At 50.5% G+C, this 67,269-nt stretch overlaps 2 protein-coding genes across 2 annotated transcripts; one reads left to right on the top strand and one right to left on the bottom strand.

Moving 5' to 3' along the window:
- Nucleotides 1-2,192: 2,192 nt before the first annotated feature.
- DYNLT2B (dynein light chain Tctex-type 2B) lies at nt 2,193-9,133 on the bottom strand. Its single transcript, XM_073359069.1, has 5 exons — nt 8,995-9,133; nt 6,863-6,996; nt 5,086-5,155; nt 3,550-3,613; nt 2,193-2,649 (listed from the first exon to the last, which is right to left on the bottom strand). Exons 1-5 carry the CDS (start codon nt 9,060-9,062, stop codon nt 2,602-2,604), a joined length of 384 nt encoding a protein of 127 aa, XP_073215170.1. The 5' UTR covers nt 9,063-9,133; the 3' UTR covers nt 2,193-2,601.
- A 26,291-nt stretch (nt 9,134-35,424) lies between these two features.
- Nucleotides 35,425-45,377, top strand: LOC140916979 (programmed cell death protein 1-like). The gene is made up of 5 exons (XM_073358876.1): nt 35,425-35,434; nt 37,727-38,065; nt 40,818-40,967; nt 42,386-42,420; nt 43,752-45,377. Exons 1-5 carry the CDS (start codon nt 35,425-35,427, stop codon nt 43,944-43,946), a joined length of 729 nt encoding a protein of 242 aa, XP_073214977.1. The 3' UTR covers nt 43,947-45,377.
- The last annotated feature ends 21,892 nt before the right edge of the window (nt 45,378-67,269 follow it).

Here is a 67,269-nt window from a genome sequence, read left to right as displayed (position 1 = left end):
TTTGCTTAACTTACCCAGCGTGGCAATGGTGGAGGAGTTTCCTCCTCCTGTGAGTCCCACGGCTCCCCGCTGGAGTCCTGGCTACGTGCAGGAGATACGGCCCCATCACGCCACTTTGACTCAAAGCCCAACCCTGTGACAGAGAAGGGGGAGGCGGGCTGGCAGCACATAGGACACAGTTCTCCCTCTGATGTTCCTGGAAAGGGAGCCTCACACACTGAGCACCTTTTGGATTTGCTGTGGTGCTTTCGCGGCCGATCTGCCATTCTGAGGGTGCAGAAGAAGCCTGACAAGGTGGGGCCGTGCCGGAAGGGCGAGAGGGATTAAAACCTCAGTGATCCACCAGAAGGAAGGAAGAGAGACAAGATTTAAAACAAAGGGAGCTGCAGTAGTTGCATTGCTGGAAGAAGGGGGTTGGAAGTGAGGGGCGGGGCTTAGTGTGGGGCAGGATCCCCAGGCAATAGTGCTATGGGGCCTCTGAGATCCACAAGGGGGAAACATAGCTCATTTATGGAGGACTGTGTCAGGAAATGACAGGTTCTTACCATGGCTGGGGCCAGCCACTAGAGGGAGACAACCACATGCACTAGGTCTCATATTACACGCAAATGTCTGCCTTGGGGCTGGAAACACATTGCTTTGCCTGAAGGCCTGGGAGACCCTTTGTGTGTTGATGGATTCTATTAGCCATCAAAACCAAACCTAAAAATGGAAGGATGCTGCATCACAACTTGTACATTAACTTATCTAGGTTTCAGGGTAGCAGCCGTGTTAGTCTGTATCCGCAAAAAGAACAGGAGGACTTGTGGCACCTTAGAGACGAACCCATTTATTTGAGCATGAGCTTTGGTGAGCGACAGCTCGCTTCATCTAGGCAACTAGCATAGTTGGGGCAAAGCACTGTATTGCAGTATGTTTTCTCTAGAGCCGGAGCTGTTACATTTTTCTTGAAAAAGGGGGAAGATACCCTCAGTTAGCTTGGGTAGATTATAGTAGGGTTGTGTTAGGGAGTTCGATTTGACAGGAGCGTTAACCCTTTTGTTTGTAAAAATCCCATTTTCATAAGAAATCTAATTTTTCACAGTGGTTTGGTGAAAAATTAATTGGTATAGAAAGAACAAGAGTTTAAAAATCACCCCTCCTGGTCCCTTTTCACTGGATTGTCTCACTTTTCTTTGTACCTCAGCTTCAGCCAACTTGCAGCGTTAAAGCAAAATAAATTCCCAAATGCATGAATGGGTGACAGTCAGATGTGCTGATTGGTTGATACATAAAAAGCATATGAGGTCACTGCCAAGGTTTTGTAGCAGAGTTCAAGTTGGATGCAGCCAGGGTACATATGGCTTTTGGGTAGCTGGTGGCAATTGGAGTGAAGCATTATGGCGCACTAGAGTGTGTTAGCTCTCTGTTGCAGGTGATGTGAAGGTGGAAAGGAATGCACACGTCTTTCCCTTAATTTTCCTGTTTTTAAGGGTTGGGATGGAGGGATGTGCCCTGCTGCAACCTTAACTGTCACTAAACGTAGTTTTTGTTTGCTAATTTATACTGTGGTAGCATCCAGCGATCCCACTCAACATTGGAGTCCTACTGTGATGAGCTCTGCATGGACAAATAAGTAGACTGGGTCCCTGCCTCATAGTGCTTAGAAACTGAGGCCACGATCCTGCAACCCCTTAAGCACATGCTTAACTTGGCAATGAGACAACTCACATGCTAAAGTTAAGCATGTGAGCTGTCAGTTTTTGCAGGATCTGGGCCGAATGTGAAACAAGACGCAACCAGTGAATTTAGCAAATGACAGGAAGGAAGGATGAGGGTAACGGTCATAGAATCATTAGTCACACAGCCTAATAATGAGTCCGACTTAATGGCTCTGAATCATTTAAATTGTTTTTCTTCTTAAATATCAGCTCTCCCCAACTGGCCAATTAACGTTAGCTAGATTGAACCATGGTTTCTTATAAGCATCACAGCCATAGGTGGTCTTGAGGAGAGATTTACAAGAGGACAGAGTAGTGGCCTTCTGGCCTAGCTGAAGGAGGGCATTCTAGCCATGGCAGGAAACATGGAGACATTTGTGGGAGAAGCAGCTATATGAACATTCAAGGCTGGCATATTTGGTGGAGTTGAGGGAGCAGATGCTAGTGCTAGAAGAGACAAGATCAGACACATAGGTATGGACAAAGCTGGGAAAAGGTATAATATATACATTTGTATTTATTATATTACATTGATCATAAATATTTATTACATTATGGAAACAAGTCACTACTAATAAAAGCAATCTAGTCCTTTTAAGGCACTATATCTGGCTCCTAGGAGTTAATAAATCCATTTTGCACAAAGCAGGAAGGATGATTAAAAAGACAAAAGAATAACAATATGCTACAAAGCTATATTTATACAAGCAGGAAAGAAGAGGAAGTTGTGGACACATCAGTGTATTATAGAGATACAGTGAGCAGGCTTTGTACAATTGTAAGTCTGCTACTTTGAGAAAACATGAGTACACTCCTCCTTAGTATAAATTATTGAAGAAAACCAAACAAAATAATTCCTCTCTAAAATTACTGTAGTACTTTTCTGCAGTCTTCACTGGCATCAGTAATAGAAACAGCCAAATGCAGCTACCACGCAGAACAGACTGTCCTGAGAAAACAATAGAGAAGCATATTAGTTTTAACAAAAGTGTACTCCTCTCACTGAAACAAGTGATCATATTGAAGCCCAACTAAAAGTTCAAAGATTACATTTTTGTTATGTCCTTAATTTGGTATAAAGAAAATCTAGACAAGAACTTAAGAGTGTTTAAAAAAAAAAAACAGACTAAAACAACTTGCACACCAAGTTTTTGTCTTTTATTTTAAAGTCATTTTATTATCCACTAAACTTAGAAATCCTGATGCTGCACTAAATGGTTAAAGATGACAAATAACACAGGTTCAAGTTTTGCAGAAGACATCCTTATGGTATCTGATTCACTTTTAACTGCTTAAATACTTAGAATGTAAGCAGGGCTTTTCTTCTTCACAATACTTTACAAACATTAATTCTCAGCACCCCAATATTATCTTCATTTTGCAGAGGAGTTCAGTGACTAGTTCAAGGTCAGAGGACAGTCAGTGGCAAAGCTCAGGATATCCTGGTTTCCAGTCCTGTACTCTGACTAGCAAAGCATTAAACATGGCCTTAGGTAACTTTACCTCCCTGTGCTACAGTTTCCCTAGCTGTAAAATGGAGCTAAGAATACCCACCTCCTTTGTGAAGTGCTTTGAGATCTTGGATGAAAAGCACTATGTAAGATCTAAGTACTGTAGTATCATCATCAAGTGCTTTGCTGAATAGGGACAGACTGCTGAATTGGGGCCTATACAAATTCCACTGCTGACTATTGGTATTTTTTTCCGTATTGTCTTGGTACTTAGTACAAACAAATGGCCTAGAGGTTAATGTATCAAGTCCACATTCTGTGATCAGAATCTCTCTCTCTATAAATACACACAGAACAGATTCACTTAATTTTCCCCGGGAAAAATTGCAAATACTCACATTAATAAAAACATCCTGGGCATAGTTGTCAGTGTCAGCATCCCAGAAACACCGCGCAGCCATGCTAAACAAATGAATTGGGATAAGCCATTAACACGGCAACCTGGGGGGGTAAACTGAGATATGAATACCTGGTCACTACTTTCCCTGAAAGCCAAGAGTTGTTTTCCTTTGAAGAACAAAACCAGCTCATTTGGACTTGGGAATGTGACTTTGTGCTGGATGAAGTTGATGTTTTTCAGAGAGTTAGGGAGAGCATTACTTGCAATTTCCCCACCTCAGACACTATCTGAGTCAATAAGAGCTCAGGGCGGGCCAACTTGATACCCCATAGCAAAGAACTTAAGGTTTTAAGACCAGAAGGAACCATTATGATAAATGTAGTCCATCCTCCTGCATAACAGGCTAGAGAATTTCCTCCAATGGTTTATACACCAAGTTAAGGGCGCCAGAACCTTGTAGAAGTGAGGGGGTCATCAGTGCTGGAACTGGGGGGGCCCAGGGGCCCTGCCCCTCACTTTTTAACATGGCTGTAGTTTGGAGAGTAGGGAGTTGCATTGCCCCCCCAGACTGGAAGCCTTGGGCAGCTGCGGAGCAGCACCGGCAGGGGATGCACTTTGCAGTGGTGCTGCCCCCCTAAACTTCAAGCCTTCGGCCAGCACCGCCCCACTGCCCTCCAAACTACGCCCGTATTAAGAAGTGGGGGGGGGCCATGGCATCCTGGGCCCCCGGTTCTGGTGCTGTTGCCTCAAGCTCAACAACACAGGATTCATCAGATTGGATTACATCATTGGTCCATCGAGTTTGGTATCCTGCCTCAGACAGTGGCCCGCATGGAGATGGTTTAGAGGAAGGGGACCACCACACACACATTATATCTCGCCAAATGTACGTGATGTAATGCACAGGGAAGAGGTATTCTTTCCTGATCTCTAATCAGCTTACACAAAGGGTATGAGATCTGATTACCCTTATCTGTTGCATTTATCTCATTGAGGAGCACACAGATACTGAAGATAAACCCAGCAGATACAGATTACCTACTTCCTGGGTTGTTCAACACGTTCTTTTCTTAGCTCAGCACTAGTGGAAGCCACAATCTTTCTATGTCAACATGTAAGAATTCTTCTCTAATCACCAGCATTTGGGGCCACATTTTCAAGCGCTCAGCACCCACAATTGAGGTCAGATTTTTAAGAGAATTCTACATGTTGGGTGCTAAGCTCTTTTGAAAGTCTAGATACTTATTTGGGGGCCTAAATGGGAGATGGGCACTTTTGAAAATCTGGCCCTTAGTAAATTGCTGCCTAACAAGAGGATACGAACAGCCTTGCTTTGCTAATTACAGCAGAGAGAACTCTGTGACATGAGCTATGTTTTAAAGATTTTAAGTCCAGAAGGGACCATAGTGATTATCTAGTCTGACCTCCTGCAGAACACTTGCCTGTCTCAGAGAGTTAGGAGCAAGGTTGTGTTGCTGTATTAACTCTTGAGGAGGATGACAAAAGCAAGACACCTGAAATGCACAAAACTTACTTCACTCCTTCACCTCTCTGTTCTCCAATCACAACCTGCACCACCATTTTATATCGGTGAAATCCCTCTGCTGCAGAGTAAGAGGGAGAAAAATGAACAGTTTCAAAATGGAAGAGTACAGAATTTTATTATAGTCAGACAGGACACAGGGAGAGAGCTATTTATTTTGTAACTAGAAACTCTTAGTTTCCAATGGGCAGTGAAATGAATGCTATGTACAGTAGATAAGCTGCCTAATGGCCTCACTTTCATAAGTGCTGAGCACCAGAATCTGATTCAAATAAATGGGAGTTGCAGGTGCTCAACACCTTTGAAACACAGGATAGGGAGAGGAAAAACCTCTCAAACAGATACAACAAACACCAACCATGCCAATTAGACAACTTTCCAGGGTTAAAAAAAAAATCCCATGAAAACAAATGGGTCAGAGTAGAAGCGAGGCTGTTACATGAAACCCAGAAGTTTCAAGTCATCTGAATTATTTTAAAATTGTTCTGATCTTGAGGAAATTGATTGCTGTTTCTGCCATGTATTACTAGTATCTTTAACATTCCTGTTTTAGTAGTAGAGCATGAGAGCATGCACAGATCTGAGCTACATGACTACAAAGCTGTCTGGTTCTATTCCAAAAGAACAGCAAATAGATACTGTTCCATCAGGGTATAGGTGATACCAATTTGGTAGAGGGGGTGAAACTGGCAACTCGCCAGAAATGCAAGAGCCAAAACAAATTTGCTTAAAATAGAACACTGCCTCTATCTTCAATAAGGCAAGACTCCAGCATGCTACACTCCATTTGTATCTCCGCTGCAAGATGCAGTGTGACATGCGAGATCTGGTAGTGCTCACAGCGTCATTCCTTATTCAAGATGACAGCAGACACAGAAGTCAGGCAAAATCCTGTGGGCTGTATTGGGCCACTCCTGCCTCAGGGCACCATGTATATCTTTATAAAGCACTGAAATCAGGTCCTGGGTATAGCTCAGACGACCTATGCTACATAATCTATTTTAAAATTAGCATCTCTGTAAGGGAGATCTAAAACACACTATTAATGCAGGAACTCATGATATTCTGGTTCTCTTGCTGCAAAGGCAGACAGCAGAGAGAGTACAACCCTATTCCCAAAATGATAATGCTGACTCTCATCTGTGTAGTTATTCCAGAATTGGATGTGGGGAACATTTAATGGGTCCTGAAATAACTTCTGGAATCGAAACATGCAATGTTCTGAAACAACACTGCTATGCTGCAATATGCCATCAGTACATGATGATGTCATGACCCACAGCCTCTTGCTCCCTAGTCTCTTACCTTTCCCTCAGCTGCTCCCAATGAGTCTGATTCCCAGTGTGGTCCCTTTGGACCTGATTCTGATCTCATTTACACCAGGCTAAACCAGGAGTGATTCCATTTATGGAAGTGAGGTCAGAATCAGGTCCTGGTCTCGCTCTCCAACTCTCAGTTATGCCCCTTCTTCCATGCTACCCATGCTCCATGCATTCTACTTCTTCCATGATACTTCCTAAGCTGATCTCTCTCACCAGTGGGTCTGTATGTAATCAGATTTGTCTGAATTAAATGTTAAGATCCTCAAGACTGAGACCAAGTTGTAAAGCACCATGTACATATATACTAGTTTATTAAATAATATAGAGTTGTGGTCAGTCATCAGTGATCGAGGAGTTTTAAAAAACAGAGGAGAGAATCAATACTTGCAAAAGAAAGGAACAAATTCAGTAAGGAAAGAGGCAGTTTCCCCACCAATCCTCATTACCTTTCAGTCTATCTTTAATTGTCTCTGATAAGGACTGTGTGAGCCCCGGCGTTTCCTCTGGGTTGTATTGCACATTGGCTAGATTCTCCTTCAGTATCGCATGGATGCACTCTTTTACTGCAGAAGATCGGAATCTAACAGGGGAAAAAAATCCTAAATCTCAGAAAGTTCACAGTACAGGATGAAATGTAGCTATGTGGAAAAATTCACCTTTCATTCTCGGCAAGTGGAAATGCATTAAAAGAGCAGCAAAAGTGGAAGCTAGTTAACCAACCTTGCAAAACTGTACACACCCACCAGCTCTACATTCTAGTCGGGTAGATGGGCAAATAAAATCTAATACTGGACCACAGTTATACTGTGATAGGGTGGACTAGGCCCAAAGGCCCCCTGCTGGAGGAACTCAGGGTTCTGCCGCTCCCATCCCAGGAAAGGAGCAGTAGAGAGGCCTCCAAGCAGCTTAGAGTGGCTGCAGGGGAAGCAAACAATCAGGGCCCAGGAGGGCCATATAAGAAGGGCTGCAGAACAGAGCAGTAGTTAGTTGCTGCATGGAGCAGGAGAAGAATGGACTGGAGGCCTGGAAGAACAGCAGAACTATGGACAGCCAAGTCTGCTGGCAGGGACTTGGGGGGGCTCCTGGCTGGCTGCTAGGAACTGAGCCTGAGGAGGGCTACAGAAAGCTAGTGTCTCCAGGGAGGAAGCCCTGGGGATATGGCCCCATACCAGGGCTGGACTATATAAAGGCTAAAGCCAAAGGAGGGCTAGAGAGAGACCACCAGAGGGGTACTGAGCTAGGTCTCTGTGGACTGTATACCCAAGAAGGGGTGTGTGCTGGTTAACATGCAGACAGTGTCACATGGCCGGAGGGCTGAGTGCTTGAGAACCACGGAAAGGGGGCTCCTGACCTAAAGAATGCCGAGATGCCCAAACCGAAGGGGGCACTCCTGAGAGGTGGGTGCCAACCCTGTTACACATACCTCCAAGCATAGATGAGAAGGGTAACTGTCCACACCCACCTTCCCTTCCCCACACAGAATTGAGGGGACAGCGAATGGGGGGCAATGGCAACCTTTCCTCTGGACCTCACAAAAAACGGTGTTCAGGGAGGTGGCGGGGGGAGGAGGGATGGGGCAGGACTGAAGATTTGTGAGCCAGAACCTTGATTCCACCCCCCTCCCCAGGCCCTCGCTACTCCCCACCCTCCAGGGGCCCCCTAGCCCCCCCACTCCAACATCTCCCCACCCCCCAGGGTTCCCCACTCCATCCCTCAACACCTCACTGCTCCCCATCTCCCCCAGGATCCCCCCCACTCCATCTCCCAACACCTCCCCGCAGCCCCCCCACTCCAACACTTCCCCCCACCCCCCAGGGTCCCCCACTCCATCCCTCAAAACCCCCCAGGGCCCTCACTGCTCCCAGCCCCCCCCGGATCTCCCCCCCAGCCCCCCCACTCCATCTCCCAACACCTCCCCCCAGCCCCCCCACTCCAACACTTCCCCCCACCCCCCAGGGTCCCCCACTCCATCCCTCAACACCCCCAGGGCCCTCACTGCTCCCAGCCCCCCCCCCGGATCTCCCCCCCCAGCCCCCCCACTCCATCTCCCAACACCTCCCCCCAGCCCCCCACTCCAACACTTCCCCCCACCCCCCAGGGTCCCCCACTCCATCCCTCAACACCCCCCAGGGCCCTCACTGCTCCCAGCCCCCCCACTCCATCTCCCAACACCTCCCCCCAGCCCCCCACTCCAACACTTCCCCCCACCCCCCAGGGTCCCCCACTCCATCCCTCAACACCTCACTGCTCCCCATCTCCCCCAGGATCCCCCCCACTCCATCTCCCAACACCTCCCCGCAGCCCCCCCACTCCAACACTTCCCCCCACCCCCCAGGGTCCCCCACTCCATCCCTCAACACCCCCCAGGGCCCTCACTGCTCCCAGCCCCCCCCCCGGATCTCCCCCCCAGCCCCCCCACTCCATCTCCCAACACCTCCCCCCAGCCCCCCCACTCCAACACTTCCCCCCACCCCCAGGGTCCCCCACTCCATCCCTCAACACCCCCCAGGGCCCTCACTGCTCCCGGTCCCTCCCAGCCCCCAAACCAGGGCCCTCCCAGCCGGCCGCGGCCGCTCACTTGTGCTGGAAGGCCGGCCGCAGGCTGTACGAGTTCTCGAGGCTCGGCGGGCCCAGCGGCTCCCCCATGGCCACGGCCGCGCCGCGTTACCACAGCAACCGGCCCTCCCCCCGGCCGGCGCTCCTCGCTTCCGCTTCCGGACTCTGTAAGCCTCTGCCCCCCCCCCGTCACGTGACGGGGGAGCCGCGCGAGCCAGTGCCCCGCCCCCCCAGCGCCGCGCGGCACCGGGCGGGGCGCTGACTTCTGCCGGCGGGGACGCGCCCTTGTGCGGGGCGGAGGCCCCCACATCTGGACGGGGGGGCCTACGCCCGGGGCCTGGGGAAGGAGGCACATCTGGCTGGGAGGGCAGGGGCCCAGGGCTTGGAGGAGGGAGGATGCACATCTGGATGGGGACGGAGGCCTGCACATCTGGACGGAGGGGGCTTACGCCCGGGGCCTGGGGAAGGAGCCACATCTGGCTGGGAGGGCAGGGGCCCAGGGCTTGGAGGAGGGAGGATGCACATCTGGATGGGGACGGAGGCCTGCACATCTGGACGGAGGGGGCTTACGCCCGGGGCCTGGGGAAGGAGCCACATCTGGCTGGGAGGGCAGGGGCCCAGGGCTTGGAGGAGGGAGGATGCACATCTGGATGGGGCGGAGACCCGCACATCTGGATGGGGGGCCTACGCCCGGGGCCTGGGGAAGGAGGCACATCTGGCTGGGAGGGCAGGGGCCCAGGGCTTGGAGGAGGGAGGAAGCACATCTGGATGGGGCGGAGGCCCGCACATCTGGATGGGGGGGCCTACGCCCGGGGCCTGGGGAAGGAGCCACATCTGGCTGGGAGGGCAGGGGCCCAGGGCTTGGAGGAGGGAGGATGCACATCTGGATGGGGCGGAGGCCCGCACATCTGGACGGAGGGGGCCTACGCCCGGGGCATGTGGAAGGATGCTCATCTGGACAGGGGGGCATGTGCCCAGGGAGAAACGTGCACATCTGGACAGGGGACCTGCGTGCCAATGTAGGAAGATGCCCTAGAGCGACTTTTTTGGTTACACGCCTGCGTGGCAGCCTGCAGCGAACTGGGAAGAGAGGTGACTGACAAACAGTTCTCTAGTCTAGGCCCAGACAAAGCCTGCGGGCATTCAGTGAACAGCAACAAAATGCCTATGACTGAAAGGGAGGTGGAAAGAGATCCCCGCCCGTGATACATTTTGTAGTGATGAAATTCAGTTAAAAAGCAGATATTTGGGATAAAGAGTTGAAGGGACCCACTTGTGGACAAATACCAAGTGGGGCTGGTGAACATTAAAGATCCCATGGTGCTACTGGTAAAAATAAAAGTGCTGATTCTGTTGTCTTGACCGAATTCCAGCTCAGGCAGCTGCCTTTTGCCTATTTAAGTTCCTCCTGCAATTTCAACTAGGTGTGTTATTCTTTACTTCCTGTCCTAAAGAGCTGTGCTCTGTGAAACAGCTGCCTGCCCCTGTTCCATTCCCAGGAGCAGGAGGGGCTGCACTGCAGTGGTTGATGAGGTGAGCCCTCTCTGCTATGGGATCTGGTGGGGTAAAAGATGATAAGGAAATGCAGGACCTTACTTAGGAAGGAACAGAACAATGATGGCAGCCTTTGCTTTGCTCTCGCCTGTGAACCATGGTGAAGAAGGCAGAAATAGTGTCTAAAGATAAATGATCTCACAGCCAAGTGGGTTACAGGGAGCTGCAGTTGAGCTGCACAGCAGACTCCCATGCAAAACACCCACGCTAAGCTTTTTTTCCTCTCTCACTACAGTGTGAAGCATCGCCTGGAAATGATCTTCTGGCAGATCAGAAATCTGTATCATGTCTCATCTCAAGGAGGAGTTACTCTGCAGTTTGCTGTGGGTACACAAGTGTATCTTCCTCCCCATCGAGTCATTGGTCGGAGGAAGGAGCGGGGTAGGCAGCTATCCTCTGGCTGTAAGTCAGGACTCCTAGGTTCCACTCCCAGCTCTCCCACTGACTGGCTGCTGGACCATCCCAACCCCCATCCCCTTGCTGTGCTTCACGTTTCGCCATCAGGGAAGTGGGTCTAAGACAGTAGTTCTCAACCAGGGGTCCGGGCCCCCCTAGGGGACCTTGAGTAGGGGCCAGGGGGGCCTCCAAGGAGGGCCAGCATTAGACTCCCTGGGGCCCAGGGCAGAAAGCCAAAGCCCCACCGCATGGGGCTGAAGCCCAGGGCCCTGAGCCCCGTCACTGAGGGCTGAAGCTGAAGCCTGAGCAATGTAGCTTCATGGGGGCCCCTGGCAATTGCCCTGCTTGTTACCCACTAATGCCGACCCTGGCTTTTAGATGCAGAAAAACAGTTACCGTGGCACAGGTGGGCCGTGGAGTTCTTTATAGCCTGTTGGGGGGGGGCTCAGAACAAAAGAGGTTGAGAACCTTTGGTCTAAGATTCCATATTTACCTGCTTCATAAGGAGGCTGGGAGGATGCGTGGGGAGTACATTGGAAGTGCAAAGGCCTACAGGGAGCATCTGCCTGGGAGTCAGGAGACCTGGGTACTATGATGTAGAGGTAGGGGGAACTTCTCTGCTTTCCCTCTACACGTGAATCCTGGGGTAGGATAACTATAAAACCTTAAACGAACTAGGTCCACCAAAACCATGTGGGATACATGGCAGGATGTCAGACGGTTCCATGTGCAGAGGAGCTAGAGAGAGAGAGAGACTGTACAGCCTAATCCCCATAGTGCTGAGCATTTTCGCTCCCACCTACTTCCATAGGAATTTGCAGTGCTCAGCACCTTGCAGGATTAGACTTCTTAGAAAAAAACAGTAGCCACTATTTGGTAGAAATATTCTAGACCGAGGCAGTGTCTTGGAAACAACACACCAATAAAATATGACTTTTAAAGGCCACCCCCTGGAGAGGGTCCTACACATCAATGAAACCTCGGAGAGCCCAGAAAGAAGGAGCCAGCCTGCAGGGGGAACAGGAGGGAGGTGTGCAGTGACTGTGGCAACATTACTCCGCAGAATCTTCACCCCCCTAGTTGGGTTGCAGATCATTTATACAACTCGCCTGCCTACTGGCATTTTCCTTTCAGTTCTTTACACGTTGCCCTGTACGTTTAGGTGCATATGCTCATACCCGGGGTGGCTTAAAGATGGATCGAACTTTAGGCAACCCGTGTTTAAAAATGTTGGCCTAAGTGGCTTGCTCCAGGTCAGAACAGTGAGTCGGAGGAAGACGCTAGGAGAGAACGGTTTGACTTGCCGTTCCAGAACCCTTGGAGGAGACCTGGTTAATTGACTTCCTATTAGAACTCTTTTTTGTCAGTTTCCCACTTTTTTTGCTCACCAGACTCTTCGCTCGCTCCCTCGGACCCCTGATCTCTCACGTTTATTTCTACGTCCCCCCAGTGCTGGGTGTTATTCTTAGCCTTTTTTTCATGGCAGCTGCTTTTCCATCCCTGTTCTGATTCCGAGGCACAGCAAGGCATGGAAGGAAGAGCAGAGAGCCCCATTCATCAGGGGTTGGTTGGGCTTCAAAGGGTGAGATTAAGGAAGGAAGACGATAAGTCGTGTGGTAATTAAGTAACAAACCATGATAATAAGTAGCTCACTTTTCCGTCACACCTCCTCCTCCCAACACAGGCCTATACCTGTGTTACTGGAAATGCAAGGCCGTAATATACCTTATCGGAACTTGTTTAGTTGTTGTTGTTTTTTTAGCAGCCCCATGCTACTTTCTTTTTTAAAAAAAATGAATCATTTGATTATTTTTATTCAAGGGGAAGTGAATGTGGCTGAATGGTGATGGTGTGAGATAGGACTCCTTGCTAGGGAGTCAGCCAGGAAGAGGAGATGCTCAGAGGCCTTTATGTTGCATACCCATTGTGGGCGCATCCAACAACCCTGCCCGGCCAGCGTCCTCTGCAGGGCTGAATGGAGGACCTCTGGAGTTAAAAGCATGAATCTCAACTGCTTAAGCTAAAGAAGCACATACGCCCGCGCAAAATGTATTAGGAGCAGCCCATGGAATGAGAGACTCAAAGGAAGAGATTTCGTAGCTCATTTCCCAGTGACCCACGCCCTCCTGGGCAGGATTGTTCCCAGCAGTACATGCCCCAGTAGGCTATCCCCATTTAATTACAGAGTGGGGCGAAGAGAATGGAGGGGAGTGTGGGGAGTTTGAGGGGCAGCTGAAGTCGTAGTTTGATTACACTGGCAAGGTTGGGAAGGGCTGCTGCATGCTCCATCTCACCATGCTACAGGCCACCAGAAGGTGCAGAGAGACCCAGATCTGCAGTGCATAGCATCACTGTGGGGCCATATCTGCACAGAGGGTCCAGCTAGTCATATGTTCTTATCTCTAACAGGGCCATGTCCTCCCTCCTGCATGCAGCCTCAGCACCTGGGATATGCTCGGGGGAGGAACATGACAATCCTCTCCCCTAACAGGGAGGGGAGAGATGGCCATGGCCATTCTGTGCCATTGTGGCTGCCCTGCACCTGCAAGGGGAATGGCTTCCTCTGCATGCCGGGGTACAGGACTTCATCAACTTCACCCATGCCCCTTGTGCAGATTCTCTCCACACCACCCGCTGTGCTGGTGAGGCCAGCGTCGGGGAAAGGATTTGGCCCACGGGTTTCTTCCTAAACCCCTCATATGACGCCTCAAAAAGTCCTGATTCGTCATGCAGGAGTGTTTCTTTTCTTTTGCCCATTGTGGTTTCTGATCAGCAGCTCCTTGCAGGTGTCCCAAAGGAGGCTGGCAAACAGCCAAGCTTCTAACGCTATCTTCTTCCGAGCAGCTCACATCCTGCTTCCTTTTTTGTTTATCTTGATACAACCAGCATCATGAGGACGTCTCGTGGGTACGGTGCGTGGCACCTTGCCTCCACAAGGGTCTCAAAGCATTTGTCGAATGGGTTTAGTCACTGCTGAAACTCAGCCATCTCTGGAGTGGAGTGCCGCATCTACCCTAAACAACAGGTGAGGGTAGGAGGTGAAAATGACTGTCTCCAGCTGAAGCTGCTGATTGGAGACCATTATTACCCAGCTTGGAGTTTGGCCATTGGGGATGTTCACACCCTGACTCTTGCAAAAAGTGCCAGGGAATCTTCGGTGATGACAAATGGACAAGACCGTGGCGTTGCGTCAAAGATGGTACCTCTGACGGCCCAGCTCCCCCTATCTCCACAGGGAGAGGCTCCAAATAGTAAAAGGACACGTGTTTCATTTTTCTGCATCATTGCATATACTTTCCAAATGCAGTGGAGTTAACTGCAGCGGGAAGTTCCCTTTAGTAGTTCAGATTGAATGCCTGGGACTGTTTGTTTGTTTGTTTTCCAGTGTCTTGCGGTGCGTTGCTGCTGTGTTTTGTGGGTGCCGGGCAGCCTTTGCTTGACATCTGCCTGTACAATCTCATGTTTCCCATTCAAACCCACGCCTTTCCTTTTCAAATAATGACTAATTATTACCTTTTTCTCTAGCAGCAACAGATCGAAACTTCTGATCTCCTTGTAAAAGCACAGCCCCTTCAGCAAGGGGGGTGTCTTCTGCATAACTTGTCAATGAGTTAGCAACGCACAGAGCATATGCGCTACAGTAGACTACCAAAGGAGTCTGTGGAATCCCCATTATTGGAAGCATTTAAGAACAGGTTGGACAAACACCTGCCAGGGACGGTCTAGATTTACTTGGTCCAGCCCAGCACAGGAGGCACCTTCCAGCACTACATTTCTGCGATTCTATGCTTGAGAATATATTGTCATGAACTAGCTAGCACCAGTGGCCCCTATTGCATAGACTCAGACCTGCTCCTTTCTAGGCAATGGGTCTTGTACTGCTGACCCTATAGATATTTTCCCTCTAGTTCATGAGATAGGATATATGGTGGGGCTAAGCAGACAGCATTGCTTGGAGCAGGGGATCTGATCTCTGTTACTGCTGACATATTCCCGCTGTGGCTGTGATTTGCAGCATGGTGGCTCCTACTTGCCCAGGGATTGCTTTCAAGTCGATCCCGCCAAAAATGCCCACCTGGGATTTTACCAACCTTTTCAGTTTGGGGCTAAGCCCAAGGGAGAGATAGTTCAGCCTAAGGAATTATTTTGGACTTTGTAGTTTGTCTAGACCAGTCTGAAATGCCCCAGGCGACAGAGTTAGTTACAGCTTCCTTAGGGAGACGAGTCCACAGTCAAACGGATCTCGCTGCCAGGCCGGTTCTTGCCTTCAGAAGGGTAACAAACAGGTTATAATGGTTGTGCCTACAGGCCCTGCTCAATGGCAGTACCCCATTGTGCTAGGTTAGTGGTTCTCTGCTGGGGTACACAAGGGTCTTCCAGGGGGTACATCAACTTATCTAGAGATTTGCCTAGTTTTACAAGAGGCTCCATAAAGAGCACTGGCCAAGTCAGTACAAACTAAAATTTCATACAGACCATGACTCGGTTATATGGCTCTATATACCATACGCTGAAAGGTACAGACAATATTTATATTCCAGTTGATTTATTTTACAAATATAGGATAAAAAGGAGACAGCAAGCTATTTTTCAGCACTAGTGGGCTGTAACACTTTTGTGTCTTTGTCTGATTTTGTAAGCAAGTAGTTTCTAAGTGAGGTGAAACTCGGGGGTATGTGACACAAATCAGACCCCTGAAAGGGGGACAGGCGTCTGGAAAGGTCAAGAACCGCTTGGCTAGATGCGGTACAAATGCATAACAACAGAGTACCTGTCCCAAGGAACCTGGCTCCCATCGTGGAGCAATCACACTATTGCTGAGAAGCAGTGCTAGGTTTCTGAGCCCAGGCTAGGCCCCTGTGACACAGTTTCTGCAGCACCACGATTAAACCCACTGGGCCTGCCTTCCTAGGTCTCTGTTGTCACAGCTAGGCCACCTTGGCTCCTACATACAGACCACACACTATGCATCTGAAACCCTTTCAATCACCGCAAACCGAACAAAGGAAGCAGCCTGCCCCGAGCTTGCACTCATCAGAACCTCACGAACATTCACTTTGCAGGAGGGATTGGACAGTTATAACCTCAATAAAGCTAGAGGAAGGATCTCATTAGGGCCCAATCCTACAACCCTGCTTGCAAGAGTCGGCCTTACAGGAGTGGTCTAATTAATTGCCTAATTAAAGCTTCCAGGGTAGGCCTTTACTCTGGAATATATGATAGGTGCAGATAAAGGATGCCCAGCATTTGTGAATAAACTTGGATGGTAGGAGATGATGGGGAGGGCTGTCAAGCTAGATTTGAAGCCCTGTGGTCCTGGCCTGCAGAGACATTAAAGATCCCTGTGTAATATTTATGTGCTGGAAGCTTGCCTTGCTCTCCTGCCCCTTATCACATTGTGCACTGTCTTCCGTCTGAGCGCCCAGCTGCTTCTCTCTCCTCCAGAGGTGGTTGCATTTCAGTGGTAAAGTGATCCCAGAAACCAAATCCTGATAGTTTTACCCTCACAAGCAGCCCCACTCACATCAACGGGAGGGGGAAGTCCCTGTCTGTATTTTCATGAGTCAGGGGAGAAGGAACAGGCCTATGGAGTTTGTGCAGTGCCTTGGGGTCCTGCAGGCCAGAGAAAGGTTGAAAAGGGCTTCCAGCAGGAAGGCTGGTTTGAGGATTAACACTGGATGGGAACTAAGGAGGGCTATGGCTCTGCCACAGATGCCCATTGTGACCTTGGGTACATCACTTAAGGTATGTCTACACGGGCTTGGAGTGAGTCTCCCAGCCCAAGTAGACCGACTTGTGCTAGCAGCGTGAACGTTGCAGCTGCCGCGGGGACTTGGGCTAGTCACGCAAGCTCAGACCCTGAAGGGCCCAGGGCTAGTCTGAACTGCAGTGCAAGCTGCCACGTCCACACTGTTCTTTCTGGTGCTCTAGCTTGAGCCCTCTAGTCTGTTGTGCTGGGTAAGGAGGGTCACTCCCAGTTGCAGCTTGGACATACCCAGCGTGTCTTGGGGATGGGCCTCTGTTACCCATCTGTCAAATGGAGCTAATAATCCCTCCTTTGTCTGGCTTGTCGATGTAGACTGCGAGCTCTCTGAGGAAAGGATTGTCTCTAATGTGCAGCCCTCTGGCCCGTTGAGCTCAGTCTTTGTTGTCGCCTCTAGGTGCAATTGCCGTACAAATTATAACTGACTATTACTATCGCTGTCCTGTAGATTCATTGCTGGGTGAAGACAGTAAGCAGTTTAATTCATTAGCTAGCATCCCCCTGATTTTTGTCATACAAAATCGCTCTGGGTGTTTGGTGTTTACTCCTTTAAAATATAAAAATGCCCTCTGGCTCTTGCTGCTCCTTACTCTCAGCTGTGCTCTGAGCAACCTGGCCCTCTTTCCCCACAGGGTCCGCTGTGCGCTTCATGCAAATCAGCTGCACAAACCCTCCTAATTTCTGAGAAATATTTGAAAAGCACCAAGCATTCTGCGCCTTTATTTGCAAACACTATTAACCATTTCCTGTTCCTGCCCCAGCCAGCCTCTGCTGCTGCCATTTGATTAAATGTGCCTTCAGTGGCTCTAATTTAAATGGAAAAAAAGACTCTCAGAGGGCTGCAGGTTTCTATTTCTGAAACTTACGATCCCTAAGTCCTTCTGTGTCCTCCCGGGGAGCTAAATGGACTGCAGAAGCGGCTGTAGTCATTGGAGCTGCTCTGTACCCCAAGGCCCCAGGGTACCACTAAAGTGCCCAGTGTACCGGGTCTTGGAGAGAAGCCCTGGTGGGTGCTAATAACCACTCAGGTTTATAGATGGGCTGGCAGGAAAGGGTGCAGTTGCCATAGGTACAGAGTCTTAAAGAGTTACAGAGTTAAAGAGCTCCCCCATGAGTGCTGTGTGATGTCCTGCAATCTTACAGCCTAGTCCACAGGCGGCCCTGCGCACCACTCCGAGGGCTTCTCTCCTGCTGCCATGCGGCTCCCTCTCTCAGAAAGAGCCCAGCCACCTCCTGGTTCAGGACCTTTCCCTTTCCCTTTCCCTGGCCAGGGGAAGGGGAAGTGCAGTGGGGAGAGGGCTGAGGAGAGTTGTGGTCCCCTGCTTTGCAGATCCACCATATGGGCTTGCAAATTCCAGCTGTGACTGAGAATGTCTGGGGTGTGCCGAAGCATTTTTTTTGCTCTCCCAAGATTCCCCGGTTTTGACATTCCTTAAAAAATATCTGTGACATTTTTAGCCACTCTGGGCCTGATGCCAAGCCCGTGGAAATGACGGCAGAGGGACCCGCTCACAACAAGGGGACTGTGAGCTTCGCAAACAGGGCAATGGGGTGCAGCGGTATGGGTTGAACAATTTCGCAGAGAGCCATGGGCCTGCTCCAGCTCCCAGTGATGTCAGTGGGAGTTGTCCCTGGGAGTTCCACGAGGGGGGAAATTGGGTGCCTTGAAGACCTGGCATGTTTAACACTTTCCTTGCTGGAGGGGACTGAAGAACGGCAAGCACTCACTCTTCTAATGAGAGTTAGGGTTCTGTGGTATGGTCATAATAGGTGGGTGGGGTCCCCAGATTTGTACAGAAATACTACATCCTCCTCAGAATTATTATAGAATCATAGTATTGTCATTATAGCTAGGGTGACCAGATGTCCCGATTTTATAGGGACAGTCCCAATTTTTGGATCTTTTTCTTATATAGGCTCCTATTACCCCCCACCTTGTCCCGATTTTTCACACTTGCTGTCTGGTCACCCTAATTATAGCTATTTATCTATTTGTATGTTTGAACTGGTTGAGATTTTTCAGTTTTTGTTGCTGAAAAATGGCCTTTTTATGCACACACAAAAAAGTTTATTGTCATTTTTTGATGAAAGCTGAATTTTTTTGGTTTTGTTTTAATATTTTGCTACCCCCGTTTCTCTTCCTTTCCCCCTCTTTTTCCTTTTTTGCCATCTTTCAGAGTCCAAGTGAAAACAAGGAAAGAAATCATGGGAAGGGGAACGGGGGTGGGGGTGGGGGGAGGAGGAGGAGGAGAACTGATAACTTAAAATGTTCTGTACTGAAAAGTTTTGTTGAAAAAACTATGGAAACGTTGGGAAAGTTCTTTCTGAAAACTTCAAACTAAAAATGTTCTCAAACTTTGCAAAAACTTTGCTTTGATTTTTTGACCAGCTCTGTTCTTTCCTTCTATGCGTTATACTGTGCCCATCCTTGTAATCTCTTTGTGCCTTACTCTTATCATAGGATTCCAGCAACAAATGCCATGGTTGTGGCTTAGGAAGAACTTTCTGGTTAGCCAATTTTTAGTTATCCAAATGTAGGAAAAATCATGTTTTTCATCCGTTTTTGGTTGCTGCCGGTTTCAGAATGGAAGAGTTGGTAAGGCAAATTCTGATCTCAGAGACGCTGATGTAAAACCTGGAGCGAGTCCGTTGAGCTGATTGTTTTAAGCTGGTGATGCATGGTGCAGTGGTGATGCACAGAAAGACTCAAATCACCTTTTAAAAATACATATTAAAAGTGTCAAACAACAATCATGCCTATCCAGACATTTGGTCATGCACCGACTGGCTATTTCTCCCTCTTAGAGAGATATTACCTAATAAGGAGAGTTTGCCAGGCTTGAGCAGTTTCTGTTATGTACTGAATAGATGTGACATTACCAAAAATGTCAGGTATTTCTGAAAGGGAAAATAATTACATCGGGGTGATAGTTATCAAAGCACTTTTAGAATAATACCTGGCGATTTGTGCTCTATTTGCAAGGCTAGCAGTTACCACATTAATCATGTAGGCGTTTGTTTATAGCTCATGTGGATCGATTAAATACAGCTCCTTCTGGGTATGGCTGCAAAGCTGCTAGATGCAAACATGGAGCTGTATTATGGTGAGGTGCAGCCAATACTTACTCATGTACACTGGCCGCTTGGCATCTGCTCCAAAACCCTTCAGAATGTGGGGTCTAGACACTGCACAGGGTTGCCCTAGGGAGTGTGTGGTGCTGTTCTTTTTCCATTGGGGTTTGCAAGAGAGGGAGGCAAAAAACAATGGAAGAAGCGTGCTGATTACATTGCACTTCAGGCCCCCCACCTGTAAAGCAGGGACAATAATATTTGCTTGTCTCCTGGTGGCGGCGGCCAAACTGCTAAATTTCAAAATGCCTACAAAGCACATTGGGTGGGTGCTAGAGAAGGGAAAAAGGGTGTAAGAAGCCCATGGCCATGAAGGATCTTCATGGTGGCCCCTGTGCTGGACCCTATGGCCACTGAGCATTTAATGGAAATGGTGAGGATAGAACCCAGACCTTCTTTTTCCAAAAGCGCAGGCCACTACCCCTTGAGCCTAAGGAGAATCCCTTTTGCCACTACATGGCCTATGACACACAGCTGAGCTGTTCTGGTTCCATCTAGTAGAGCGGATCGATAGCTTGTGGTTTGATCCCAAGTCCACTGAAGTCTTTCCATTGATGACAGCGGGCTCGGAATAGGCCTGGAGTCACCAGCCAATTTATTGTATGATATTATTGCTAACAGAAACACATTTTGTAGCAAAGGCTCTTTTTGTTCCCTTGCAAACATGCTGGCCACTTGCTCAGCCCCCTTGCCCCTGGCTCACCCCCTCACTCCTGTGGCCATGCCTGCTGCTATTCCAGCCCACAGAGCTCCATCTTATTTGTTAAAACTAAAAGGGGAAAAATGTTCTTCTGATAGGGTTGCCAGGTGCCTGGTGTTCAACCGGAAGGCCCAGTTGAAAAGGGCCCCTGGCAGCTCTGGTCAGCATCGGGCCGTTAAAAGTCCGGTCGGTGGTGCTGCAGGGCTAAGGCAGGCTAGTCCCTACCTGTCCTGGCACGTGCTGCGCCCTGGAAGTGGTGATGAAAAAAGAAACATTTTATACTGGAACAAAAGAGTTGATATGTGTCTGGATTTGCCCTGGACAATGTGCTTATCTTTTCTATTCAAATGATTTCCCACAAAGCTCGGCGTAGAAATTACTTATTTTTTCTGTAAAAATGCCTATAATTTTGGCTGCAGATAAGCGTGATGCTGTGATGAAGAGAGGCACTGGCCATTCAATTAATTGCTCGATAAAGTCAGGCTTTACAAAGCCCTGGCTGGGATGATTTAACTGGGGATTGGTCCTGCTTTGAGCAGGGGGTTGGACTAGATGACCTTCTGGGGTCCCTTCCAACCCTGATATTCTATGATTCTATGATTCTATGAAAGACTCTGAAGACTAAGGCACATCAGCTGCATTTCTAAGCAAACAGCAGCCTGCTACGCACACCATACAGATTCTTCTCTGCAAATAATTGTTGCCCTGGCATCTAGGGCCACAGGAAATAAAAATCGAAACACAGGTAACGGCCCAGACCATGAATTTTGCCTGAGTCAAATGGAATCCTCACGTCAAAATTTCTGAGTTCTGGTCTAAATTTAGAAGCTGTAAGTTTTGAGTGGATACAGCAGTTTCCCTACCCCAGACAAAAACAATTCCCTTGCTCCTTATTTTTAGGACGTGCTGGAAAGTTTGAGCAATCGTGCTACAGTCTGAATCAGACTCAGACTTTCAATGCATAGCTATAACGTCATAATGTGGGCACGCTGCAGTATATAGAGATGAGACCTATCTAAGATACAATGTAACAATTTGTACTTCTGGAGCATCTTGCATCTACACATACCCAAGCACTAATAAACCCTCACCACCTCCATTGGAGGCAGGAGGTTATTACCTCCATTTTACAGGTGGTGAAACTGAGGCACGGAGGGATTACACACTAAGTCTGTGGAAGAGTCAGGAATAGAACCAGGTCTCCTAACTCCCCGTTCTGGACTTTGACCATGAGACTGTCTTACCTCTGATATTTAGTTACTAGAACTGGTTGAATTATGTGTTGTGAATAAATCGCCTCTGTTTGATGGCCAAATATTCACGAACAGGTCCTGATTATGCAAATGTCTTTGTTATCCATAAATGTCCATTACCTTGTTTGGTCCAACAATACCTGCGCTATGGAATGTTTGTGAACTACAACTGGTTCGTTATTCATATGTGTGATTGGTCCCTTACATCACATGGTATTGCTTCTAGGTTCCGGATTGGATGATGCAAACTTTTAAACAGGAAACTAGCAAATAGTGAACCGCACACACTCCTGTTCACATGCAGATGTGGGTGTCTGTTAGGGTTGCCAACTTTCTACTTGCACAAAACTGAACACCTTTGCTCCCCCTGCCCCACCCCTCCTTTGAGGCCTCACCCCTGCCCTGCCCCTTCTCTGAGGCCCCACCCCCACTCACGCCGTCCCCCTTCCCTCTGTCGCTTGCTCTCCCCACCCTCACTCATTTTCACTAGGCTGGCTCAAGGGGTTGGGGAGGGGGTGAAGGCTCTGGCTGGGGGTGTGGGTTCCTGGGTGGGGCCAGAAATGAGGAGTTCTGGGTGTGGGAAGATGGCTCCGGGCTGAGGCAGTGGGTTGGGATGCAAGAGGGGGTACAGGCTCTGGACTGGGGGTGTAGGTTCTGGGGTGGGGCTAGAAATGAGGGATTCAGAGTGCGGGAGGGGGCTCTGGGTGTGGGGTGGGCCTGGGGATGAGGGGTTTGGCCCACGCTCTCCTCTATCATGATGACGTGTGTGGGGGAAGGGGGCACCTGACAAAATTCTCTGTTACTCACACACTCTATGGGCACTCACCTTTACCACTCTAGGGGCATCCACCTTTACCCTTCCATGGGCTCAAGGCGTAACTCTCTTAATTTAGGCACCCATCCTTGCCCCATTCCTAGGGCTCAGGAGTAACCTTACACCGTAGGTTTGCAGGGTCTTTTACCAGTGAAAGAGCCTTACACAGTAGTATCCTACTTAACCTCTATTTATTACCAAAACAAAAGAATGCATTTGCTAAACATACAATGCTCACCACACCCAGTCTCAATAAGACAGATGAACTTTTCTTGATGGCTAGTCAGGATCAGGTCACCTGGGGGACTCCAGTTTCTGCAAGGTGTCATTGGCAGAGTGTTGAAGTCTGGCAGCTCTGGGGCTGTGCCCTGCAGTTGGTTCCCAAGAACTTCCTTTTGGACCCCAGTTTATATAGTGAAACTTGAGTCTTGCTTAGCTGTACCGTAACCAATCATTATACTAAAATATTACTAACCAATCCTAACATATTGTAACAAAATTCTCTAACCAATCCTATCCCACCACCTTAATTGATTTACACCTAGCAAAATTAATTGTGTAACAGACAGAAAGAATCAAAGAACCAGACAGAGACCATACAGACAAACAATAGAGAAGTGGGGACCATAAAGATAAAACAATAAAGAAATGAGGATTTCACAACCACAACTATTGATCAGTGGTTTCTTGCCTGACAGAATGCTATCAAACTAAGTTTTCTTTAATCATCTTAAGATCTCTTTCTTTATCTGGTGATGGTGGACAGGATCGTCTTCTGAACAGCCCGATATTACATTGTTTTAATATAATTTAGATGGAATGTGAGGATGTGACTTTAGTGCGCTTTCCTAATATGGCTGCAGACACGGGCCTTAGGCCTTACAATATGGCTACAGGAAAAGGCCTTTTCCTTACAGGGCCAAATGTGAGCAAGTGGCACTGTGACCCCATGTGCCAGGTTGCAATGCCACGCACACAAATTTGGGCGAGGGGGCCAGGCCAAACCTGAGTGGTGCTGTGATCCTGGAGGTCACAATGCTGGGTGTGGGGAGCTGAGCTCAGCTAGCCCTGCAGGACAGAAGCTGCAGGAACTGGGACTATGGTGTACTTAGTACGGTGTACTTAGTTAGTACTTATTATGTTAATGTGTATATTATATATTGTGGGTAAAACATATTTAATAACTCAAGTGTTTTGTACTAAAGCTATTCGCTGGATTGCAACAGGCCAGCCGGGTTTATAAACGAGTTCTGAAGGTTGAGAGCCACCGTAATAGAGCTCCAGGAGGATTTTAGGGAAACAGAATATAGTTACCCCAATTAAGAACTAGCCAGTGCCCCAGGCTAGAGAGGAAAGAAGGAGAAACCCAGGGGGTGAATAAGAGCCCTGGGCTCCTGTCCCTGAGGAAGGGCGTACCAGAAAGGTGATGGATAAGGAAATGTGATAAAGCTCTGTGGTAAAGCACAGTGGGCCATGAATGGCTGCAGGGTTGCAGTTAACATCTCCCCCAGATGGGGGCACAAGAAAAGCAGAAGCCGTGGGGAAAAGTCTCAGATCGGGTTTGACATTTCAAGCCCTTTTTTGGCCTCTTTCCCCCCCAGACTCAGCGTCTGATGCAGTGCCTCCCCCCACAGACACACACGCTCATGTGCAATCAAAGGCCTCGCATTTAGCACAATCAGCCTTTTTTTCCACAGCTGGTAAAATCTAATCCAACAAGCCCGGTTAGAGTGGGCAGCAGCCGCACGGGTAGAATGCAGCCGAAAGCTGGTGCCCCGGGGAGCCTGGCCTCTGTGATATTTTAGACGTTTCTACCTTGTGCTTAAGGAAGAGGCCCTTGTTGTGGCATTCTTTTCCACGCGTGCAGGGAAAGAAGACAAGGGACAAATCAAACCGACCAGCAAGTGTTGCCAAAGCAGCGGAAAGTTGCTGCTGCTGGGGTGTTGCTGTGTGGCTGCACTGGGGCAGGAGAGAAGCCAGGGGAATATCTGAGGGCTTGTGGAGGGGCAGCGCTTCAGAGTCAGGGACAGGGGGCAGGCAGAATGGGCTGTTGGAGAGGCCTGTGAAGGAGCAACAATTGCTGGAATTGTCAAGCGAGTGTTCTAGGAGCAGGGCCAGATTAACCCACCCCAGGGCTCTAGGCAAACATACAGTTCTCCCACCCAGGGCGGATGCCCGCCCCACACACCCCATAGTGGCGGCTCCTCTCCCATGGGGCTGGGCCCGGCTCCCTGCTCGGGGGGGTTGTGACCTGGTGCATGGGGTTCCGGCCCTGCTCAGGTTTCGGCAGCTCGTCTGCATGTGAGTGAGGCAGGCCGTCCCTGTCACTAAGACCTTGCACAATGTCTGCATTTGGGACCAATTTTCAAGTGTTCATAAAAAACCCAAGCCCCAAACCCCTAGAACAAAAACAGGCTGGATTTTTGATGGACACTTGAAACCTTCCAACTCGCTTAGATAGATGCTAGAGAGAAGGGGCCTCTTTTTTAAGGTTATGGTGAGGCCAAAAAATCTCCAAAGAACGCTCTTTCTTGTGAGATTTTGGCCCAAGAAGGCAAAAATCTCACAAGCTCACCTGAGTTCACATGATTTCTGCTGTGGATGGTTACTGACATTTCAAGAACGCAGAACACAAGTTTTCCTTGCCATTAAGTTCTGTCTCAGGACACTAGCCCAGATTCAGCCTCGGGTCTAAACCCAGATCCCTGGCGTAATGGGTTTCCCTTTACCGCAAGCGCGCTTCCTCCTGGCCAGGCATCTAGGGTATCTGCCTGGTCTGACACCCCCTTCTGTCTCTTGTTTGTGCTGTGTCCCCGTTCACGTCCCAGGAGCTGCAGTGCTCCCTGTTGGTGGCTTGGCCCTCCAGCCAGGTCACCATAGTTTTCCCCTTCACGGGTTTCAAAGTCTCACTGGACTGGACTGGCTGTGCAGGTATCGTTCCCAGCAGTCCTCCAGTTCAAGGCTATGCCACTTTGTCAGTGGCTGCTAGGGGGAACACCGGCCTGCCCACTACTCTGGGTTCCAGCCTAGGGACCCTACACTCCACAGCCAAGGTCTGCTCCATCCCAAACTTTGCTGCTGTGTCCCTAGACTGCTTCCTACTTGTCTCTATCACATTTCCTTATCCATCACCCTTCTGGTATGCCCTTCCCTCAGGGAGAGGAGCCCAGGGCTCCTATTCACCTCCTGGGTTTCTCCTTCTTTCCTCTCTAAGCCCAGAGAGTGCCTGCAGGCTTCCACATGGCAGCTCCCTGCTACTACAAATTTCCTCTCTTTATAATCCTTTCCCAACTTCTCTCCCACCCAAGCTTCATCGGCAATTAGTAATTTATAAACCCCTGGGCCTTCCCCCAGGTGCAACTGAAAGGGTTCATTAGCCTCTTCTGGGCCACCTTAACCTTTTCAGGGCTGATGTGGGATGAACATCCCATCAGACCTACGTTACATTAGATATGCTCCAGCCCCAGATCTGAAATCTTACCATTTGGCCCATCTCTATTTAGCAGACTGGCCCCGTGCCATCTAGACCAGTGGCTCTCAATCTTTCCAGACTACTATACCCCTTTCAGGAGTCTGATTTCGCTCATGTACCCCCAAGTTTCACCTCACTTAAAAACTACTTGCCTACAAAATCAGACCTAAAAATACAAAAGTGTCCCTGCACACTATTACTGAAAAATTGTTGACTTTGTCAGTTTTACCATATAATTATAAAATAAATCAATTGGAATATAAATATTGTACTTACATTTCAGAGTATCGTATATAGAGCAGTATAAACAAGTCTGTATTAAATTTTAGTTTGTACTGACTTCACTAGTGCTTTTTATGGAGTCTGTTGTAAAACTAGGCAAATATCTAGATGAGTTGATGTATGTACCCCCCGGAAGACCTCTGTGTACCCCCAGGAGTATGCGTACCCTTGGTTGAGAGCCACTGATCTAGGCCACCCTGATGCTGGATTTGAATGCTGTCATTGAACTAACCACAACAGCCCGGTTCATTTCTGCAAGCACGGAAATTTATCAGATCACAATGACAAACAAGAACAAATCACAAATTTTCCCCTGAGACTTTCTAAAGGTAATGAGCTTCCATTCAAGAGATGCAGGAAGAACCATAGAACGGGGCGGTTTCATCATAGTTGATTTCCTATGCAAATGTTAGTCAGCACAGCAGACACATAGAAGCAAAGTTGGTTAAGATGGAAAAGACTGAGGTGCTATGGGTCATCTGTCATAGCTTTTTCTAAGGCCCTTTTTCACACTGTGGTATCTAATTGTCCTCTAGCCCTCTTCCTTGCAAAACTGGCCTTAAGATTTTCTGTACACAGTTCCTTTGTGTGTGTGGGAAGCACCTTCTGAATATAACATTTATCTTTAGGTTTCAGAGTAACAGCCGTGTTAGTCTGTATTCGCAAAAAGAAAAGGAGGACTTGTGGCACCTTAGAGACTAACCAATTTATTTGAGCATGAGCTTTCGTGAGCTACAGCTCACTTCTGTAGCTCACGAAAGCTCATGCTCAAATAAATTGGTTAGTCTCTAAGGTGCCACAAGTACTTCTTTTCTTTTATCTTTAGTCCTCTTCATTTCAGACAGTTATAGTTTGGGAGAGGGGTTGGCAGAAAAATCTACCATCATCATCTTCTTCAAACTCTTGAGTGTGGGCACAAGCTGGTACTCTTGTTGGTAGTCTCAGCTCATGAAGCTATCTCTCTCTCTCTCTCTCTCTCTGTGTCTGTCTCTCTCCCGGGATAACTCAGGGGATTGATAAGGGTCTGTAGGTTGTAGGTCTGAATCCAAGCTAGGTGGGTGATGAATCAAAATGGCTGCCATCTAATGGCTGTTTGGCCTACATGAACTGAGTTTGGTGGCCTCACTCCAGTTCCCCGTCAGCAAGTGTCCCCATCTCAAGCCATTGGCATTAGCTAATGCCCCGGTTGGGAATCTCAGCTGAGAAGCCAAGGAGCAAATGGAGACCGTGGGGACCGAGAGACCCTTTCTGCCGCTAGAGGTGACCACTTAAGGGCAAAGGCTGAGGGGACCTGGTGGGGGCTTAGGGGAAGTGTGATGTACTTGCTGTCTGGATAAACAGAGGAGTCCCGTCTCTAGAGCTGTCAGCCCGGGAGCTGTCAGCAGCCCTCTAAAAAGTCAGAATAAATAATACAGAGATAAGCGCTCCCCCAGCCACAAGCAGAAAACGCAGAGCCGTTTGCCTGGCAGGAGCAAACCTGTGGGTGACGTCAGGTGTGGGGCAAAGGAAGTGCGGCTCCGGGCCCCCTCCCCCTTCGCTTGTGGTCTCGTGCCTCAGACCCCTAACGTTCTGCTGATGCCGCTTTCTCTTCTTTGCGGGTGGATGGCGCGTGGGAGCCTGCCGAGGCTCCTGGGTGCGGAGCGGGGGAGCGGGGCCGGGCGCAGCTGTCGAGCTGTGTCAGAGGAGAAGGAGGAGGAGGGGAAAGACGGGGGCGGGAGGCAGGGAGGGTTTCCCTCTCAAGCCGAGATGGGTACGTTTCATTTCCACTTCTGCTTCAGCTGCAGTCAGTCGACAGCCGCCGTGCGGCCCCTGGGGGGAACAGTGCCACTGGGATACGAGGTGGCCAGGCCAGGCCCCGGAGTGCCCTCCCGCCACACAGCACAGACATAGCAGCTTGGATCCTGACTGGTGCATCGCACGTGCAGGGGAGGAAGCCAACCCCCAGAGGGCTCCCAGCCCCTCGAAGGCGACGCCAGGGACGATGCTTGTTCTCGTGGTCGGCATCTGTGCGGTGCTGCTGACCTGCAGGCCAGTGCTGCTGCTCTCCCAGCTTGGTATGTATCTGGGCCGCGCGACACGCTCACAGCGCTCCTGAACACAAAGCTGGTGCGGCTTATGGCTGGCGGGGAGCGTCTGCTAGGCTTAGAGCCGCGCAAGCAGTGGCAGCGAGAAGGCAGGAAAGCCAAATGCCGGATCTGAAATGCCCAGGCAGCCAGCATCTGGGAAGAGACCCCGGGATAGAAACAAATGCAAATGTTTGGCGTGGATGCGGGGCCCCAATCCGGCCCCCATCACCACTCAGTTTGAAGGTAGAAGCCTGAGAATAGTGGAAGGGGAAACGAATAGTTGGAGGGAGCTGGGGGGGAAGGCAGTGGAATGGGTAGATGTATTATAATATTAAAAATTGGGTTTGGCAAAACTTTTTGGACCTTCCCCCTGCCCTCCAATCCCCCCTTCATTCAGGGCCTGATCTCTGAGGTTCGGGCCTTTAATCCATTGTTGTTCAGGGGATCTTCTGAAAATGGAATGTGGTGTGGTCTGGTACAGATCATGGGGCTGAGAGTCAGGACACCCAGGATTCTGTGCCTGCTTTGCCCCTGACTTGATGTGTGGCCAGGCCATGTCCTGTCTCTGTGCCCCGGGGGGGGGGGCATCAGTAAAAGGTGGTCAACGAGATGTACCCACATTTGTAAAGCACTCTGAGATCCGTAGGTGACAAGCCCAGACAAAATGCCATGGCTGGAAAAATGAAACAAAAATATGCGACTGTAAGTGACTGGCACCTTGTGCCATGGGAACAATAAAGACTCTGGCCTGAAAGTCATTGTCTGGCTTCAAGGCTGAGCTAAGGGGAAAAAAAATCAAATCAAAGGCATGTGAAAGCACAGAAATCATATCTGGCAGAGCCAAAATGAACTCCAGCTGTGACGAGTTCTTGAGCGGGTTCTAAATGTGGTAAAGTGAGTTCTGGAAATGAGCAATGTCTGGATTTTGTTTTAGAACTAGTAAAAAAAAAGCAGTGTCAGGTCATAAAGTCCTTTACCCGCTGCAGTCAGGGCAAACAGCTGCATTTTGTAAAAAAACCCAAACCCCAAACCTGTCTAATATTTTCCACGTCAAATAAAATCCAATCACGCAAATTAAACCATATTGACAAGTGCAAAACCCAGACAAACTCTTTTGCCTACTTAAAGAACAGGAGGACTTGTGGCACCTTAGAGACTAACACATTTATTTGAGCATAAGCTTTCGTGAGCTACAGCTCACTTCATCGGATGCATTCACTTATGCTCAAATAAATGTGTTAGTCTCTAAGGTGCCACAAGCCCTCCTTTTCTTTTTGCGAATACAGACTAACACGGCTGCTACTCTGAAATTTGCCTACTTATTAATTATTATTATTATATGTGTGGTACCGTAGCACTAGGAGCACCAGTCATGGACCAGTATCCCAGTGTGCTAAGTGCGGCATCCTCATCGAGCAAAAGGACAGCCCTTACCCCAAAGAGCCTACTATGGGAATCTGCAATGATTCCCCAGTTGTCTCTTCTCATCTGAATGTCCTCAGTCATTTATTCATAACCAGGGGATATGCCGTCTCACAACAGACCAATTGTCCTTCTAATTCCCTATCTCATAAGGAAGCCTCGTAACTTCTGTAAACTTCCTTGCCTGTCTGAAATGTCCATAGAAGCTGAGGGAAATGTGTGCGAGCATTCACGATTGGACCCAGGAGGTTTTGATCTTCTGTGTTTAATAAAAGGGATTTATGTGTTTATTAATCTCTGGAGCTTTCAAGGGGATTGTCAGCTCGGATCACTGGCTCTTGTAATCTGTGAGAGAAACGGCTTGTTACTACTTTTCCCTGGGAAATCGGAATGACCATTAATTTAATGTCTGTCTCTCAAGATGCGTTAGTAAGGGGCTCAAGTCAAAAATCTGTATTTAGATCTGGATTTCCAACACTGCTATCTAGCTGGGCTCAAGACCGGGTCTAACCTGGAGAGAGAGATTTATTGGGGAAAGCGCCCGAGAAGCTTATTATCAATAATTCATGATAATAATTGTGGGGCGGACTGTGAACCTCTTCCTCCCAATGAATCTAGCTCCATTGGCTTCAGTCAATGGAATTAAAGGCTTCCATTTTGGGTTTTATATATGAAGCCCTTCCCTCATCCAGTATTTTGCCAATGATGCTCATAAGCCATTAAATTACAATCATAAAATAGATCATGTCAAATGTTAAGTAGTGGCCGGGTTAAGAGGATTAACGTTAGTGTCCCTAGAGCATATGGCTGCAGCCCTGTACACTCCTGTAGCCGAAATACGAGCACTACCCACCAGTGTGCCCATCTGCAAGGCGGTGCCAATTCTGTTCTGGGCTCACTAGTGTTTATCAGCCAGGCGTCCGTGCACCAGTGCTTTGAAGAAGTTGTCCCAGCTTTTGAACAGTCTCTGGGAGGAACCCCTCTAATGTGCCAGACCCCCAAGGGGTCCCACTCTTTCTTCAGAGTTGGCCATACTGCCTCGCTGCTTCCTAGACTGAGCTACTCAGCTCCAGCACTCCTGTTTCACACCAGGAACTCTGCTGAGCAAGTCCAACTGAGACTCCAGGTCAGCACTGGTCCCCTCCTGAGGGACTAGTTCACCTCATCTTGTGTTTCCAGGGACACTCAAGCAGCGTAGGATTCATTAGTCACCTGGGACACAGCACTGGAAGTCCTTGGGTTAGTGCAAACAAATAGAGGTGAAAGCGTCGTCCATTCTGGTCAAGCCAGAGCAATTCCCCAGCCAAGCTGTTGTGAGTTCCATTTGCAGGCTCTGTCTCTGTCTGACTGCCTTAGTCAGTCCCAGGAGAGAGTGTAAAGCTGCCGGCCGTGACTCAAGAGCGTGCATATCAACCTCAGGGCAGACTGCCAGGAAGCAGGGCACAAACCCCAAACTGGCTGTGAGCTCTATACTTAGATTTCACCAACCAAATTGCCAAGTGTAAGCTCCTCAGGCATTGTAACAGCCTTAACATGGAATCACAGACGGTCCCCTTGCGTTCTCCGATCTGTCTCGCCACCCTGCCTTTGTGATGGATGGTCCTTTACACCAAGAATCACAGCAACATTCAGGTTACTTCCAGCCCCAAAGGACCAGTCACTTATCCCAGGTCAGTTGCACCTTAGATCTTACACCAAAGACAAGGCTTGTAGCCAATCCCATAATAAACTATGTACAGATTTATTAAGTATGTAAAGGAAACAGGAGAGTTATTTACAAGGTTAAAGCAGGCAAACATAGATACACAAATGAGTTATGATCTTAAGTTTCAAAAGGTAATAAAAGCAAGCTCTCTATGTCCTTTAGGGCTACCCCAGGCTAAGCACTGGGGATCTCTTGCTTGTGCCTAAAAACCTTGTCCCCTGGAGTCCAAGCAGTATGGACATAGTTAGTTCCTTCTCTTTGGGGTTTTTATCTCCCTCCTGCCATGTGCTCAGGGCTGCAAACTCAGCTGATGGGAGGAATTCCCTTGCATGACTCCTTGCCATGCAGGGTGTGGGGGGAAGAGCAGGACAACTGAGTCTTTTGTCCTTTTTAATGATAATAGTTGGGCAGGGCATAACACCTTCTGTTAGAGATCAGCACTTTATACTAGTTCATGTCTCTTTCCTGTCTGGTGATTTACACAGCCACAGAGGCTCACAATACAAATATTGCCATACACTATGGGATACAGATGTTATAAGTGAGGTTAATGTAGGCAGCACCTTACCAGCATTCAATAAAGTCTAAATGCATTCTTAGAATTCTTACACCTATTTTAACCATATTAACACACAGGGGAGCCAGCCTGGCTCCAGCTCTGTATCTCTCAGGCATGGGGATCTGGCATGAGCTAGCACCTGGTCTGCCAGCGTCACAGAGAGCCAGAAACCAGTGCTGTATTCCCTGCTAGTCACCTCTTAGCCCTTTGTTCTCCAGGCCAGGCCATGCTGAGTTCGCAGCCCTCATGCACGGATGCCCAGCCGATAAACACTAGTGAGCCAAGACCAGAATGGGCACCTCCTTGCAGATGGGCACACGGGTGGGTATCGCTCGTATTTAGGCAACAGGAGCGTCTGGGTCATTGATTGCTGGGTGTAAGTATTTGGCCCATTGGGGTTTTCCATTGTCTTCTCGCATTTTCCATTGATATGATTTGGCCTCGGCCAGTTCTTTTAATGAGCCATGCAGTTTGTTCAGACAGCTCGGTGACACCTATGTCTCTTAGTCTGTCCTGACAGCCAACTTAATTCTTTCCCCTTTGCTGGGTAGGTTTTTAAGGCCTGGCTTGACAAAGCCTTGGCTGGGATGATTTAGTTGGTGTTGGTCCTGCTTTGAGCAGGGGATTGGACTAGGTGACCTCCTGAGGTCTCTTCCAACCCTAATATTCTATGATTCTATGAGTCTATGAATGCAAAACATAGGGGGAAACCGAGGCACACATAGGCTTCATGTTACAAAAAATTCCCACTTTGTCACAGGGGAGCTCCCACAGGGATGGAGCATTTCCTTGCTAGGCAATGAGTTCAAGTCACAGGCTGGTCATTGTCTGCCAGCAGCTGGGTGGCCTCAGGGAAAGGAGCTGGTGGTCTCAATCCAGGGCCTAGCGGGCACGTCTGACACGGTTGCTGGCAGTCTCAGTGGAGTGGCTGAGGACTGTAGTTTCCCTGGTGGCTCTTGCTCTGATCCCACGGGGTGATCCCTCCAGGGCTGAGGCACATTAGATGGATTATTAATGATTGCAGGGGACGGGGGCAGATGGGGACAGTTAACACATACAACCGCATTTGCTCCAACCCCTCAGACAGAGACAAACACCTACAAGATCTCTGTCAAGCTTTCTTACAACTACAATACCCACCTGCAGAAGTAAAGAAACAGATTGATAGAGCCAGAAGAGTTCCCAGAAGTTACCTACTACAGGACAGGCCTAACAAAGAAAATAACAGAACGCCACTAGCCGTCACCTTCAGCCCCCAACTAAAACCCCTCCAACGCATTATTAAGGATCTACAACCTATCCTAACGGATGACCCAACACTCTCACAAGTCTTGGGAGACAGGCCAGTCCTTGCCTACAGACAGCCCCGCAACCTGAAGCAAATACTCACCAACAACCACATACCACACAACAGAACCACTAACCCAGGAACTTATCCTTGCAACAAAGCCCGTTGCCAATTGTGCCCACATATCTATTCAGGGGACACCATCACAGGGCCTAATAACATCAGCCACACTATCAGAGGCTCGTTCACCTGCACATCCACCAATGTGATCTATGCCATCATGTGCCAGCAATGCCCCTCTGCCATGTACATTGGTCAAACTGGACAGTCTCTACGTAAAAGAATAAATGGACACAAATCAGATGTCAAGAATTATAACATTCATAAACCAGTCGGAGAACACTTCAATCTCTCTGGTCACGCAATCACAGACATGAAGGTCGCTATCTTAAAACAAAAAAACTTCAAATCCAGACTCCAGCGAGAAACTGCTGAATTGGAATTCATTTGCAAATTGGATACTATTAATTTAGGCTTAAATAGAGACTGGGAGTGGCTAAGTCATTATGCAAGGTAGCCTGTTTCCTCTTGTTTTTTCCTAACCCCCCCCCCCCAGATGTTCTGGTTTAACTTGGATTTAAACCTGGAGAATGGTCAGTTTAGATGAGCTATTACCAGCAGGAGAGTGAGTTTGTGTGTGTATGGGGGTGGGGGGGATGTGAGAAAACCTTGATCTATGCAGGAAATAGCCCGACTTGATTATGTAAAGAGTTGTCACTTTGGATGGGCTAGCACCAGCAGGAGAGTGAATTTGTGTGGGGGGGTGGAGGGTGAGAAAACCTGGATTTGTGCTGGAAATGGCCCACCTGTTGATCACTTTAGATAAGCTATTACCAGCAGGACAGTGGGGTGGGAGGAGGTATTGTTTCATGATTTCTGTGTGTATATAGAAAAGGAGTACTTGTGGCACCTTAGAGACTAACCAATTTATTCACGAAAGCTCATGCTCAAATAAATTGGTTAGTCTCTAAGGTGCCACAAGTACTCCTTTTCTTTTTGCGAATACAGACTAACACGGCTGTTCCTCTGAAACCTGTGTGTATATAAAGTCTGCTGCAGTTTCCACGGTAAACATCTGATGAAGTGAGCTGTAGCTCACGAAAGCTCATGCTCAAATAAATTGGTTAGTCTCTAAGGTGCCACAAGTACTCCTTTTCTTTTTGCGAATACGGACTAACACGGCTGTTCCTCTGAAACTTTATTTAAAATGATATTTTAAAGTGATCATGATGATTACGATTGGTGTCGCTGTGGTTGCAGTAGTGCTTAGAAACACGCAGTCAGAGAGCCGTCCCCCTTCTGCTAGGACCTACGCAAATATTCAGTGTAAAGACAGCTCCTGCCCCAGACACTTACTTCACTGCTGAGGCTAAGGCAAGAAGCAGTGGGTGGGTGGGTGAGGCAAGAAAGGTGACAATAATGGGTACAGGCCAAGATTTGGGGCAAGGGAGGGGCCAGTGCACCTTTAAGGAGCAGGGCCAGTGCATCTGTGCTGGGCCAGCTGGCCCCAGTGGGCTATAAGAGGAGGCCCCTGGGGCCCCTGGGTGAATCAGGGCACAGAGTCAGTCTGGAAAGGGGGAAGAGAGAGAACAGATGTGGGGTACTCACTGGGAATAGGGAGAGAGGCCAGAAGCAGGAAGATCCTTGGGAGTGACTACTAGAGTCCCCTGGGACTGGAGCGTGCAAGAGAGACCGGATGAGACAGAGACTGCAGAAGAAGGGCTGGAGATGGGAGCTGCCAGAGGTGGCGGGTTTGGGACCTGGGAGAAGGCAGAAGAGCAGCGGAGGAGCTGACTGTTGCTATCTCCAGGGCTAGAGCGCTGGACCCCAAGGAACTGGGAGAGGGTGGGGGGTGTGTGTGACGGATGCTCGGCTGTGTGTGTGGGGGTGGTTCCCGCTGAGAAGAGCAGGGTTGCACTCTAATTAGAAGGACTGGGGTGGCTGTCCCGGGCCAGAGGAAAAGACAAGGACTTACAGAGAGTCCGGGCATGGTCCAAGGTGCTGGGCTGTGTTAGGTGGGCATGGAGGGATGAGATGTCTTGAGTTTTAAAGATGGCTTACACTGTGTATTGGAAATAGATAGTGATTGGGACTTGGGGTTATGGACTTATTTGCATCATGTTTTCTTAATGAACTGTCCCCAAGGAGGGATATTATTGAAGCAAGAGAGCCTGGCGTAGAACCCATGGGTTACCAGAGGGGGGAACTGAGGCATGTATGCCTGACATGCTGTGGCCTGCCGCATGGGAATTCTCTGGGTCGGCCTGTTCAGTACTTGAAGATCAGGTCCCTTGCGGTGTCTAGTTGGGCGCTTAAAATAACTATTCATTTTGGAAAGCCTTGGCCCTCGGGGGTCTCTGTGTATGATCTAGAGTCCACTGTCTCCCTCTTTGCACCCTTGAATCATCACTTGCCTCAGTCCTGCGGTGATGCCATAGGCCATTCTCTACCCTCAGTCGTTGGCCCAGTCCACGCAGCTGACGTCAACGGGAGTTCCATAGGCCGAGCACAGGTACGATATGACCCAGAATTCGGAGCTTAGGGCATCAGTCTGTTGCTACAGAGTTGATTGTGTTATTACCCCTTCAACACCCGGCGGAGAGAAGAGGTGACAGAGAGCGACAAATGAGGCATCACGCGTACCTTTCCAACTAGCCATGTGGGCTTCTCAGGGTAGGCAGGGTAGCTTCACGCACCCTGACTGGAATCAGGTACACAATCAGTTATGCCCCCACCCCACCCTGTAAATCAACTCTGCGTCAGTTTCACCTGCTGGCTTTCAGAGGCAAAATCAGCCACAGAAAGGATGACTAACATGGTATAAAAATAGATCCTAATTTTCATATGAAACAGCTGGAAGTTCCTCTGCGGTCAAGTGGGTGCAACCGAGAGCTGAATTTGGCCCCGTATAAACATTTAATAGAACAGTTATTACCAATGATTAAACGTTAGCTAGTTATTTAGCACCAATACCAGACCCTTTGTTGTCAAGATCCCATTGATTTCAATGGAGTTAGGCCAGCAGGGCTTTGTATTCAGTGCCGTGTGGCACATACAGATAAAGAGCTTCCGCTTGAGAAGGTAGACACAACAAACAGTTAATACATATCTTTTAATTCCGGCAAAAATCTGCAAAAGTGACTAGAGATTTTGAAGACCTGGCTTGAGACACCCAAGTGTGCCCCACTCATTGGGAACTCCGCAGTACATAGAGCTCTCCGGGAGATTTCCAAACCCTCAGTGCCCAGAGGTTTTCAGAACAGCCAGCTGCCAATGAGGCAGGGGAAGGTGAAGCTCTTGTAAATTTCCTAGACTCTGGGTGGGCCCCATATTGCTGACGAACAAGGAAAAGAACCAATGCTAAATGTTTTAGCTTTAAATTCTGGTCGCTGCTCTGCATACATACCATGGAGGAGACAGAGCGTTAATCACCACTTAGACTCATGACACCTTTTTGTCTGACAATAATGAGTCAGTAATAAATTAACCAATTAATTACAGATGTGCAGCACTTTTCATCTTCCCCTGGCTTTACAACACTCTTCTATCAGTTGCTCTCAAAGCACTTTAAAAAAGAGGGATCGTTAGTCCCATTTTATAGAGGGGGAAACTGAGGCAAGTGACTTGTCCAAGGTCACCCAACTTGCCAGTGACTGATCCAGGAATGTAACCCAGCTCTTCTGAGTCCCAGTCTAGTGCTCTACCCACTGCATCACACTGCCTCTCTGTGCACCTTTGAGGTAGGAGGCTCAGGCATAGACTGAGAATGCAGCATCCCTCACAAGGACTGCACAGAGCTTCCCAATGCCTGTGAGACAGCCACAACAGGGACAGGGGTTGAATTTCGTTTTGTCTAAGGGGAGCAATGTTTGCTGCGCTGACGCATACCCATGGTTAACCATTTCTCAGGCTGTCAGCACATACATTGCGGCTGGATCCTCCCTCTGCTTTTAGTGGTGGGGGGATTGGGAAAGGCCAAAGATCCAAACACTCCAGGCTAGGGACTGCCTTTGTTCTACTCATTCATACAGCACCTTGTACGATAGGGCCCTGATCTTTGACTGAAGCCTCTAGGTGCTACCACCCTATCAATAATAACCATTGTCTGTTCTGTGTTTGTAGAGCACCCAGCGCAGGGGGGTCCTGATGCAGCACGAGGGCTGCTGGGTGCGCTGGTAATTCAAAGAATAAATAAATAATAATGGTTTGTGCAATGTGCCTGCGAGGCCCATCAGTGTATCGGCTCCTGCTGATCACGGTGTCCTGTTCTTTGTGTCTTTCCTTTCTCAGAAACAGTGACGTTTTCTCCGGAGAAGCTATCCTTGCCTGTGGGCGACACAGCCAGCTTCTTCTGCAATATTACCACGGCGAACTTCCCTCAGTTTGATTATAGTTTAAACTGGTACAAAAAGATCAATTCCACTTACACACAAAAAATTGCTGAGTTTAATGGGAATGCAAATAAATTCCCGAAGGAGAAATTCACCCTTATCAACCATACCTCGTCTGTTGAGATAAGGATTCTGCACCTAACTGAGAATGACAGTGGCAAGTACTACTGCGGGCTGATCGCTTTCTCCTCGCCCAGTAAAGTGGTGGAAAGCAACGTGTCCCAGCTCATAGTTACAGGTTTGTTTCAAAGATAGTATAACGAGCAAGCCTGTATGCGTGTCTACCGCAGCCCTCTGCTGGAGGGGCTCAGAGCAGCCCAGCTGTGTGCCAGAGACCCTGCGTTAGTGGTAGGGGCTTGTGCTTTTGGAGCGGGAGAGGCTGAGCTCTGTCCTCCGTGCTGCGGGGAAGTTCCAGGCGTCCATGCGACGCAGTGAGGCTGAAGATTTGCTACAATGCTCTGGCTTTGGCTGTGGGCTGAGTGATATTTCCAGTCCAGAATTCCCCCCACCCCGTGATGCCCTAACGAGCTCGGTTAGAATGTGCAGTTCCCAGCTGCTCAAATCAATCAGCATCTCTGGCTGTGGAGTTCGTGTCTGCTGGTGGTCAGCCAGAGCCTTCGCTTGCTGCTCTGCAGGGTGTATGTCGGGGCTCCTCTTTCCAACCAATATATTAGGGTAGCACCCAAAGGCACCACTCCGGGACCACGGACCCCAGGGTTAGACACTGTTACGTGTGATTTCCTGGCCAGAGTGAAAGTAGTAATGGTCTCTGGTGTGATGTTAACAAACCACACGGCCACATTTCCAGCAGCTGACCTGAATCGAGGCCAGATCTGTGCTGGGGCAGGCCCCACTGGGCTCACTGCGGGTAACTGAAAGCAAGTTGGTGGGGGGAGAGCTTGACCCACATCAAGCACCCGGTGCACAGTTGTGATACTTCAGAAATAATAAACCGTGGCATTTTACCTGGCAGCAGTCACTCGGCCATGGATATTTTCTTATTTTACTGTCCCAGCCCAGCTAATTATCTGGTGCCACTGAAAGGACCTCTCACCCATGGCCACATGCTTCCTGACACCACAGTCAACAGGGAGGTGGAAGCCCAAGTCCATAAGCATCTCTTGCCCTTCCACTAAAGCCCAGCTCCTTTACGTTGCATGTTTTAGATGCTGAAGGCTCACGCCCCTGACAACCCTGTTGTCTGTATTTATGCAGCTGTCGCGTATTAGAAAAGGGTGCTGCAGGTGGAGTTTGAACTCCTGTAGATCTAAGATGCATGGGACGAGCAGGGACTATTATTATTATTATTATCTTTTATGGAAGCACCAGTGAGGCCCCATCATGGGCCAGGACCCCATGGTGCTAGGCGCTGTACAGACACAGATCAAAAAGCCGATCCCTGCCCCACAGAGCTCACAGTGTAACATAGGTGCTGGAACTAGGGATGCGCGGGGGGTGTGCAGCCCCACCACATCCCCTGGCTTGAAGTGGTTTCCATTATATCCAGGGCTTACAGTTTGGTTCAATGGCTCTCAGCACCCCCGCTATACAAAATGTTCCAGCACCCCTGACATGTCAGAGTGCAATACTTGCCCTTTAGAGCTGGATGAAACTTTTCAATCCCATTTTTTGGGGTCAAAAGTGGCCTTTTTAGAAAGGAAAAATGTTGTGAAAAACCGTTTTTGGTGATGGTTTTGATCGAAGACATAGAAACGGTCATTGAAATGGCTATCGGCATTCTTTTGTTTGCCAAACACAGGAGGGAGGGGGCTTTTATGCTCACCAAAAGCACGTTTGTCAGTAAACAACATCGACCACTTCAGGAATCTTTTTGATTTGAAAATGTCATGAAAGTTTTTGAAAAAAAAAAAAAAAGAGAGAAAAGGGGCCATTTGCAGCCTGTGAAATGGAAATATTTCAATTTGTTTTGTGAATTAAATTGCCCCCCCCCACCAATCTAGCAGCTCTAATTGCCTTAGTCCGTGTGACTATGTGTCCCTCTGGCAAACAACTCAAGTGACTCTGACAGCCTCCTACTTACACAGAGCTAATGGGATTACACCTGTATCTCCCAGGTCCCTCAATGGCTATTAGTTAAGAGGGTCAGGGATACAACCCCATGCTCTGGGTGTCCTAAGCCTCTGACTGCCAGAAACTGGACAACAGGGGATGGATCACTTGATAATTGCCCTGTTCTGTTCATTTCCTCTGAAGCACCTGGCATTGGCCATGGTCAGAACACAGGATACTGGGCTAGATGGACCATTGGTCTGACCCACTATGGCCGTTCTTATGTTCTTATCTCAGCTGATACAGATGTGTGCTGGGTGCAAAGGTTCTGGGTTTGGCTGCTAATATTGATGGATGGTGCCTGTACATATGTGGCCACCAGTTCGTTACACAGTCTTACACTGGGCCAGAGCCTCTTCCAGCTGACCCTATTACCCAGAACCGCCTAATCGAATGGAGGCAGGGGGGCACGGGGTTACTTTGAGTACAAATGTTTCATCTTGCCTTTGTTTTGATCAAATGAAATAGAAGCTGGAGCTAAGCAGGGGCCTGGACTGATTGGGTGGCACTAGGAAGATCTAGGAAGACAGGGCTGGAAGAGACACTCTGGGTCATTGAGTCCATTCCCCGGCTGTCACGGCAGTCCCGTCATACGACCCCACGGTGTGACGACAGCACCAGTGCTAGGTCTGACAAACGGTGTGAAATTCACCTTTGTCCAGCGGGCTGGTGCAAGCCGGGAACACCAGTTAAGTCCTGCTTATGCCACAGGTTGAAACTCAATGGGTGTAGGGCTCCCTTAAGAGCTGTGAACTCCAGCCATGCGGTGCAAATGACAGATCAGTGGCGCTGAGGCTGGGCCATGGCCCCTCTGTGAGGAGGCAGAGGGGGCGGCTTGTCGTGCTGGAGGAGAGGACTTGGTTTGCTTTGTATTTCACAGAGACTGCAGTGGTTCTCCTTTTTTATTTGCAATTCCCTAGAAGGAGGGCCCACCACCATTCCCAACGTGACCGAGGACAACCAGGCGGGCGACTTTAAAGTGCCAGTCATCATTGGCGTGAGCATCGCTGCGGCCATGCTGCTGGGGCCGATCACCTATGTGCTCTTCATCACCACGCGCCGGACGGGAGGTGCGTCGTGGCAGGGCGAGCGCGGCCCCGGCAGTCTGCTGCCCTTCCCAGCCGGTGCCTCTGCTGGGGGAAAGCCAGGGCTAGCTGGAGAAAAAAGGGTGCGGGACAGGAGGGGTGCTTAGGGACTGTGGTGAGCAGAGGCTTGTATAGACGGACCCGACAGGGCCACTGTGGATGGGAGGGCTAGCTCAGCCATTCTGCCTCCATCCCGAGAGGTGCTGAGTGCCGTGGAGCTTGGTGGGCTGAACGCTGAGGCCCTTCTGGGGTGTTAACGTGGGCAAAATTCCCCTTGGCTTCACTGGGAGTGGACAGTGCTCAGCGCCTCCCAGGATTGGGCCCCAACTCTCTGACATTCCCCCAACCCCGCATTAGACTGGCTCAGCCCATGGTAGGGCCAGTGTGGGGGACGGGACAAGGAGCCTACCCCCTGCCTGGAGCCCCTGTGTAAAGGGCAGCTAGCCCCCAGCCCTGCAGGCATGTGGCTGGCTCCCTGTCTGGGTTGGGCAGGGCTGTGGCCTGTGGAGCTGGCTCTGTGGTCCCAAGGGAAGGCGTGGTGGGTGCCCTTCCACGGGAGTGGGGTTGTGCCTCCCAGAGCTCTCCTCCACGCTGCCCCTTCCTCAGGCCTGGGCCTTAGTGAGCCCACAGTGGGCAGGGCTGTCTGAGTGCAGGGTCCCCAGCTGTTCAGCTTGTCTGGTCCGTCGGCCCCACAGCCACTCAGTGCAGCGCTCTGTCCCCGTCCAGCGGCGGCTGGACTCGATGAGCCTGCTGCAGCCTCGGCTAGCAGAGCTGGGGCGCATTGATTGTGTATCCATCGGCTGGTCTCTCCACTAGGCAGGCTGAACGTTGGCTGCTGGCTACCAGAAACTGAGGGCGCAGCGTGGCCAGGGAGACGCCCGGCGGCTGCCCAGAGACCTGTGAGGAGATTCCAGCCCACCAGTCCCAGCAGGGCTCTTCAGCCTTGATACCTGGGCTAGTGGCTTGGATCTAGGAGCTCAGCTCCTCACACATGCTCATGGCATAAGAACCTGAACAGAGCAGAATAGGGTCTGGCCCTAGTGATCAATTGCTCATGATCAGGGCGTTAGAGTAGACAAACAGGGCACGATTCTCCGCACAATGGGTCTCTGCTCCAGAATGCTGGGCCCAGCCCTGCAGTTCGTGCGCTGGTGACTCTCCTGCTGGCTTTCAGGGGAGCCTAGGGGACGTATGTCTGGATTGGTGGATGCCGGCACACCCTCCAGTGGGATCTTGCACAGGGAAGGGGCTGGTGTGGGGTGGAGTCTGTGCAGCCCCAGAGTCGTTTGCAGGGAGCTGTAATGCTGCGGGAAGCTGAGCTAAGTCTGACGCCCACTCCCCCCTGTGATGTTCGCTGCAGCCCAGCTCCTGTGCATGGTCTAACCAAATGTGTTACTTTGCAGGGCAGCAGAAACCACATCGTGAAAACGCACTCTTGGTAAGTTCCCTGTCACTCACGTGCGGCTGCACTGCTGTGGAGTGTCGCCGGGCGGGAAAGAACCTGGACTTGCCAGGTCTTTAGTAGCAAGTGCCCAGATTTACGCCAGGACCCGCAGCCAAAACTGCACAATGCCATAGCTTCTCACCCGTCCCCACAGCCCAGTCCGAGTCCTTCAAGGGCCAGTGCAACCAGGCACCTTCCAGCAAATGAGGAGAAGCGAGAGAGAGAAAAGAAACAGAATGAAAGACTCTTAGATGCAGCCAAAGTACTTTGGTTTGCAGCCAATGTATCATTATTATCAATAATCATAATGGATTGACTATCTATTTATATGGCCCCTTTTATCTTCAAATAGCCCCCAGCGCTCTGAGCAGCAACACAAACACTTCTGATAAGGATTGCTAATGTGGTGTGTGTCGGTGTTCAGCAGCCCCATGGCACAGCGAAGAATATTGCATTGGAAATAGCCAGGGGGAGAATGCAATTCTCTGAGCTGCAGTTGGACTGGGACAATTGGATTAACGTCCCTCCTCTTGATAAAAGGGCCATGGGTGTGTGGACCTTGATTATATGTCAGCCCCCAAAGGTGGCACCCGCAGCTCACAGTGTGTCCGACTGCCATGCTGGGACACCTGGGCCAGCCTTGACGCAGAGAGGAGTGCTCCCTGCAAAATCACTAGCACCTCCTGTCCTTTGCAGACGTCCTGTCCAGTTACTAGCCAAGTCCAGTCCTCTGAGTTTGTGAGAGCTGATGGGATTACAGTGCAAGGTGCTTTGACTGCAGCCTTGCTGAGTTCATAGAGTTGGTTGCTCTCTAATAATGCCTTATAGTGAGAGACTAAAGAAGCTCAATCTATTTAGTTTATCCAAGAGGAGGTTAAGAGATAACTTGATCACAGTCTGTAAGTATCTACCCAGGGAAGAGATTGAATCTGGCAGAAAAAGGCATGACTGGAAGCTGAAGCTAGACCAATTCAGACTAGAAGCCTAGTGCATGTTTTTAATTCAGGGTCATTAACCACTGGAGCCACCTACCTGGGGAGGTGGTGGATTCTCCATCTTGTAGAATCTATACATCGAGGCTTTTAAAAAGGTACCCTCCTGCTCAAAGAGAAGTTCTGGGCTTGAGGCAGGAATTATTGGCTGAGGTCCTCTGGCTTGTGCTATATGGGAGGTCAGAATGGCCGGTCACTGTCGTCTGTTCTGGCCCTAAAAGGTCTGAATCTGTGGGAGCATGCCTGCGTGTGCCTGTGTGTGGGGTACATAGAGAAGCCAGGCGTGTGTGGATGTGACTCTTCGTAAGCATGCCCCCTCTTGTTGTTGTGCAGAAGAAAGAACAGGTGACGACCTACACAGTGGATTATGGCGTGTTGGAATTCCAGCAGGAGGAGCACACAGAGGCTCCGGTGGAGAGTTACCCACCCGACAACACAGAGTATGCCGTCATCGTGTTCCCTGAAGAGAAGCCTGTCACCCCAGAAAGGGGGAAGAAAACGAAACACCAGAGGACCTGTCAAATCTGAGCCCAGCCCTGCTGATGGGTCAGGAGCCCGACCGTGCTTCTCCTTCTCCTTTGTCCTCTCTTTACAGCTTTCTCGGAGGCTTTCGGACAGGAAGGCCTGGCAGCAGCATCTGCACTATTTGTGCACGCTGCGCCCGGTTGTACGTCAGCCCCTGACTCTCCTTCTTCCCCGATTTGGACAGCCGCTCGGATGACTGACATTTTACGGCAGCCGTCATCGGGATCCTTCCCTCCTCCAGCAGGTCGCAAGCAATTGTTTGCTGCTAAGGAAGACATGCGGTCAGAACACGCTTCAGGGTCTGGACTAATGGACATGTGGTTCGAGCCCTGTGCTGCCGTGGCGGAGAGCCATGTTCAATCCCGGTCCTTGGTTTCTTGCACTGCAGGGGTGTATCGTGGAGGTGGCATGATCCAGCCCTGGGGGTGGGGGAGAAAGAGGTAGAGTCATGTGTCACTCAGCTGTTACCCTATTGGTCAGTGATGCTGGGCTCCAAAGAGAAGCCGTGCCAGTCCTCCTCGTTCATTAGGATGGTGGTGGCAAAGCTGGGTCTAAAGGATGGGAGAGGGTAAACCGGTGGAAAAGCGTGGGATCTTTAGGGCTGGAAGGTGGATGCAGGGGAACCTGCATGGAAGATGCTACCATAAACCGTTAGAGCCCAATTCTGCCTTGCTTATGGTCTAGGGATACAAGCTGCCACCTCACAGATAAACTAATGCTGACCTGCAGCTCTGATATTTCAGTCCTTGGGCTCCCCAGTCATGCCAAACGGAGCGCAAACCTGCCTCTTTTGACTTCCTGCTGGGTTTGACCCGACTAAGAAATCTTAACATTGGGAGAAATTCGTGAATGCATGCCACTGGCTGCAGTGTAAAAGGATACTATGAAACAGATTGCAGCTCTGATGGGTTCTCATCACCACAGGGGCTGCAGCACCCAGCTGAAGTCAGTGGGTCTTCTTGGGTGCAGCGGACTGGAGCAGGTTGCTCCTTCTGTATTGTACCGAGCTAGGGGCTTCTCCTAGCTTTGTGTGAGAAGCTGCGTTGCATGTAACTGTTTATTTAAAAAGACTAGTGGGAAATGTACTGTAATGTGTTTTTTCTTTTCTGTAGTTTTTGTCACATATTTGCACTTGAAATTTAAGAGCTCCGGGTGGATGGAGCTGGATTGGCACCAAATCAGGTAGAAATCTGACCAGTGCACGGGCAGAGGAGATGGCAAGAATGCCGAGTGATTCTAGTGAGGCACAGAGACTGTGAAACTCTTAGGAACGCCTTACTTCTTGACCAGCCCTGCCGGACTCAATGGGGCTGTTAGAACAGTAAGGTGTCACTCCTGGGGTTCACAGTCAACCTGGGGGCTTGATCCTGTTGAGTGGGTGCTTTGCCCTTAGCTTCGGCTACAGGGAGATCAGGACCCAGGAATTTACACTGAAGTGGTTGAAGGTCTTTGTGAATAAAAAGAAGCTTTAACTTTACCTTCAGTTTTGTTCCTTGCTTCTGGACTAATATGAGGTGAGGAAAAGGCTGGAGATTGGGCTGGGGCTGTCTTTTTGTCCTGTGTCTGTACAGCACTTAGGGCAAGGGAGTCCGCAAAAAGGGCACAGAAACCAACACTGGAAGACAAAAGACATACCAAGGAACGGACATGCCTGTGATCTAAACTGACTACACATCGCTAGGAACAGGGGCGGCAGGTTTGTATAATTTTTGGTGATGCCCAGAATGGTCCAAGTCCCGCCCTGCTCCCTCCACAGCTGCCCAAGGCTCTGGGAGGGAGTTTGGATGCGGAAGGGGGTTTGGGGTGCAGGCTCTGGGACGAAGTGTGGGTGTGGGAGGGGTTCGGGCTCTGGGATGGAGTTTGGGTGTTGGGTGCAGGCTCTGGGCTGGGGCAGGGATGAGGAGTTTGGAGTGCAGCAGGAAGGCTGCCCTGGGGCTGGGGCAGGGGGCCAGAGAGGAGAACTCCCCTCAGTCCTCTCCCTGCCAGCAGCAGCAAGCTCTGGAGGAGAGGGGGACAGGGGGCCCCCTCCCCAGCACGACACTCACCCAAGCCCTCCTAAGCTGCTGCTCAGGAGGTCCAGTCAGGCTAAGCCCCCCCCTCCCTCGGAGTCAACTCGGAGTTGTTTGCTGCCCGGGGGAGTGGGGGGGTTGCCATGCACCTGCTCCCCTCCTCCCTCTGAAGGCGCAGCAGCCACCTCAGCCTGCCCCCAGCGCCATTCCCTTGTAGCGGCCAGCGAGGGAACACAATGCAGAGCTGCAGGGGGCAGCTGCTCGCTGCCCAGGGCAGGCAGGGATGCTCGGGGGAGGCACGCGGGGGCGGCAGGCGGGGCCGGGGAGAGACCAGATCCTGAACATTGGTGGAGCCGGCCCCCTGGGCCCTGAATTTGCTGGAGCCCAGGCACCACGGGCCCATATAACTCGCCGCCCCTGCCTAGGAAAGGATCAGTAATAACCAATCTCTCATGCATATTGAGTGATGCCCATTGGTTTCTTTTTCTTACCACTGACTGAATTACCTCATGAAATCTCAAATTCCCAGAGAGGGTTATATCCTACAAATCCTTTGCTCACATGAGTGGCCCTGGAGGGCAGGTTTTGGGATCCAACCAGTGCGGGGTATCTGTGGATGTGAGGTCTATCAGAACTGGTCAGCTGGTAGGATTAGGGCCACAGAGCCCACTTGGACATTCATCGAATCATAGAAATGTTGGCTGGAAGGGCTCTCGAGAAGTCATCAAATCCAGCTCCCTGTGCCGAGGCAGGACCAAGTAACCCTAGACCGTCCCTGACAGGTGTTTGTCCGACCTGTTCATAAACGCCTCCAACGATGGGGATTCCACAACTTCCCTTGGAAGCTTGTTCCGGAGCTTAACTACCCTGAGGGTTAGAAGGCTTTTCCTAATATCTAACCTACATCTCTCTTGATGTAGATTAAGCCCATTATGTCTTATCCGACCTTCAGTGGACATGGAGAACCATTGATCACAGTCCTCTTTAAAACAGCCCTTAGTATATTTGAAGACTGTTACCAGGTCCCCCATGAGTCTTCTTTTCTCAAGACTAAATATGCCCTGTTTTCTTAACCTTTCCTCATAGGTCAGCTTTTCTAAATCTTTTATAGTTTTTCTTGGTCTTCTCTGGACTCTCCAATTTATCCACATCTTTCTGAAAGTGGGGCACCCAGAAATGGAAACAGTACCCCAGCTGGGACTTCCCCAGTGCTGAGTAGAGCAGGACAATTACTTCCTGTGTCTTAAATACAACGCTCCTGTTAATACACCTCAGAATGACATTAGCCTTTTTCATTAATGCATCACACTGTTGACTCATATCCAATCTATGATCCACTAGAACCCCAGATCCTCTTCTGCACTATCACCTAGCCAGTTATTCCACATTTTTAGCTGTGCATTTGCTTTTTCCTTCCTAAGTGCAGTCCTTTGCACTTGTCTCCACTGAATTCCATCTGGTTGAATTCAGACCAATTCTCTAATTTGTCAAGATCATTTTGACTCCTAAGCCTGTCTTCCAAAGTGCTTGCAACATTGTGCGGTCTGGTCTCAAACCGGACTGAGGACCCCTGCGTGTGTGTGAACAACCTCCCTGGAGCCAAGTCGTGAAGGGCTTCTTGCATGAGCTAAGCTCTGTCGCCTCAGACCCGAAGACTGTACAGCAAGTGGGCTGGGGACAAGTCACCAAACTGAAAGAGTTCTGATAAGCATCAGCCATTTGCTTTTAATAGTGAGCCCAGGCTATATTTGCTGAGTGCATCAGAAAGCACAGAAGACGTGGAGGCCACGGGGGTGGAGTGCTAACTCAGTCAGCAGTTTTGTTTTTCGCTTTCCCGTAAGACCTGACACTTTCTAGATGCAGCCCCGGGACCGGTTCACTTTTTCCACTCTGCCTCCAGAGCAGAGAGAGGAATCGGAACTTCAGGGCGTTGCTGGCCGCGCGATTGCAGTCGTGTGCTGCGGTCTGCTGAGCGCACACACGTGTTTGTGGATGGACCCTGCCAGGTGCTGGTTTACTTCTCCCTGTGCTTTCCACCAGCCAAGGAAACACAGTTTGGGGCTGTAGTGTGCGGGGGCAGGGGCCAGGAATAAATGGCCTCCTGGAAAACAAGGGTGTTTGCCAAGGGTAGTTTAAGGAAGTTTGAGACATATTCTGGACACACGGAATGAAGTGCTAGTATCATGGCTCCCCCGGCACTAAAAGCACAGGTCTCAACCACTTCAGCTAAAGGAGAAACTCCATTAGTAATAGCAGTAGTAGGCTCTTATCCTCTTTACAGACAAGCCACTAGCGTGGGACAGGACACAGACACTGGGCTAGTGTGGCTTTCAGCAGTAGCTGAACAGAGGATTCCTTAGCCAACCTGCTTGCACAGGGCAGGATGTCATAGGACAGCCAGGGAGGTAAAGTCCTGCACTGCTCCTTGCTGTCGTTCAGAGCAGCGTTCGCTCCTTTCCGGAACCTGCTGCCGGTAACAGCATCTTTGCTGGAGGTCTGGCTCTGGCCTCCCACCTTCTGGCTATGGATAAATGGAGCATTGGGAGGTGCATAGCCGGATACCCCACCCCACCCCATGATTCTGCTCCCCCAAAGCCAACGGTATAACTCCCAGTGACGTCACAGGGAGCATGGGGGTTAAACCCGTGGGTCCTTTGTTGTCCCTGCTCCTTTGCCGTTGCCCTGGGTAGGGATGGGGAAGGGTCTTTCCCCCCATTTCTGCCCCATCACACCTGTAGGAGGCTGGCCAGGATTTTGCCCATCAGCTGGGCACCACCTTCTTGTTGAGGAAGGGCGGATGCAGCTGGGGTGGGGGCATGGCAGGCAGCGGCATTGGGAGCCAGGTGTCAGCAAACAATGCATGTCCCAGCAATGCCTCTGAGACAGCTCCCAGCGTGCCTGGCCCAGCGGGGTGTGGTGTGGAGAGGAGGGAGCCCCCAGTGAGGCTGCAAAGCAATGAACAGAGAGGGGAAGCAGAGAGGAGGGGACAGACAGTGCGTGAGGAGGGCACAAAGAACCTTCCCCTCTTGTGCCCCCAATACCAGAGCCAGGCACAATTGCAGCCCTGAGCTCAGGGAATGGTCCTTCTTAGTGGGGGAAGGAGCCAGGTCTGTCCAGCACCTGGCATAACATGGCCTCTCATCCCAACTGGCACCCAGAAGCCCCACAGTCATAGAAATAGGAAAACGTTAAGGAAAGGGCAGGGAAGAGGCAAGACCATGGGCCATTCCCATTCGCACCAGCCAGCAGAGCCTACAGGATGTGCCGTGGAGAGCAGGTGGGGTCCTCCTCAAGGTGCGTCGGTGGGCGAGCTCATGGCATGTCAGGAGGGACACCAGCGGGGTAATCTCTCCTAGAGCTCCCCTGGGCCGGTGCGGCTCTGCGCCCGATGCAGGCCACAATCTGACCCTCTTCTTTCACCCAGTCTTGCTCTCCGCTCAGGCTGAGCGCGGGCGTGCGTTGAGCTCATAATTCATAGATTCATAGATATTTAGGTCAGAAGGGACCATTATGATCATCTAGTCTGACCTCCTGCACAATGCAGGCCACAGAATTTCACCCACCACTCCTAAAAAAGACCTCACACCTATATCTGTGCTATTGAAGTCCTCAAATTGTAGTTTGAAGACCTCAAGGAGCAGAGAATCCTCCAGCAAGTGACCCATGCCCCATGCTACAGAGGAAGGCGAAAAACCTCCAGGGCCTTCCAATCTGCCCTGGAGGAAAATTCCTTCCCGACCCCAAATATGGCGATCAGCTAAACCCTGAGCATATGGGCAAGATTCATCAGCCAGATACTACAGAAAATTCTTTCCCGGGTAACTTGGATCTTACCCCATCTAAAAACCCATCACAGGCCATTGGGCCTATTTACCATGAATATTTAATTACCAAAACCATGTTATCCCATCATACCATCTCCTCCATAAACTTATCGAGTTTAATCTTAAAGCAAGATAGATCTTTTGCCCCCACTACTTCCCTCGGAAGGCTATTCCAAAACTTCACTCCTCTGATGGTTAGAAACCTTCGTCTAATTTCTAATCTAAATTTCCTAGTGGCCAGTTTATATCCATTTGTTCTTGTGTCCACATTGGTACTGAGTTTAAATAATTCCTCTCCCTCTCTGGTATTTATTCCTCTGATATATTTATAGAGAGCAATCATATCTCCCCTCAACCTTCTTTTAGTTAGGCTAAACAAGCCAAGCTCCCTGAGTCTCCTTTCATAAGACAAGTTTTCCATTCCTCGGATCATCCTAGTAGCCCTTCTCTGTACCTGTTCCAGTTTGAATTCATCCTTCTTAAACATGGGAGACCAGAACTGCACACAGTATTCCAGGTGAGGTCTCACCAGTGCCTTATATAACGGTACTAAAACCTCCTTATCCCTACTGGAAATACCTCTCCTGATGCATCCCAAGACGACATTAGCTTTTTTCACAGCCATATCACATTGGCAGCTCATAGTCATCCTATGATCAACCAATACTCCAAGGTCCTTTTCCTCCTCCGTTACTTCTAGTTGATGCGTCCCTAGCTTATAACTAAAATTCTTGTTATTAATCCCTAAATGCATGACCTTACACTTCTCACTATTAAATTTCATCCTATTCCTATTACTCCAGTTTACAAGGTCATCCAGATCCTCCTGTAGGGTATCCCTGTCCTTCTCTAAATTAGCAATAATCTTCCTTCCCAGGCCATGGGCTGCGACTGCCGTTGGGCGTTGAGGCTGTGAAGGAAACGAGAAAGAGGAAGGGAAGGAAGGGCCGAGGGGGTGGAAGGGGGTTGTGGGGACGGGGCTTTGCTCGTTCTCAGAACAGGAGCAGGCCCCCTCGTTGGCTCCCCCTCCAGCAGGAGATCATGGAGAGGATGTTCGTGCAGGCAGCTCCAGTTCCACTTCACACGAAACCGAGAAAATCAGTACGGGAGGTTCAGGCACATTGTCATTTTCCACGCGGGCTCCCCAGGGCCAGGGGCCGTTCGCCTGCAGAGCTGCTGGCCGTTCAGCAGGAGCTTCCACACCAAACATCTCTCTGGAGAGCCTGCAACTGCTGCACAGGTGGGGCACCCGAAAGACAAGGAGCTCGGCCTCCCTCACACAGAACTCTGCTGATGCTCCTCAGCACCCCCTGCTGGTCTAATCCTGGCCCTCTCCAGCTCTGCCCTGGCACGATGGGCGGGCAGCCCCCAGTGCTATCGCAGTCCTGTGGTCCCCTGCACACAGCTCTGCTGACGCCCTCCCTCCTGACCTGCAGCGCCCCCTGCTGCTCCAGTTCTGCAGGTCTTTAGGGGACAGGCTGGCAACAGTATTGAATGGCCGGGTAAGAGTTGCAGTGTCCACCCTGCACTAAGTTGAGCCCCAGCAAACTCATTTTCACTTATGATCCTACGGCAAGCTTGGTCGTGGATCCTCCAGAGGGGAAAGGTTAATGCTGCAAGGTCACCTCCCCACCCCCAGGCCATGCAAAGGTCGAAGATGCCAGCAGGCTGCAGTTTGGTAGCAGGGAGACCGCTGGCCTTTCAGGAACGTTCACTTTGCTAAACTGGCTGGTTGGTCTTTCTAGGAACAGAGATAAGACAGGGTGGGCTCTGTGGTTTTGGTGGGATTAGGTTTCGGCTGTGGAGAAAGAGTTTTGCATCTAGAATGACTAACCTGAGTCACCACTGCACCGCCCTCCAGCTCTGTGAGGTGTCACCGTGCGGATTGCAGCGGCGTTAGAGCCGGGCCTGAGGCTGGCCTCACTACGGCTTCACTGCAGTGTCGCCGCACTGCCTCCGGAGGAGTTACGCCCGGTTCACGCTGCTGTCCGTGAGAGGATACTCGGGCCCACCGACGTTAAATGACAGGGAGCGATAACGCAGTGGATTTGACTATCCATTGTGCTAGCGTAAGAGTTCTCAGAGTTCATTGCTCCGCAACCCGCTTCTGATAACAAAAATCACGGCGCGCCTGAGGCAACCCAAGCCCTGCCGCCCCAGGTAGGGGGGCCCAGGACAACGCTTGAGCCTCTCTGCCCCGGGTAGGGGGGGCCAAAGCTGAAGCCTAAGGGCTTTGGCCCCTGGCAAGGGGCCTGTAACCTGAGCCCGCCACCCAGAGTTGACGCTCTTGGGCTCTTGGTGGGGAGGGATAGCTCGGTGGTTTGAGCATTGGCCTGCTAAACCCAGAGTTGTGAGTTCAATCCTTGAGGGGGCCATTTAGGGATTGGAGGCAAAAATTGGGGATTGGCCCTGCTTTGAGCAGGGGGTTGGACTAGATGACCTCCTGAGGTCCCTTCCAACCCTGGTATTCTAGGATTCAGCTTTGGCCCTGGGTGGTGGGGGTTGGGCTTCAGCGCCAGGCCCCAGCAAGTCTAATAGTAGCCCTGGCAACCTCATTAAAATGGGGTTGTGACCCACTTTGAGGTCCTGACCCACAGTTTGAGAACCGCTGCCACTGGTGCCTTGGGTCAACATTTATACCTGGCACAGTCTAGTGTCTACAGACAGGGGACATCCAGCGCTTAATTTGTAATGTAAGAGGTGTCAGGGCTCAAGCAATTTTTTTACTTGCATAACTGACATGGCGAGCCCAGAGGTGCTGGGGCTATGAACTCCTGGGCCCAGAGGTGCCGGGGCGCTGAACTGCCAGGCCCAGAGGTGCCGGGGCTCTGAACTGCCAGGCCCAGAGGGCTTGAGGCTTTGAACTGCCAGGCCCAGAGGTGCCGGGGCTCTGAACTGCCAGGCCCAGAGGTGCCGGGGCTCTGAACTGCCAGGCCCAGCGGTGCCGGGGCTATGAACTACCAGGCCCAGAGGTGCCGGGGCTCTGAACTGCTAGGCCCAGAGGTGCTGGGGCTATGAGCTGCCAGGCCCAGAGGTGCCGGGGCTATGAACTGCCAGGTCCAGAGGGCTTGAGGCTTTGAACTGCCAGGCCCAGAGGTGCCAGGGCTCTGAACTGCCAGGCCCAGAGGTGCCGGGGCTATGAACTGCCAGGCCCAGAGGTGCCGGGGCTCTGAACTGCCAGGCCCAGAGGTGCCGGGGCTATGAACTGCAGGCCCAGAGGTGCCGGGGCTCTGAACTGCCAGGCCCAGAGGTGCCGGGGCTCTGAACTGCCAGGCCCAGAGGGCTTGAGGCTTTTAACTGCCAGGCCCAGAGGTGCTGGGAACTGCCAGGCCCAGAGGTGCCGGGGCTCTGAACTGCCAGGACCAGAGGTGCCGGGGCTCTGAACTGCCAGGACCAGAGGTGTCGGGGCTCTGAACTACCAGGCGCAGAGGTGCCGGGGCTCTGAACTCCCAGGCCCAGAGGTGCCGGGGCTCTGAACTGCCAGGCCCAGAGGTGCCGGGGCTCTGAACTGCCAGACCCAGAGGTGCCGGGGCTATGAGCTGCCAGACCCAGAGGTGCCAGGGCTCTGAACTACCAGGCCCAGAGGTGCCAGGGCTCTGAACTGCCAGACCCAGAGGTGCCAGGGCTCTGAACTACCAGGCCCAGAGGTGCCGGGGCTCTGAACTGCCAGGCCCAGAGGTGCCGGGGCTCTGAACTACCAGGCCCAGAGGTGCCGGGGCTCTGAACTGCCAGGCCCAGAGGTGCCGGGGCTCTGAACTACCAGGCCCAGAGGTGCCGAGGCTCTGAACTGCCAGGCCCAGAGGTGCCGGGGCTCTGAACTGCTAGGCCCAGAGGTGCCGGGGCTATGAGCTGCCAGGCCCAGAGGTGCCGGGGCTCTGAACTGCCAGGCCCAGAGGTGCCGGGGCTCTAAACTGCCAGGCCCAGAGGTGCCGGGGCTCTGAACTGCCAGGCCCAGAGGTGCCGGGGCTCTAAACTGCCAGGCCCAGAGGTGCCGGGGCTATGAGCTGCCAGGCCCAGAGGTGCCAGGGCTCTGAACTGCCAGGCCCAGAGGTGCCAGGGCTATGAACTGCCAGGCCCAGAGGTGCCGGGGCTCTGAACTGCCAGGCCCAGAGGTGCCGGGGCTATGAGCTGCCAGGCCCAGAGGTGCCGGGGCTCTGAACTGCCGGGCCCAGAGGTGCCGGGGCTCTGAACTGCCAGGCCCAGAGGTGCCGGGGCTATGAGCTGCCAGGCCCAGAGGTGCTGGGGCTCAGCTCTGGAATGCCCTGGCACAAATTAAGCACTGGGTACATCAGTGAGGAATCAGGCCCACTGAATTCGCTCCAGGCTATGCCAGTAGTTTAAGCAAAATTGCGCCTGACCAGTGCTTAATTTGTGCCAGGGCATGCCAGAGCTGAGCCCCAGCACCTCTGGGCCTGGCAGTTCAGAGCCCCGGCACCTCTGGGCTCGCTGTGTCAGTTATGAAAGTGAAACAATTGCTTGAGCCCTGGCACCTCTTTCATTACAAATTAAGCACTGCTCCTGACAGTATGTTCTCCAGTGCTTGGCAGAGGAGCAGTTGGATTCCACCACTTCCCAAGAGAGACCATGGCACAGTCTAATAACACAGTAGATCTCACACACACACACACACACACTTCTCTGAAACTCTCACAGACAAACTGAGTGGAGAGAAAGCTGCTGGTGTCCCTGTGCTGGACAGCAGGCCACTGGAGCTATCCGTGGCTACTCCCAGTACTCCACATATGGCCATGACAGGCTTGGGTCTTCCTCTCGCTGATTGCCAAACAGGCCTGCTACAAGTGAATGGTTTGCATCAGTGTGGTAAGTGTGGTCTCCAGAGCAGCTCTCCTTTTCCTGTGTACCTTGGGCTGTCAGTTAGAGCAACCACTTCCGACCACCAATACCTGGCGCCGCTCTGACAACTGGGCCAGGTCCAGGCACACTCAGTCTTGCTGCGTCATTCTCCCACCAGCTGGGATAAACACTTTCCCCCAGCTAGGGCTGAGCTCACTGGTTCACTGCAATGAAGTCCCCTTGAACCAGGGCTTTGGAGCAGAGCTTGGAGCTGAAGCATGGAGCAGCTCTGGAGCAGTGGAGCGGCAGGTTTTTGCCTGGAGCTGGAGCGGAGCCGGAGCACAGCTCCAAAGCCCTGCCTTGAACCTCCCTCTACTCCTTGGCCAAACATGAGCTGAGACTTTGTTAAGAGACTCCCGCCCCTCGCCGCCAACCTTCTCAACATGACCCCAGTCTCCTCCCCCCATTTCCCCTACCTTCAGTTTTGCCTACATTGGTAGGTCTCAGGAGGAGCCATCACACCCATCTCCAGCATAGGGGGTCTCCTCCAGGGGTGACCAAATTGCCTGCTCCCCTCCTCTGGCTCTTGTTTGGATGTGTGACCCGTCTCTGACTTCAGTGGAGTTACTCCTGATTAGAGGTGTCTGTCACTAGGGGATTTTGGTTCGTTTAGAAGTTTCCATGTTTTCCAAATTTGCTTTCATCCTGATTGGGAATATGCTGCCGTGTGCTGGTGAACAGACGTCCCTGCTCAAGTGGGTACTGTGAGCCTTCATTAATGTTTCTAAAGGGCTTTGAGATCCGTGGATGGAAGGTGCTGCTACGGAAGGACAAAGCAGGCATCCTGGGACCATTGGGATCCGGAGCTGGGCCTGTCCCTAGGTGGCTAAGCATGAGCCATGGACTGGAAGCTCTCACTGGGATAATGGCTGATGGCCACTCTGGGGCTTATGATGATGACCTAGAGTTGAGAAATAAGGCTCCCATCGCTGCATCTGGACAAGCAGTAAACTGGAAGGTCCTATGCAGTAATAATCAGTGGATCTATGGATACGTTCACCTGCATGCTGTCAGCTGGCACCTCCTAACCCAGGGGTCAGCAACCTATGGCACGCGTGCCAAAGACGGCACACGAGCCGATTTTTAATGGCATGCTTCTGCCTGCCGGGTCCCAGCTGCCGGCCCCGCTCAGCCCGCTGCCGAACCCAGGCCGGGACCCCGGCAGGCAGCAGCGAGCCATTAAAAATCCTGCCCGCCCCGGCCCGCTCTTCTCCGCCTCTTCACCCCCCCACCCCCATGGGGGCAGGGTGAAGAAGCTTGGTCCTGCCGGCTGCTGCTGCAGGGCAGGCAAGGTTCCCCCCTCCCGCCCATATTGTTCCTGCCCCTCCTCCTCTCCCTCCCTGCCGCCCATCAGCTGACGGCCCTGGCGAGGGAGGGGGAGAAGCGGAGCCACAGCGCGCTCGCTGCTCTGGGGGGGGAGGCGGAGAAGAGGTGGGAATGGGGCCGTGGGGAAGGGGGGAATCAGGGCATATCCCCTCCAGCCCCCTGCTCTGGGCAGGGGGCTGGGAGCACTGCCACGACCCTAGCCCACACCCCCAGCCCTCTGCCCTGACCCCCCCGCACACCCCCAGCTCTCATGCCCTGACTTCTGCACCCCCCCACACCCCAGCCCTCTGCCCTGACTCCTGGACCCCCCTCATACACCCCCAGTCCTCTGCCCTGACCCCTGCACTCCCCCACAACCCCAGCCTTGACTCCAGCACCCCCCACACCCCTTGCCCTGACTCTTGCACCCCCCACATTCTCACCCCCACCCTGAGCACCAAACAGGAGCTTCTGCACCCCCCCATTCCTGCCTGCACCCCTCGCACCAAATGGGAGCTGCCCAGGTAAGCCCTCCACACCCAAACCTCCTGCCCCAACCCTGAGCCCCCTCCCTCATTCTACCTCCTGGCCAGACCCTACACCCCAACCCCCAGCCTGCTCCTTCACCCCCAGCCCTGTGCTCAGTGCTCTCCCACCCTCAGCTCAGTGCAGAGAGAGGAAGAGAATGGGCTAGAACCAGGGAGAAGGTAGGTATCCACTCTATGTGGGCAGGGCCGGGATCCCAGACCGGCAGCGGGCTGAGTGGGGCCGGCAGCTGGGACCCTGGCTGGCAGGAGCCGGTGGATGGAACCCGAGAGCTGCTCAGCCCACTGCCGGTCTGCGGTCCCAGCTGCCGGCCCCGCTCAGCCCACTGCCGGTCTGGGGTTCTGGCTGCCGGCCCCTTGCCAGCCAGGGTCCCAGCCACTGGCCCCGCTCAGCCCACGACCAAGCTGGGGTTCTGGCTGCCAGCCCCTTGCCAGCCGGGGTCCCGGCCACTGGCCCCACTCAGCCCACGGCCGGTCTGGGGTTCTGGCTACTGGCCCCTTGCCAGCCCGGGTCCTGGCCGCAGGCCCCACTCAGCCTGCTGCCAGTTTAGGTGAACGGAACCCCGGGCTGGCAGCGGGCTGAGTGGGCCGGTGGCGTAAGATCAACATTTTAATTTAATTTTAAATGAAGCTTCTTAAACATTTTGAAAACCTTGTTTACTTTACATACGACAATAGTTTAGTTATATAATATATAGACTTATACAGAGAGACCTTCTAAAAAATGTTAAAATGTATGACAGGCACGCGAAACCTTAAATTAAAGTGAATAAATGAAGACTCGGCACACCACTTCTGAAAGGTTGCCGACCCCTGTCCTAACCAGTTTCTCTCTCTCAAATTTCCCTCTGTCAGAAAGTCTTCTCCATCTTTCCCCCACTTGAGATCTTTGGCTGCCTTTCACTGAGCAAGCTTCAGGGCTATATTCAGTCTGCATTTCCTCCCTGTTGACTAGTTTTGCTTTCTCTAGTTTTGCTTTGAGTTTGCTCTGGCATCTCGTTGTTCTGTGGCTTCCTTCCTTCCTTCCTAAGTACTGAGGAATCAGCCCTGCACGTGGCTGGATTGAACTGGCTCAGCAGTATCCTGTCCTGGAAATACACCAGCTTCCAGGGGTTGGAAAGGAAGCACGTCTCAGTGGGGTGTCCCCCAGGGAGGGAGCATCTCATTGGGGTGCTGCCGTTGAGGGAACAGCCAGATCCCTACTTTCCTAGAGGAGGCGCCAATGTTTGTCTTTGTGGGTATCGCTTTTAGGGTTTCCATACCAGCAATACACAGCTTTCTGTCCCCCCTTTATGTCAGTTCCCCCTTTCCCCCCACTTCTGTTTCCCTTCTAAAACCTCAAGGATCCCCGGGCTGACATTTCATCTCTGCAGTTCAGTGAGTGTCTGGGCCTAATTCCCATCCCCTACCTCCTTTAGAGTTCAAATCCCACACAGTTTGGGGGAAGTGGATGGCTTACAGTGTTGGCAGAACCTTCCTCCATGGTCACAAATATGAATTTAGCCTAGCTTGGGGGTGAGCTGGTAGCTGTTCACTGCCCTATGTTACATGAGGCCGGCGTTCCTGTTCTGGCGTCTACATCCCAGTACCTTACCAAGGAGGACTGAAGGACGATGCAGATCTAGCTACTTAATGGGCCTCCTCTGGGCTCTTCACAGTCACTAACATACTCACCCTCCCGATGCCCCTGGGAGGCAGGGGGCAGGAACCAAGGCACAGAGAGACTAAGGGACTTGCCCAAGGTCACACAGGCACCAGTGGCAGAGCAGGGAATTGAGCCCAGGCCTCCTGCACCCCAGCCCAGTGCCATCACCACTCGACCAGCCTTCCTCTCAAGTACAGCTACGATTAGGGCAGCATGCAGAGTACAGACACTGCCCGCCCAGCCAGCGTGGGTGGAAATAGCAGTGTAGACGGGGAGGCACTGCATAAGTGGATAGAGTGCCCTATCTGCCTGAACACCAGGGTATGTACCCTACCCAGCTCTCTACATGCCCAAGCCGTGCTTCTCATGTCTACGCTGCTATTTTTAGCAGCGTATTTTCCGGTGGTTGCCTCCCCTCTGCCGGAGCCTTTCCCCGCTACCGGAGCCTTTCACTGTGGCATGTAGCTACACGAATACGGCCTGCTCTCTACATCCCCACCATAAGTGTAGACATCGCTTCAAATGGAGACATAGAGGCGGGATCCTTGAAAACTGGATGTGAGGGGTAGCCAGGGGCAGAGGGTGTATGCAGGGAGCCTGCAGTTCATACCACAGCCCCCGAGAGGATGGGCGGTGTGATCTGTTTGTCTAGGACAGGGAACAGAGAATGACTGGGTGCTGCCCGGCAGGAGGCGGGTCACTGAGAGAGAGAGGGAGCTGAAGGTGACCCGGAGAGGGGAAGATTGTTGGAGGTCGTGGGCTGCTCTACCCCGCAGCCAAGGGGAGGACAGATAAGAGAGAAGGAAGAGATGGTGGGGTGAGCTGAAGAAGAGAGGCCCAGCTCCACCCAGTCAGCTAGGAAGGCTGCCTCATTAATAGAGCTGAGGTTAGATTAACGTGGACGCTTGGTTTAAGCACAAACAGCTCCAGGGGGTGTGAATGAGGCAGGGGAGCTACACACTGGGCTGTGCCTGGTGTTTGCCGCCTTAAAAATCTCTTTATTCTGATGAGCCGCCATCAGGGAGGTGTTGGCGTGGCATCCTACCAACCAAGGCGCTGGTACTGCAGAGCACGCTTTTGTTTCCACAGTGACTGCCGGGAAGAGGCAGGGTGCCCGGGCAGGGCTGGTAGGTGTGTGTATGCATTGGACTAGAACGTCAGCACACTTTCAGCCTCAGGGGAGGTAATGGGAAAGTCCCCTTTAGTAATAGCAAATCAGAGACTTTAATAAAGGGAGCAGAGCCCAGCGATGACTCCGGAGTCTCAGAACTTGAGGAGTTGTGATCTGAGTATTGTTACTGTGATACAGTGAGGGCTGATTTCCATGACACCAGTTTTTCTAAGGCGGGGCGCATTTCACATGCAGGGGCTAGAAAAAGATGCTGGTTTACTTTACATCTGCTACAGGCACGTTTCTCATAATCGGTTTGGAGATGAGAGGGCATTCGGGACCAGCTAGCTACCCGAGGGGGAAAATAATAGACTTGATTACCAGGGCTCCTTCCTCCATGGCTGTAGCAGATGGTAGGAGGAAAAGCTATTCTGCTTGTACCACAATTGCTCCTGCTGAAGGGGCTGGTTTGTATGGGCACAAGGAAGAAAAGTTACAATGCACTCATGACAGGCTAACTTCACAGATGTTTTACTACCATTCAAACTGGACTGAGATTTTTAGTCCATCCTAGAGGATTTGGGCACATCTGCCATTAAAATAAATGGAAGGTATGTGTCTAAATCCCCTAGCCTTCTCTGAAAATCTCAACCAGTAACGCTGAAGGAAGATGGGCAGGTACCATAACCAAGTGACCACATGCTCTGAGTGCTGGACCCCATGTCCTTATCCATCCTCCCCTCCCGTTAATGACACCAACTCACATCTGCATCCGACACAATGGGGCCCCGAGCCATAATCGGGGTTCCCAGGTGCACTGCTAACATAATAATAACAATAATAATAATATTAATTAACAACAACAATAATAATTAATAATGAATAATAATTAATAAATAATGTCGTGTATAAAGTTAGCCTGCAAGCACTCTGGGGCAGGGACTATGTCTTTGTTCAGCAGTGTCCAGCACACTATACAGCACCATATACACGTTATATAAATAAATACTAATGCTAATCTATGGCAGTCTAAAATCCTGTATGTGACTGATCAGTGAGAGAAATTCAAAGAACAGGTGACTGGTGCTTTAATGTTGCCAGTTTTCTCTTCTCATCCTTATGGGGCCGGGGCTTTCATTCCCCATGATGGGATCGCTTCATGGTTCACGAGGAGACCATTGGCCCATGATTCTGCTGCTGGGATCAGGGGTGGAAATTCATGTCCCAGGCTTGACCCTTGCTGAGTTGTGGGTTCTGCTCTGGGCACAGCTGAAGGCAGGCTCTGTTCCCTAGGAGAGTGGCTCTGTGTGGGGCTTCCACATAGACCATGGATAAACGGCCAGCACTCTCCCTTCTCCTCATGCAAATTACTATTAATATTCTTATTATTGTAACCTGGGACCCCCAGACCCCACATCCAAATGCCTTTGAGCTAGATAAACCCATCCACCTGCAAAGGCAAGCCCATTCAATATCTGCTTCCCTGACATGTTCTCAGCATTAAAACTATGGCCTGGGTATTGCCTGGCTAAGCTCAGGCAGCTTGAGAGTGAGAGGTGACTAAAGTTCTCACCCAGACACAAGGAGTTTTAACTTCAAGAGAACATCAGTTTCCACTGTAGGAGGAAGAAGCGTCTGTCTAGAGCTCACAGCTCGGCTGCAAAGGTCACGGTGCTTTGCTTATCAGCCGTGGATCCAGTGGGTAAGCGCTCACTAAGGAAGACACAGCCCATCTTTGCACCCTGTTCACCATTTGGTAGTGGGGTCTGAGCTCCAATGGATGAGTCCTCTGGGGGCTCGTGAAAATGACCTGTCACCCGCCAATCTGGTATTTTACACTCCACTGTCTGGGCCAAGTTCTCATCTCAGTGACACGGATGTCCCGATAACTCCAGAGTGATCCATGGAGTCTCTCCAGACTGCGGCGGGGGCCTCAGGGTGGGGTGGAAGATGGGAATGTCACCCTATGTCATTGTGAATTCAAGGAACAGGCTGAGCAGCGGGGGTGGGGAGGGAGGAGTGTGTGTGTTTTGTCTGGCCTTTAGTGGAAACAAAGGGAGAAAGAAAGCAGCCCACAAACGGCTCTGCCCCTGCTATAAACATGGAAAGTCTGTTTCAGTGCAGCTCCCTCCAAAAACAGCTCAGGAACTAGATGTAACCACTTGAAAAGGCTCTGGTAGCAAATGAATCAGAGCATGGAGAGCTGGCAGCAGCAGGTAATTGACACACGAGGGGTTAACAGCCTCTCCCTGAGCAGAGAAAACACTGCAGCTCCCTGCCCCTGCTATGGAGATTGCTAGGCTGATCGCTGGGCCAGGGAGACTGGGGTAGGCACAAGTGGAGCTGGTTACTGATCCCTACTGTGGTTAGCTTTTGCCCCATAGCAGTTGGGAAATGCCCTGAAGGAAGCAGTCTTGTACCACTTCCCTCACCTTCACCTGGGAGATCCTCCAAAGAAGCCCTACTTCTATGTCCCACAACAGCTCCCACGCTGCCAGATGCAGCAATTTAGTCTTCTCCCAGGCCTCCAACCCTCAAAACAAAATCTCCAACCTCCTTTTCTTTCCCCCCAAGAACAGCATTTCCCAACATGGAGCTCTCAAGAGAAAGTCAGAGAGGGGAGGGGATGTAGGTGCCCCTGTATCATTCATTGGAGGTGGCTATAGCTATCCCAAAGCTGAGCACTAGGCAGGATTGGTCAGATAGTTTACTGGACAAATTCCTTCCACCAGTTTGAGTCAATAATTACTGGTTACAGTTTTTCCACTGAGGATTGTTAAATATTATTTGTTGTTGTGATGCATGGCTAGAAAGGGTTACACATCCTGCAAAATAAATAACCCTTAAAAGACACATGGGCAGATAATGTTTGTGTTTTTGTGTATCTACATATGTATGAGTAGGGTCGACAATTCTGATAATTCAGGGGTCAAAAGAAGATCCTAGCATTTAAATGAATTGTAAACGTGGGATATCTCGGTATTCATCTCTCTTTGAAATGTACTGGGAAATGGCCCACCTTGATTATCACAACAAAAGGTTTCTCTATGTATATAAATCTCCCCACTATATTTTCCACTGAATGCATCTGATGAAGTGAGCTGTAGCTCACGAAAGCTTATGCTCAAATAAATTTGTTAGTCTCTAGGGTGCCACAAGTACTCCTTTTCTTTTTGCGAATACAGACTAACACGGCTAATACACTGAAACCTGTACTGGGAATGGTGGAGGAAAAAGCATCATCTCTCTTTGAAATGTACTGGAGGAAAAAGCAAATGGCCTTATGTTAATTCGTATAGCTAAGTACCCTGGCGATGGACCTCCTTCAAAGTCATCCTAATTACCTTTTGTTCCCTGAGCAAATCCCAACTTGTCAAAGAGGACATGAAATTGTATAAAAGATCCTTGGGTCCTGATTCTGTCATCTCAGATCTGCTTAGACTTCCTCAGGGGAAGTTTGAGTCGGAAGACTGAGGTCCCAGTTATGCTGGTAGGCCTTGAATATGAGATTTGGACATTGGACTATAACCTATGAACTGAATTCTAAAGGAACACTTTGCAACTACAAAGCTCACCAGCTCTGCTGTGAATCTGAACCTCAATGAATTGAACTCATGTCTGTATGTACATTGATCTTTTAACCGTACTCTCTTTTGTTTTTTTAATAAATTTTAGTTTAGTTAATAAGAACTGGCTGTAGCGTGTATTTGGGTAAGATCTGAAACATTTGTTCACCTGGGAGGTAACGTGTCCAATCATGTGGGATTGGGAGAACCTTTTCTTTTATATGATGAAATAAGATTTACAAAAATTTTCATCATATTTGACGTGGATATGATGGAGGCCTGAGGCTGGATCACTTTAAGGGAACTGTGTTATTTGGACGTCTGAATAACCAGTAAGGTAATAAAGAAGCTGTTTTATGCTGGCTTGGTGAATCTAAGTATTGGAATATCCACCAGCTTTTGGGGGTTTGGCTGCCCCATTCTTTGCAGTTCACCCTAATTGAGTGACCATAGCTGGCCCCCACTAGGACCCCGGTCACAGTGGCGTTGTTGTGTTTGGATACACATTATCACAGGTTAATTGGGTTTTTGGATCAGAACCACACACTTGTCAAAATTTAATTTTGATATTGGAGAGTTTAAGGGTTAAAAATCAGTTACAGTGAGCGGCCCATGACAGAAAAAGCCTGGAAGAATTGTGCTTACAGAGAGGGTTGTATTTTAAGCAAAAGACTGCAGAGCAGGAACTGAAAAATCTGTTAATTGCCGGTGATAAGGAAGCAGGCCCAGGGAAAATGCCTGCAGTGGGACTGTGGGAAACCAGCAGCTAGAACTTGAACAAAAGCAAAAAATAGCTGATATGGAAGGAGAAGCTGCTGAAAGAGAAGGCCTGTGTGTTAGAGGGCTTTCCTCAACCCTCCCGCTTCCCTGGTTCTTGTCACACAGAGAGCAAGCAGCAAAAGACCAGAAGTCTGAAGCGGAGACAATGCAATGTTTATTTGGGTTAGTTTCCAAGCAAGCATATTTCGAAGCCCTTCACACCAGTCGGGCTTATCTCTATACGCCAATAGAGTCTGTTCCCCAATGTTCCCTTCCCAGCTTCGACGCCGCGGAGCATTTGCCCCACGTCCCCCTTCCCAGCTCTGAGTAAATTTAGACTGGAAATGAGAACAAAGTTTCTAACCAGCTGAAGAGTGAGGATTGGGACCAGCCCCCAGTGCGGGGTGGGGACCACCTGGCTAGTTTGAAGATGGAGCTTGGTACATTTATGAATGGGATTATATAACAGGGCTGCCTGTGGTAGCCGGGTGCTGGACTCGATGACACAGGAGGGTCTCTTCCAGTCCTGTGTCCCTAGATCTCTATGGTTCTGAGTCTGACCGAGATGCAGGGATTTCCCAGCACCCCCCTGAATTTCCCCAACCCTCCCCAGTTTTGTGAACTAGTTACATGCAGTGTTGCCAATTTAGTGATTGTTTGGAAATTTGAATTGAAATTGAAACATAAACACACTTTAAAAGCATATAAAGTGTATGAAAAAAATACGTGTATCTGAAAAAGTATAATAGATTTGAAAAGTATGAACATAGACTAGCTTCCTTATACAGCTGTTGTTTTTTATGACAATGTCAGTGCATTCATTTAGGTGATGTTGGCCAACCTAATAATTTCAAATGATGATGTGTAAGCAAAATCTAAATGAGCTCTCCCTGACAGCTAGTGATGAGCTGGGGGCTGGGGGGAAAGGCTTCACGACCAGACTGTATTTACATTCACACCTAATCTACCTAGGTATCCAGCAAACAGAGCTGCCTTGCCCAAGTGATAGATTTTGGCTGGGGTTGGTTTACAAATTACCTGAATGTGGGAGGGTGGGGGAATGAAATGTTATTGTTCTTATTGTCTGAGTAAAGGGCAGCAGAACTGTACTCGACCTGTGCTGACTGAGGGTATCAAGAGAGAGGCAGGGGACAGGTGTTTTGCTTGATGGTTGGCCTGAGTCACAAGTACCATTTGACCTGCCCCTCTCCACTGTTTAAAGACAGAGCTGATTAGTCTCCATAAAGAGCCTTTTGTTCTGTTCAGTGACCACTACAGCTGAACATGATACAGTTCTGTGGTGATCTAGAATCCTATTTTCGACATGTCCAACTCAAGGAATATTTCCAACACACCTCTGAACAGCACACTAACCCACAGAGACCTTCCTACCAACACTACAAAAAGAAGGATTCTGGGTGGACTCCTCCTGAAGGTCGAAACAACAGACTGGACTTCTACATAGAGTGCTTCCGCCGACGTGCACGGGCTGAAATTGTGGAAAAGCAGCATCACTTGCCCCATAACCTCAGCCATGCAGAACACAATGCCATCCACAGCCTCAGAAACAACTCTGACATCATAATCAAAAAGGCTGACAAAGGAGGTGCTGTCGTCATCATGAATAGGTCGGAATGTGAACAAGAGGCTGCTCGGCAGCTCTCCAACACCAGATTCTACAGGCCATTACCCTCTGATCCCACTGAGGGTTACCAAAAGAAACAACATCATCTGCTCAAGAAACTCCCTGAAAAAGCACAAGAACAAATCCTCACAGACACACCCCTGGAACCCCGACCTGGAATATTCTATCTGCTACCCAAGATCCATAAACCTGGAAATCCTGGGCGCCCCATCATCTCAGGCATTGGCACCCTGACAGCAGGATTGTCTGGCTATGTAGACTCCCTCCTCAGGCCCTACGCTACCAGCACTCCCAGCCATCTTCGAGACACCACTGATTTCCTGAGGAAACTACAATCCATCGGTGATCTTCCTGAAAACACCATCCTGGCCACTATGGATGTAGAAGCCCTCTACACCAACATTCCACACAAAAGATGGACTACAAGCCGTCAGGAACAGTATCCCTGATAATGTCACGGCAAACCTGGTGGCTGAACTTTGTGACTTTGTCCTCACCCATAACTATTTCAAACTGGGGACAATGTATACCTTCAAATCAGTGGCACTGCTATGGGTACCCACATGGCCCCACAGTATGCCAACATTTTTATGGCTGACTTAGAACAACTCTTCCTTAGCTCTTGTCCCCTAATGCCCCTACTCTACTTGCGCTACATTGATGACATCTTCATCATCTGGACCCATGGAAAAGAAGCCCTTGAGGAATTCCACGATGATTTCAACAATTTCCATCCCACCATCAACCTCAGCCTGGACCAGTCCACACAAGAAATCCACTTCCTGGACACTACAGTGCTAATAAGCGATGGTCACATAAACATCACCCTATACCGGAAACCTACTGACCGCTATTCCTACCTACATGCCTCCAGCTTTCATCCAGACCACACCACACGATCCATTGTCTACAGCCAAGCTCTACGATACAACCACATTTGCTCCAACCCCTCAGACAAACACCTACAAGATCTCTATCAAGCGTTCTTACAACTATAATACCCACCTGCTGAAGTGAAGAACCAGATTGACAGAGCCAGAAGAGTACCCAGAAGTCACCTACTACAGGACAGGCCCAACAAATAAAATAACAGAACGCCACTAGCCGTCACCTTCAGCCCCCAACTAAAACCTCTCCAACGCGTTATCAAGGATCTACAACCTATCCTGAAGGACGACCCACCACTCTCACAGATCTTGGGAGACAGGCCAGTCCTTGCCTACAAACAGCCCCCCAACCTGAAGCAAATACTCACCAGCAACCACACACCACACAACAGAACCACTAACCCAGGAACCTATCATAGAATCATAGAATCATAGAATATCAGGGTTGGAAGGGACCTCAGGAGGTCATCTAGTCCAACCCCCTGCTCAAAGCAGGACCAATCCCCAATTAAATCATCCCAGCCAGGGCTTTGTCAAGCCTGACCTTAAAAACTTCTAAGGAAGGAGATTCTACCACCTCCCTAGGTAATGTATTCCAGTGTTTCACCACTCTCCTAGTGAAAAAGTTTTTCCTAATATCCAACCTAAACCTCCCGCACTGCAACTTGAGACCATTACTCCTTGTCCTGTTCTCTTCTACCACTGAGAATAGTCTAGAACCATCCTCTCTGGAACCACCTCTCAGGTAGTTGAAAGCAGCTATCAAATCCCCCCTCATTCTTCTCTTCTGCAGACTAAACAATCCCAGTTCCCTCAGCCTCTCCTCATAAGTCATGTGTTCCAGACCCCTAATCATTTTTGTTGCCCTTCGCTGGACTCTCTCCAATTTATCCACATCCTTCTTGTAGTGTGGGGCCCAAAACTGGACACAGTACTCCAGATGAGGCCTCACCAATGTCGAATAGAGGGGAACGATCACGTCCCTCGATCTGCTCGCTATGCCCCTACTTATACATCCCAAAATGCCATTGGCCTTCTTGGCAACAAGGGCACACTGCTGACTCATATCCAGCTTCTCTATCCTTGCAACAAAGCCCATTGCCAACTGTGTCCACACATCTATTCAGGGGACACCATCATAGAGCCTAATCACATCAGCCACATTATCAGAGGCTC

This window comes from Lepidochelys kempii, chromosome 9 (assembly GCF_965140265.1).
Source record: "Lepidochelys kempii isolate rLepKem1 chromosome 9, rLepKem1.hap2, whole genome shotgun sequence".
Lineage (NCBI taxonomy): Eukaryota > Metazoa > Chordata > Testudines > Cheloniidae > Lepidochelys > Lepidochelys kempii.
This window is presented reverse-complemented; position numbering and strand designations above follow the sequence as displayed.

Bases quoted from the DNA above. Each gene is read 5' to 3' on its own strand.
- DYNLT2B (XM_073359069.1), bottom strand. From the start codon at position 9,062: ATGGGGGAGCCGCTGGGCCCGCCGAGCCTCGAGAACTCGTACAGCCTG. The intron at 6,997-8,994 runs GTGAGCGGCCGC...TTCCCCTGTTAG, and splicing joins CGGCCGGCCTTCCAGCACAA to ATTCCGATCTTCTGCAGTAA. The intron at 2,650-3,549 runs GTGAGTATTTGC...TTGTTTTCTCAG, and splicing joins CCCAGGATGTTTTTATTAAT to GACAGTCTGTTCTGCGTGGT.
- LOC140916979 (XM_073358876.1), top strand. The intron at 38,066-40,817 runs GTTTGTTTCAAA...GCAATTCCCTAG, and splicing joins GTCCCAGCTCATAGTTACAG to AAGGAGGGCCCACCACCATT. The intron at 42,421-43,751 runs GTAAGTTCCCTG...GTTGTTGTGCAG, and splicing joins ATCGTGAAAACGCACTCTTG to AAGAAAGAACAGGTGACGAC.